The sequence below is a fragment of the Lolium rigidum genome, chromosome 7 (genome assembly GCF_022539505.1).
Source record: "Lolium rigidum isolate FL_2022 chromosome 7, APGP_CSIRO_Lrig_0.1, whole genome shotgun sequence".
NCBI lineage: Eukaryota > Viridiplantae > Streptophyta > Magnoliopsida > Poales > Poaceae > Lolium > Lolium rigidum.
Genome location: NC_061514.1, coordinates 28,522,289 through 28,593,587, shown reverse-complemented (window position 1 = coordinate 28,593,587; position 71,299 = coordinate 28,522,289). Strand labels below are relative to the sequence as shown.

Genomic DNA, 71,299 nt, shown 5'->3' with positions numbered 1-71,299 from the left:
CTGAGTCCCAGCAATGTTTGAAGAACGGGCAGTCCCAGTGCTTATCCATGTCACTCTGCCCCCTTGGCCTCCCTTCGGCGCGACGATCGTACCCGTTGTTGCTTCTACCATGTTGGCGGTACCTTCCGACCTCGGCATCAGACCGGAAATTCCTTTCATCGTCCGCGTCGTAGCGCCGACGTCGGTCGTGGTGCTGCTCGTATTTGTTGAGAGGGTGCTTGGAGTGTGGGCGTTGATACCGCATGCTTCTTATTCCCTCTCTTGCCAGGTACCGCCTGTCCTCACCTCGGGGTTGGTCGCGCGGATCGGCTCCCTCTTCATCCTTGCCACGGGAGTGGCTGCTTTCTGTTTCCTCTTCGTCATGGCGGCTTGCAGATCCTGCCATATTGACACCAAAGGAAAGCTTTGGCTGATCTATGGGGTGGCTGAGATCCACCGTGTCGACACCGGGACCCGGACGTGGGTTTCTACCGAGCCTGATATCGTGCGGCCGGGTCTTCTCAGCGGAGCCGATGAGTTCGGTTCCAAGGGTTGCCTTGATCCCGTCATGTTTCCTTCTGAGCTCCTTGGGCAGATCCCCATGCTTCAGAGACCTGGTGCGCTCCTCCGATGGGGTGGAGAGATCTCTCCCATCAAGTGCGCCTTCGGGCGTGGAACCCCTCCCCCTGACGCCATGGGAGTGGGTTTGGTGGGAAGAGCCGAAGAGTGCGGCTTCGAGGATGGCTTTGATCTCGTCGCATGTGACTGGCGTGCCGTCCGCCATCTCAGATGTAGATGGCGATGTGGTTGATGTAGACGATGGTCCCACCGGGCGTGCCAGAATGTGTTGACTGCCAAAACCCACCGGCGGGCAGCGGCCTTGTCAACACCGTAGAGCCGGGAAGAGCCTAGAGCTGCGGCTGGCTGAGACCCCTCCGAGCAACGGCCCGCAATGCTCTTCTGGTCACACGCGGCGTTGCGAAGTGCAAGGGCGTGCCACCTGACCTATACCTGGCCAGGAAGGTGATGGGGATGCCTCGCTTAGTTTCTCGCAGGGCATACATGTAAACATTAAATACGAGCCTCGATCGGCTCTCAGGTTATCCTGTGAATCGGCTCAAAGAGCCGATCCACCCATGATCCGTGCGGGGTGCACGAATACTTGGTGGTCCTGCTTGATCAAGATGAAGCTAATGAGATCTACGACGATTTAGGGTTTTCACCGCATAATCGGATCATCCTACTCCGAGGTTGGGCCTTGCGGCCACGCACGGTGCTCGTAAGCCGATCCTAAACAAGGCCAAAAAACCAACATGAAGTTGATCCTAGGAACATCCCGTTTAGGACTTGCGAACGCCACCCTACGTGCCACTGGATCCTCCCCCTTTGTAAGGCCTAACTATTGCAGATATTAAACTAATCCTTGTAGAACAAGGAGCAATCGTAACGGATCGGATCTACTAAATAATGATCAAGCGGGGTGCCGCCCCCACACTCGAGACAGGCGTGAGGGCGGCTAGATATGCAAGGGTTGCACTACGTAAGCATGCTTAAACGAAGAACAATGCTAACCCTAACACATCTAATGATAACTACGTTGCTCGCCATCAAAAGCGCTTCGGTACGAGCAACGCATGAACAACGTGGGGCTTGTGCTGCCTAGATCGCAAGATGCGATCTAGAGCGACATGTCGCTTACCTGATAGAAACCCTCGAGATGAAGGAGTTGGCGATGCGCCGAGATTGGTTTGTTTTTGGGGTTGAACGTGAGTTGTTGTTTATTCCATAAACCCTAGATACATATTTATAGTCCAGGGGACTTTCTAATGAGGGCGTGCACTAAACCGTGCACGAGATAAACTCTAACTTCTAAACCGATACACAATCTATTATATTAAGATACACGGGCTAACTAGCCCAAATTCTCCGTGCAAGGCCGCTTCATAGTTCTTCCATATGTAATCTTCCAAGCCCATCTTGATCGCGGCCCACCTCCTGATTTAGCCAAAATCTGGTGATAACAGTTATTTAATTGATCGATAGATCAAGTGTTGTAATGAGACTGGATCATGTGATCCTTTTGTTGTAAGACTATTATGATGTTGTAATGAATGATGTGTTGTGATATCAATCTATTATGTCTCGCAAAAATATTATTCCTGGGATTGCGATCAATGGCATAATAGGCATCTGGACTTAAAAATCCGGGTGTTGACAAGTTGGTATCAGAGCCATTGTTGACCTTAGGAGACCCTAGTTAGAATGGACGTCTGAAAAACTTAGTTTCAAAAACCAATGAAGTGAATATTTATAAAAACTTATTCTCACTCTTAACCTTGAGATCTTTTTTTCAAAGTAAGAAAATCCATGCTCTATTTTCCTTGCAATACTACATCAAAGTTTGCACACTTGATCACTTCATTAACTTACTTATCCTAATTGCTCACAGATGGAGTACCAATGTGAGTCCTATCAACTTGGTCACGAAGGAAACCTGATGTTCGAGAAGGATTTGAAGCAACTAGTGGAATATTTAGGACGCCCGTATCCCGAGTTCTTCGGAATACCCCTCAACCATCCGTCGGGAGGACCACCTCGGTGGGAAGTTACTGTAAATCTGAGAGGAAAGCTGGGAGCCCCAATATGGGAAACCATCTGGTTTTCTGTAACGGGAAACACTTGGAAGGATGGAATAGCCAAAGCCATGCAGGAAGCAATTGCCCGTCTGTGCGGACAGAATGTGAACAAGCTCAAGAATACCCGCTTCATTTACTACCCAAGACATGATCCCATGGGAAGACCAATAACCATGCCCCCGCTCCTGGAGATGAACCACTATGTTACCTACCTCGACTTCATGCTGTACAAGACATGCAAGGAGTTGGACAACGCCCTCGCCTTTCGCCAAGCACATTTCCCGTGAAGATGAAGAATCCCCCCTGAAGAGTAGTATCATTAAAGCACTTTCGTAGGTGTGAGTTTGTATCAGGATCCCCTTGTATCGTAGAACGAATGAATGGTTCTTCAAACCAACGGTGTGTTAGCTTTGTAATGTGTGATGCTTGGTATGAATGAAAAAGTGTTGTTGGTTTTTACCCCCGCAACACTACTCAAATTTTCAAGTTATGAACTTTTTAAACTTTAACAAAACAAACCACATAAATTTCCCTCTTATCTTATCATCTACCTCACTGTTCAGATGGCCCCACCAACCCGCGGCACCAACCAAGACGCAATGATGCAGATGATGCAGATAATGATGGAAGACCAAGAAGCCGAGAGAGCTGAACGACGAGCCAATATAGCTGCACTGCAACAGATAGCTCAGAACAATCAAGGCCATGGAAACCACGATCACCCTGGATCGAAGCTGAAGAATTTTCAGAATACCAACCCTCCAATGTTCAACAAGACTGAAGAACCCCTAGATGCTGATGACTGGTTCCAGACAATGGAGAACAACCTGGAAGTTGCGGGAGTTGAAGCCGCAGAGAAAGTACTGTTCGCCACCCACTACCTGTCAGGACCTGCAAGAGCTTGGTGGACAAGTGCCCGCGCAATGAATGCGGGGCAAATGATGACATGGGAAGACTTCAAGCTGAAGTTTAGCAAGTATCACGTGCCCCAAGGACTGATCAAGAAGATGAGAGACGAGTTCCGGGAACTCAAGCAAGGGAGAATGTCTGTGGTGGAATACCGCGACAGGTTTCTTACTCTGTCAAGGTACGCCCCGGATGAGACCGACACCAACGAGAAAAGGAAGGAGAGATTTCTGAACGGACTGCACGACGAGATGCAAACAGTGTTAGTGAACATTCCGTTCGCTGACTTGGAAGCCCTGGTGGACTCAGCCATCCAAATGGAGGGGAAGCTGCATCAAGCCAACGAGAACCGCAAGAGAAGAATGATGAACCAGAATGGACCCCACCATACCCAGAAGTACCGCAACAACTCCTCTGGAGGATTCACCCCAAGACACAACAAGCCAACTACTCAGACTTATCGCCCCAACTACACCAACAACAACGGAGGACCCCCGAAGCCCGGAGGCCACAACAACCACCCCAACAACAATAACAGCAACAACAACCAGAATGGTAACAATAACAACCCCAATACTGCCCCGAGGACTGGAAGCAACGCTGTTCCCGTCACTCCCAAAGACAAATCAACTGTAAACTGCTATGAATGTGGAGTTGTGGGTCACTACTCCAACGAGTGCCCCAAGAAGCTTGCCAAGATTGCCGCCAATACCGCAGCACCTGCTCAGCAACAGCACCGCTTTGCAGGAAGAAGGAACCAGAACAACAACAACGGTCGTCTCTACCACATGAATGCCACTGAAGCCCAGGAAGCACCTCAGGCCATGCCAAGTATGTTTTCCTGTTAATCCAATTGCTCAATCTTTCTTAGGAACCTAACTTTTCTTAGTTGGAGGGGACAAGGGACAAGGTAGAAACAAGTGGTGTTGAAAATTTGGCCACACACTATTTCAAATAGTGATATTTGATTTGGTTTGATTCTGCCTACAAGGTGTTTGACATAATGGCCGCATGAAAAATATTTTCAAAATTTTGAAAGAAATTTGGTGGAGTTGCCTCATGTGATCAAAGACACACAATGGTGGTGGTGGTGAGCAAAGGGGAGTTGATTTGCAAAAATCCAAATTGGGCATGATCTTGAATCTGCTTCAAAGTCCCAACTTTGCTTGAGCATAACTTTGAATCTAGCAAGAATTTGCAGGGGTGTGCTTTACCAAAGTTGTTCACCTTGATGTGGTCTTGGATGAGGTGCAAAGAGTTGGAAATGTTTGGTTTGAAAATCTCTAAACACAGAGGCTCAAATAGGCATCAGGCTAAAAATGGAAGTTTTGACCATTAGTGCATGTGAGCACAATTTGATTTCAAATTTGATTTGATTTGAGTTTATTTGATTCCAAAAGTGTTAATAAGTGTTTAGTAACATTCTCCAACCAATGGTGCAAGCCAAAATGGTCTAGGTTGAAGATTTGTAAAAATGGCATAAACCATATGTGAGGGTTTTGTGATTTTTCTATTTTATTTCTTTTCTTCCTCTTTGCTTTTCTTTGTGAACTTCGAAGGATCAAGGTTAGGGTTTTAGGTTATAGTACATGGTACAAGGTTGCAAACACTCATCATGGCAATCACACAAAGAATTGAGTATGAGCACTATGCATGGCACATGTATTAATAAAAGATTTTTGTTGATTCTAAAATTTGAGTATTGGAAATTCTTCTTCTTCATTGATTTGAAATTTGGGATGCTACACTGAGCAATCAACTCGGTGGAATAGCGTTTAAACCGCCAAACGAGACAAAGAACATTGTGCTGGACCCGGCATACCCGGAGCGCACCATTCGTATCGGTGCTCGATTAAGTGAAGCATAGGAAAGCACGCTCGTCAACTTCCTCCGTGAGAATCGGGACATCTTCGCCTGGTCTACTGATGACTTGGTGGATGTACCGAGGGAGTTGGCTGAACACTCTTTGAATATCCGGAAGGATGCTAAGCCGGTAAAGCAACCTTTGCGCCGGTTTGCTGAAGATCGAAGGAAGATTATCGGAGAGGAAGTTACCAAGCTACTGGTATCCGGTTTCATCGTGGAAGTGCTACATACTTAGTGGCTAGCCAATCCGGTGCTGGTCGAGAAGAAGAAGGAAGAAGACCCGAAGGCTCCTAAGGCATGGCGGATGTGTATTGACTACACCCACCCGAACAAGGTGTGCCCCAAATATCCATTCCCCTTACCTCGAATTGATTAGGTGATCGATTCTACTGTTGGATATGAACTGTTGTCTTTTCTGGATGCTTATTTGTCTTCCACCGGATTCCCCTTGAAAAAAAAAGATCAAATAAATACTGCTTTCATTACCCCGCACGAGACTTATTGCTACGTCACTATACCTTTTGGTTTGAGAAATGCCGGCGCAACATACCAACGCTGCATGCAAAAATGCTTGCATAACCAAATCGGTAAAAATGTGCAAGTATACGTCGACGATGTCGTGATAAAAACCAAAGTAAAAGATACGCCGATCGACGATCTGTGAGAAACATTCGACAACTTGCGAAGATTCCGGATGAAACTTAACCCGGCAAAATGTACCTTTGGTGTACTGGCTGGGAAGTTGCTCGGTTTCCTGGTGTCAAGTCGCCATAGAGGTCAATCCGGTGAAAATCCGGGCGATCAAAAAACTGCAATTACCGCAATGCCTAATCAGATACTTTCGTCTGAACCTCACAGGCAGACGCGGCATTCAAGGAGCTAAAAAAAATGTTAGCCACAGCTCCGGTGTTGACATCACCCTTGCCGAAAGAACCAATGTTGCTTTATGGAGAAGCCGTCCAGGCCCGGGGCTTTATCTGTTGGCATATCCTCGATCGCCTCTTTGATCTCGAGCTCAGAAAACGGTAGACCGAGATCCTCCAAAGAGTGCACAGTAGGGTTTAAAGCGACCGAGTTGAAGTCCAGCTGATGGGGAGGAGGACGTACCAGCGCATGAGAGAAATGGTCGAAAATTACTTTTTCTTTATCCTCATGAGTCGTTGCCCAACCTTCATTTTGCTTGACCCTCGTAATGAATAAATAAATAAAATTAACCCATACTAAGAAGAAGCAGAGGTACATACCTGACGTCTTGTTTCTTCTCCATCAGATTAGGGCCAGCGCCCTCTTTTAATCAGCGGATTTAGCGACACGCGGTCGGAAAGCGAAACAGCTATACTGTTTTTATTCCGGCTGCCGATATATTGATACTTGGTGAGCTTCGATCGGTTGTACGAGTCCAATCAGAACTCGTACAGGAGGAGGAGTCCGTGTATGTCTAGTATACGAGTCTCCCCCAGCACGGCTTGAAGAATACTGAACTATATATGTATATACAGCTTCCCTCAACAACCAATAGACATATTACCGACACATCGATCGATCTGTATAATTAGATCAAGGGGTGAAGATGGACGTCCTCGCCGTGGCATCACCAAGTATTTACTTGCAGGACCTGGTGAGTTTTGGGCGCGGGTTCCTCCGCCAAGGGACAGTTATCAAGGACGCTACCGTGGAGAACAGCTCTCTCCCCGTCGACACGTTCCGGATCCTTCTCATCGACAACTCTGTCGTGTATAAGAACGCCGGGGACATCAGGGTGCTCGACAGGAACCACCTACACCCCGGCCAGGTTGTTGGGTCGGCGTCCGACATTGCCGGCCAGATCGGCGTCGTCACCGGCGTCACCACCCTTCTGGTCCTGGCCGAGCATGACAACCGGGGCATGGCGACCGGGGTCATCAAGGGCGTGTGTCCGTCAAGCCTGCGCCGAATCAGCAGCCTCAGTCTTGGCGACTTTGTTGTGTCTGGGCCGTGGCTCGGCCGTGTTGTCGAGGTATCTGTCGATGTCGACGTCCTTTTCGATGATGGCGCTGTCTGCAGGGTTACCAACGCAGATTCAAAGATTCTACAGGAAGTGGATGCCACCGGCAGCCTCAGGCATCAGCAACAAATAAACTGCGATTTCTACCCAGGGCAGAGGGTGAAAAAGGAGAACTCGTGTTCCATCTTTAAAGCGGCACGATGGCTTAACGGCTACTGGAATCCTGATCGCGACAGAGGCACCATCATTAAGGTGGAGATGTCCGGCGTTCTCGTCTACTGGATTGCATCGATGCATTGTGGCACGGACAGGGAGCTCGTTGAGGCATCCGCTCCACCAGCGTACCAGCACCCTGATGAACTGACATTCTTCTGCGCCGCGTCTAGTTGCAGCTGGTGGGTAGCTGACCAATGCTTCTTTCGAGAACCTAGGTCGGCCAAAACTGATGATGATAATGGAAATGTGGCTATAGCTCACGATCAAGAGGAGGAGGAAGAGGAAGAGGAGGAGGAGGAGGAGGAGGAGGAGGAGGAGGAGGAGGAGGAGGAAAACGACGACCCATGCTCTGAAAACAATGAGGATGTGATTGATTTTGACCAAGATGCACCAAGTGCTCATGACGTACCACCCACACCAACAAAGCAGAACGGTGTGATCTTTTACGGGAAGCAGCTGAGGAAGGTATTCTTTGAGGGACACAGGCGGGAGCGACGCCCACAAGTCAGGAAGCATTTGGAGGTGGAGTTTCCCATGACCGTCGTCAGCACCAACACCTCTGTCGACGTGCTATGGCAGGATGGCACCCTGCAACATGGCGTACCTTCAGCGAGCCTCGTCCCTTTTGATGTAATGAATGAGCAAGAGTTCTTCCCTGGAGAACACGTCGTTGAGAATGATACAGCCATTGGTACTAATGGTGACAAGGATGGCACGACAAAACGTGTGGGCATCGTCAGGAGCCTGGACTGCAAGGACCAGACGGTTTGTGTGTCATGGTTGAAGGCGGGGATATGCCCTGGCGAGGCTAGAGAGGTTGAGTGCATTGAGACCATAAGCGCATATGATCTCAAATTGAACTACTCACCCTACTACGGAGATATAGTTGTCCGCCTTGTTCGTTCAGAATCAACGAACAACGGTGGTGCTAGTGTGGCCTTAGATGGCAAGAAGAAGAAGAAGAAGATTGCCGCCGATGTTGACCTTTCATGGGTGGGGCATGTTGTTAACCTTCCTGATGGACATGTCCAAGTCAAGTGGGGTGATGGTAGTATGTCAACGGTACGTACATGTATATTTTTTCTCTACCTTTTCAAGGACCTGCAACTTAGTATGTATACACACTCTACCCAACGAGTTGTTACATGAGATAGTAACAATCCAATTACTTTTTCAAGGACCTACAACTTAGTACTTATACACTCTCTACTCAACGAGTTATTGATTTGATCGAGTGTGCTGCAGGTGTCGCCACATGAGATCGTTGTCGTCAACGAGGGGCACTACATGGAGTTGACGAATGAAATGGGCGACTGGGTAGAGGCTGACGGCCTAGATGAAGAGGCTACTAGCACGGTATGTATATCCTTCTAAGTTCTAGCACCTTCCTCTTCAGAAAATCATTGGTGCGGCCTTTATTGTGCTAACATATGTGTATCTTACATCTGATTTTAGGACAATAATGATCCGCATAACCCAGCCAACTATAGCGATGTCGAAAACGAAGACCCAGCAGCGACGACGACAAGCATTTTGGGTTTTGTAGTCCGGTCATTGTTCCAATTGACCGGTGACATGGTGGCTCGAGGTAAGAGATACCTGACTAATCGCCAGCCGCCGCCCTCATCGTTGCTACCAAGCTCAGAGGTACCTGCGCCCACGAATGATGATAACAATTGTGGTGCCCCGTTTCAAAAAAATGATATCATTGGTGGTGAGGCAACGGAGAACGTCGCTGCTGCATGTGACAAATCGTTCAGCTTCCCACGTTTCGATGTATTACAGATCACCCCTGAGGATCACCATTACCTTGACGACGCAGACCAGGTAATATTTTACTTTTAGAAAATAAACAATTGTGGGCATTCTAGATTAGAGTGAAATACATGCGCAGTATAGATATGGTTTTGTCTGTCCCTAGAACCCATCATCTTCTTAACTATATATGACGAGTTTTTTCTACCATTTACTAGCACCGATTTATATACATAGAACCTTAACAAACTTTCTTTCTAAGGAATGCAGGGCGGTAGTCATGGGAAGAATTGGGCCAAGGCAGTGCAAAAGGAATGGAAAATTCTAGAGAACGACTTACCAGGTATGAGAGTACATCACAAATTAAATTCATAGTCCATGATTCTAAATAAGTACATATAACAATTTTTTGTGCAGAAACCATCTATACACGAGTGTTCGAGGACCGCATGGACCTGCTCCGGGTGGTGATGGTGGGCGCGAGCGGGACGCCATACCATCACGGACTCTTCTTCTTCGACTTGCAGCTGCCATCGTCCTACCCGGCTGAGCCACCCCAAGTGTATTACCACTCCTACGGCCTACGCCTCAATCCAAACCTCTACGAGTCTGGTACCGTGTGCCTCAGTTTGCTAAACACGTTCAATGGCGAGGGCACCGAGCTTTGGTCGTCAGTGACATCAAGCCTCCTCCAAGTTGTTGTCTCCATCCAAGGCCTTGTCCTCAACGACCAACCATACTACAACGAGGCCGGATACGAGACCCTAGTTGGCAAACCAGAGGGTCGTCGCAATGCGCTGCCCTACAATGAGAATGCTTACATTCTCAGCCTCCGGACCATACTCCATGTGTTGCACCGGCCGCCTCAAGGATTTGAGGAATTCGTCAAGGACCACTTCCGCCGACAGGGAAGGTTTGTGCTCATGACATGTAATGCGTGCCTGCGGGGATGCGTTGTCGGTGATGCCCATGCCACCGAAGCGATTAGGGAACAACAATGCTCAGCCGGGTTAAAGCTTGCGCTCGCCAACATGTTGCCCAGCCTCCTGGCAGCCTTCACAGAGATCGGCGCCGAGGGATGCGAAGAGTTTCAGAAGTCATATGCTCTCAGTACCGCTCACTAGACGTATGCCACGGCTCTGGCCAAGTCGCTTGATCTTGTAATTACTCGCATTTTTTTAGTTCTATGTCAGTTAGCATTATTTTTTCTGTTTTTTCCGATTAAAATTAAACGAGTTCATCGGGCATAAAACGAGTGTGACCAAAGCATGTTGATCAGACCAAGCAGTGCACGGTCATCTACATTTGTCGGTCACAAAAATTGTGAGATCAAACATACACGATCTATCTGCCAAAGTGACAAGCCACGCATTCATATCGGTTTATTGGTCTTACAACGTGTAGCTCTAAATTATTAATTTACCGATATGGGCTAGCTAATTTACGTGTCTGCGGAGTCCGCGTAAACAAGTTGACATGTCCGCCGGAGACGTCCACCGGTCCAATATGGAAATCGCACTAGTTTGTTGTATACACACTGTTATGTTGTCCTGTCCTAAGTGGTTTACGAACATGCCCAGACATCACCATTCGGAGCCAATTTGCATATAGTTTATATTCCATGTCCATGCAATCAAATATATATTTCCTATTACAAGGAATTTAATATACTCTCCAGTCCCAAAAAACGTATGTCACAAATTTATCTAAATTCAGATGCATCTAGACAATATTTAGTATACAAATATATCTGAATTTAGACAAATCGGAGACACCATTTGCCGAACAGATGGAGTACTTCGTCTTCAAAGGAATCCTATTCCCCAGGGGGAAGCGCGCGTCGGAACCTCCTGGTGGAGAGTCGTCCGATTGGTTTCCATCGTCGGCTGGTATTGCGCCACGTCACCCACCTTGCGGACAACGCATTACTCTAATCCCGGATTTGCTGCATCCAACCGACCACCTGGTCGAGACGTTTGGATCGTGTATGGGGGCTCGTGGGCTGTTCCTAGTGGAGAGGTTGGCGACGGCGGAGTGAATCCGCGCGCCTCCGACGGTTGCTGCCGCCGGACAGGACGACGTGCACCTCCGCTCCTCCGGTGAGTTTTCCCTACCTCTTCCTCGTCTACGATTTCCTCTTCTGCTGCTTTCCCCCTCAACCCTAGGTTTTTCCTGCCGCTCTGAATGTATTAAATCTCCGCGGTGGCCTTGCAAATCTGGGGCACCGCCGATGATTTGCGTTGGTGTGCCCCTCCGTCGTTGCTTTTCGCATGATTAAAACTCGTTTCGTCCAACTAATTTTGGTTGCTTCCCGTTGAATCCTTACTTTCCCCCTTCATTTCCTAGGACTGGTTACCTTCGATTCTTCGGAGGTTACTCGGTTACCTGCTATATAGGTCATTGTGTTTAGGTTTGCTATCATCTATGTACATTTTTGCTACGTTATAATTTAAATGTTTCTTAATTTGTGTTTTGTGTTCTTCATGTTTAACAGGAAGACGAGATTGGTCATTGTTTTTCGAGGGTCGTTTTGCTGCCAAGCGTCTGCACGCCCTTGCTGCAGATCTCGATGGTCCCAAGAGACGTATTATTGCAGAGCATAGTGCATTTAGAGCATTTTTGGATGTATCTCCATTCAACATTTCTAATGCTCTAATTGACTCTGTTGCCTCTCATACTAGCCCTGGTTTGCGGGAGTTCAAGTTCCATAAGAAGAGGATGGTTTTCACAAAAGAGATGGTGATCAAAGTTTTTGGAATTCGATGTGGCGAGAGACTTGTTGTGCAGAAGAAGGGTGAGCATCCTGAGCTGCGCCAAATGTACATAGAAGAAGGACAATCTAGGCCTTTCATCCAGCATTCTGTTAAATTGCTCAAGGCCTGTGATGTTATGGATGATCTCACCATTATCAGAACATGGGATCTTATATGTTTGGCTACAGTTATTGACCCTGGTAGCGCACGTTTGCTTAGCCTTGACTATTTGGATTGCATGTTGGACCCTCGGAGGAGTTTGCATGGGATGAACACTTCCTGGAGTTAGCAATGCAGGAGGTTACAAAAATCAATAGCAAGACAGCAGAGGCAGTGGTACCATGAAATGCTAGGAAATATGAGTTTTGGATCACTGGACGGTTCACCATTCTAGTTGTATGTTATTGAACTTACCCCATGCTCTGTTTTTATTGTGTAATTTCTGTTTTTTTTTTTTTGTATTTTCATGTTTAAATCTTCGCTGCTGTAACTGTTTTGTTTATGCTTCCTTCCTTTTTTGACAGATTTTCTACATGGATCACCTGGATTTTCCACCAAACCAGCATACTATAAACTACTCAATTTCTAGGGTATGTTTTGTGACCAGTAATGATTTCAAGTTCATTGTATTAATGATGCTGATAGGAAGATCTTGAACAATAAGACTGTTTTTGGAAGGCGTCCGGTGAGTTACTCATACCCATATACGTGAGGTTGATGCACCGCTTGGTTTTTTGTATAATTTTTCGATAAGATCCTAATTTCTTATCTTTTGTTGTGTAGTTTCTTGACATGTCGAACACTTCTTATGGAGTTGCTTCCTTTGTCAACCATCATCATGTTGAGGAGCCTGTTGAGCAACCTAATGAAGAACCTGAAGTGAACCCGTCTGCATCCCTCAATGAATGGCTTGTGTTTCCTAGTAGTCAGGATCTCGAGGTATAATACATGATTTTATCCCTTTTCCTCTATTATTTTTCATGTAATTGTTGCATTGATTATATAGTTTTGCTACTTTACATTTAACAATGTTGCTACTATAGTTAATGGTATGTGCTACCATGTATCATCTGAAAACCCCCAGCTTCATTAGTATTATAATCAATGCAACAATTGCTCTATTTCTTCTGCTTCATTAGTATTATTAGCTGCAGCACCTCCATATTTTCTTGATGTATGTATTATGTCTCTGTTATCAGGTTCCAGCTGCGTAAGCATCTGTATGAGAAACACCGGACTATTTATGGTTGTGATGTTGACACCACTCTCAAGAAATTTGGCGTTGGTTTGAAACAAATGCAGTCGCAGCGCATGGCAACTTTGCTTATTGATATAGATGCAGCAATGAAAGAAGGAGATGGTCCAAGTGTCCATTTCCCAACCGGAGGTGGAGTTGAAGACGAATCTATGTATGCTGTAGACGGAAATGAGGATGAAGGTACTGCCAATCATGCCGATGAACAAACCCCAGAGGCTGATTCTGAAGAAACAGAGAACGACGAATTTGTTGTCGAAGCAAATGCTGCTGATATGGACACACACACCCTCGTCGTGGATATGCCCCAATCAGCTATTATGTTGGATGCTTCTACCGGTGGAGCTGATGTAGGTGAATAGGTTACTGTTAACAGCCATGTGAGGTCACCCATGCACTCACCATATTCTCGTATACCGAAGGGTATACCTGTAGAAGCTTGGAATAGAGCCCCTGGCCCTCCATCAATGAATTTATTCGCACATGATCCGGATGAAGTTGTTGTGTCTGAATCCTTATAGCACATCACTATTCCTGCAGAAGAAATTACTCCGCCTAATGATGTTGCTTCTGTAGTGAAGCTAGACGACACATGTCTGTTCTTCTTTGTCTCTTTTCCTTTTGTTTTGTAATTTTATTCTTTTAGTTTCGGCTAACTATCTATTCTTTAATTTATTTTACTAGCTTTTGAGCAGCCTAAAGCTATGGAGGCTGCAACACCACCCATACCATGGGATGCTGAAGCAGATCATTTGGGCGAGAATGTTTCACCGCAGCATCCGACAAACACAGGTCATTTTTGCCTGAGCAAGTTTTTTTCTTCATATTTTACCTTTTATTTCTGCAATTTCATTTATTGTTTGCTACATTATTTCTACTGGTTGGCTACATTACATAATAATTTTTGCTACATTCCTTCGTATATGTTATTGCTGTTTTTCTTAGCTATTTTTCCTACTACTATGTTAGCTATTTGGGCGAATAGTTAGCTATTTGGGCGAGAAATCTAAATGGTAAGTAAATCCATGCTGCTCTTGGGAACGTTTGTCACATATAAGGTCACACACACTCTCATGGACAGCATTTACTTATTGCTATTTAATTTTTGCACTTTATTTTATTGCAAACTACACACCTAAAACACCAAACCACGAAACGCTGGAGTCAAAACGGGGGTGAAATGGACTTCAGAAGAGAGAAAGTGCCCTGGTGGCGCGCCCAACAGAGGGGCGGACACCACCTGGTCTCTTTTGACTTTCGGGACTCCGTTCGGCCAAATCTTTCGCCCCACGCTTTTATTTTCCAAAAATAATAACTTTCCTAAAAGATAAAGATATTTCAAGATCGTTACGTACCTGAAAGTTGACTTTTATTGATTTCTGGTATTTGGCAAGGGATATTTCTTTCCAATTATGGCATCGGGGCTCTGTTTAACTCCTCAACCTTTCCAACAAACTTTTAACATGCAATATAATGTTTAAAACATTGTGCATTAACCACATGGGGCCTACATTTGTAGTCTCCACGAAGACGGATGGCTCCGGAGCGATACACCTCCTGCACAACCAATGGACCCTGCCATTTTGATGCTAATTTTTCTGCAGAATCACCACTCTTCCTTGGTGTAGGGGGGAGGCCTCTCCATCAACATCTCCATCAGCACCATCATCACCATCTCCGTCTCCAAGACTCATTTCATTCCCCTTATAGTTTGTGATTCATTGAACCCCAAATATTATTTTAAGTGTTATTTGCATGATTGTGATTGACAACTTGTCTTTATTTGGTGGAGAGATTATATTTTCATATTGTGTTGTAATACATATGCCTCTAATCCATATCATGTTTGTCACTTGTGAGTAGATTCAACGATGAAATTCACCATTTAAAAGACTGGTCCATCGCCATTAGTCAGCTCGCGAGTCTGCTGGCTGTCGCGGTTCTATTCTTCAACAGTTTCAACCTGTGGAAACGAGAAAACGAAACCTCCAAACTAGATAATCAAGATCTAGGATGGTTTCACACCAAAAACTGGCTAAAACCGTGCATGCACATGCTTTGCCGAAACATTTATAATAATAGTAGATATTTCCTCATTTTCAAAATAGGATGCACATATATTTTTTATCAAAATCAAATTATTTAAACTTTAACTAACTGTATAGAAAAGAAGTAAAAACATCTATGATATCAAATATACATAATATGAAAGAATATTTCATGACCAATCTAACAAAGATTTGTTTGAAATTATAGGTGTTGACATTTTATTTTCCTCCCTAGCTGCTCAACTTGGGACAGAGGAAGTATATAATTTGTTAAACTTGAAGAACTTCGAATTTGACCGAAAATTATACGCATCTTAGTTTAGGAAGGAGAGAGTACTACAGTAAGTTAGAGTTAGTCTAGTTGTGTCATTCAGTCTTCCTGTTGTCACGTTCAGTTTCAGTTTTTTGAGTCGTAGGCAATAAGGAATTGTATGGTCTGAGAGGTGCAGCGTTCACGTCGAGACTAAGTCGTAGGTTATTGTTGTGAGCGTTGAGCTAGTCCGCCACGATCCTAGTTTGTGGGATGGCACGAACGAGCTGGATCGTGGAGGTATAGTCGGCCAGTTCGTTGAGCTGAAATATGTCTGTGAATAAAAGCAATGAAGAGAGAAAAGACGCAGACGTTACAGCACGGGTCACCAAAAAACCAGTGTGTTTTTCAGTTCGTTTTCTGCACCTGCGTTGCCATACTTGTGTGGCCAGCTGAATCGTGTGTGCGTAGATTAGGCCTGAAGCTGACATTTGTATCAGATCCGTAGGGTTCGTGATCTCGGCGGTGTAGCGGCGGCGGTGATCGAGTGCGACAAAACCCCGTCGAAGGGTAGCGGCAGCGGCGGCGGAAAATACACGTCGCCTGGCCAGAGGCCGGGCGCCGGCGCAAACGAGGGAGCCGTCGCAGTCCACCTGCCGTCAAGGACGATGAATGTTCCCGTCCAGTACCCGATGCTGACGGAGACAAATTAGAGTCTCTAGGCTGTGAAGATGAAGCTAATCATGCGGCTGCTTGGGGTGTGGTCGGCCGTCGAGGGCGACGGTGACTACGATGAGGTCAAGGATAAGGGGGCGTTCGCGGCTCTCTCACAGTCGATGCCGGGCTCAGTGATGATGGCGATCGCTTAGCACGAGACTGGCCGGGACGCCTGGGAGGCGATCCGACGCATGCACGTTGGAGAGGACCGCGTCAAGAAGGCGCGTGTGAAGCAGCTCAAGCGGCAACTCGATTAGATGGAGATGAAAGACTGCGAGACCGTCGCGGTGTTCGCGCAAAGGCTCACCACGCTGGTCGCTCGACGAGACCGTCTCTGATGAATCCGTGATCGAGCACCTCTTCGGCGCCGTCCCAGATCGGTTCGCTGAGATCGTCAACACGATAGAACAGTGGGCCGACCTGACGACCATGTCTGTCTCCGAGGCTGTCGGCCGGCTGGCTTTGTTTGAGGAGAGCTAACGAGGGAGACGCCGCAGCGGCGGCGACAAAGACGAGCAACTGATGCTCGTCACCCATGCGTTGGAGTCGGTGATGAAGGGCAAGAAAGTCGGTGATGGGTCAGGTGGATCCACCTCCGGCAGCAAGAAAAAGGCGAGCAGCAACCGTGGTGACCGCGGCCAGACCGGCGGCGGCGGCAAGAAGAACGAACGCGGCAAACAAAAGAAGCACCGTAAGTTCGATATTGTAAAAGTTAGATGTTATAACTGTAATGTGTTTGGACACTTTCAGTCCGATTGCCCGGAGCCAAAGAGAAAAGAGGCAAATCTGGTTCAGAAACAGACTGATGATGAGCCAGCATTGCTCATGGCTGAGATATGTGAGAGGATTCAGAACACTGAAGAAACTGGTGAGCTGGTCATGCTAAACGAAGAGAAGGTGCGGTCCAAGCTGGCAGGTGACAGGGAGATGTCATGGTACCTCTGGAAAGAATTATTTTCGACTTGTTGTAGACTATCACACAAGGTACATGTGGTGTGTGTTCATCAAAAGCAAAGATGAAGCACTTGATGCACTAAATAAAATAAGGGCCTCGATGGAAATAGAGCTGAACCTGCAAGTCAGAGCTCCTCTTAGAACTGACAGAGGCGGTGAGTTCACCTCAAAGAAATTTGTTGAGTTCTGTGACAGTCTGGGCATCAAACATTATGTCACAGCACCTTATTCTCCTCAACAAAACGGAGTAGTTGAGCGGAGAAATCAGACTGTAAGTGGCATGCCTAGAAGCCTGCTGAAAAGTAAAGAATTTGGATAAAATGGGCCTATAAGCTTAAGAAGGATCCATCCGGCAATGAAGTACAAAGCGAGGTTGGTTGCTAACCAATGTTTTAAATAGCCGGTTACAGGCTATAGCCGCGGCCTTCCAAAACAGATATAGCCCGGCTATAGCCTAGCTATAGCCAGCTATTTAAGGATTTTGGCACCTTTTAGCGGGCTAATGCACTTAGCAGCATCATGCGCGAAAGGCTATAGCGGGACTATATCCAGCTATTTTAAACTATGTTGCTAAAGGCTATGTTCAGAGGCAAAGCATAGATTTTGATGAAGTATTTGCGCCAGTGGCTCGATTGGAGACTGTCGAATTGTTGATTGCAATTGCAGCGCAAGAACGATGGGAAGTACACCATATGGACGTCAAGTCAGCATTCTTAAATGGAGATTTAAGTAAGGAAGTTTATGTCTCACAATCACCAGCGTTTGCGGTTGAAGGGCAAGAAAAAAAAGTTCTGAAACTGCACAAGGCGTTGTTCTGCGACAGGCCCCCGTGCTTGGAATGCTAAGTTGGATAGCACACTGGTCTTAATAGGATTTGATAGATGCCCCTTGAGCATGCTGTGTACCGGAGATCAAAGCTGATCGTAGGGGTTTATGTTGATGATTTGGTCATCACATGAAACTGAAGAATTCAAAGCCCAAATGAAAAGCATGTTCCGTATGAGTGACCTGGGACTGTTAAGCTACTATTTAGGTATTCAGGTGAAGCAAACCAAAGAAGGCATCACCCTCAATGAGTCATCATACGCAGCCAGAATTCTTCAGAAGAGTGGCATGCAAGATTGCAATCCCACTCAGACTCCAATGGAAGAAAGACTGCACTTCAGTAAACAGAGCAGCAGCCCGACCGTTCAGGCTACCATGTACAGAAGCTTGGTCAAAAGGAGAAAATTACAAAAACCCACCACAATTGCGGTTAGGGTTTCAAAAAACCACCACCTTTCATATTTTTGACAGAAAACCACCGGTTTGGTGTAACAGCGTGACAGATACCCAACACTTCATGAAATGACGATGGATCAGCGCGTTAAGCACCAAATTGACAGGTGGGGCCCATTGTCAGGCTGACGTGGCTAGTGTCCCATCCACCGGCCTTAACGGTAGGTCAGTTGCCCTAACTGAGCCTAGTTGGACCAGTCAACCCGTGACTATCTCCCCTGCTCCTCCCTCTATCGCGAATGGAGGCGGCGCCCCCTCCCGGAGACGGCGCTCGCGGAGGTGCATCTGACGGGGCTTCTGGTTCGGGCTCGGTCGGCGACAACTGCAGCGGGAGTTCGAACCCACCTGCCACCACCATTCCCCCCAAATCCATCGCCGTCGTGTGGAAGGACAATAGCATTCAGAATTTATAAGTTAACGGATGGTTGGCGATGTTCACTAACTCATTTGTATTTGTTTCGGGTTTGGATGGTTGTTTTATTAAACTGACCACTGGCCAACAGACTTTAGCAGCCACCGGAAGGGATGGAAACAATAATATATTTCCATTAGCTTTCGGTATCATCGACAGAGAGGAAACTTCAAGTTGGAGTTGGTTTCTAACTCAATTGAAGTATGCTATTGGAGGAGAGTCTGCAAATTTTGGTTATTATACCATCATATCGGATCGACAGAAGGTAAATTCTATTGGCCATGTGTCTCTCAATATGTCACTCTATTCTATTTTGTGGCTATTTATTTGCTATAACCATGTCCATAAGCAATAGTCTCTCAATATGTCACTCTATTCTATTTTGTGGTTATTAATTTGCTAAAACCATGTCCATTAACATGTGTCTCTCAATATGTCACTCTATTCTATTGGACGTATGTCACTCAATATGTAACTCAATTCTGTTTTCCATAAGCAGGGTTTGCTCAATCCTATCAACTCAGTCTTTCCAAATTGTCTGCAAAGGTATTGCCTTAGGCATATATATGCCAATTTTCAGTCTGCTGGTTTCAGAGGGGAAGAGTTGAAGAAATTAATGGACTCTACTAGTTATTCATACACTAAGCATGGGTTTGAGGTTGCAATGGAAAACATGAAGGCAGAGTGTTATGAAGCTTGGGAGTGGTCGATGAATATTCCAGTGGCTTGTTGGGCTAGACATGCATTCGATAGCAACCGTAAAACTGATCTTGTTTTCAATAATCTGAGTGAGGTCTTCAATAGGATGATTCTGGATGTCAGGTCCAAGCCAATCAAAACCATGTTGGAAGGCATCAGGACCAAGATCATGGTAAGGAATGAATGGAAAAGGACTGGTGCAGCAAATGCTAGGTGGATAATCACACCCACCTACACTGAAAAATTAGAAGAGAACAAAAAATATTCAAGGATGTACATAGCTAGGAAGGCAAAAGGTGGTCTATGGCAAGTGAGCATGGGAGTGGACAAGAGCTATGCTGTCAACTTGGAAGAGAGGACATGTGGCTGCAGGAAGTGGGATCTCACTGGAATTCCATGCAATCATGCAATATGTGCCATCTACAAGTCAAGGCAGCACCCTGAAGATTTTGTCCATGAATTCTTCAAGAAGCCTATGTACCTAGAAGCCTACAATCCAGTTGTGTATCATGTCCCTGGTGTTGACTGTTGGACTAGGACATATACTCCAGATATTGATCCACCTGTCTTCAAGCTCTCCAAAGGAAGAAACCAGACTAAGAGAAGAAAAGGGCAGTTTGAACCGCCAGCACCAAGAACAACTTCAAGAATGGGAACAATAATATGTGGTAACTGCAACAGACAAGGTCATAGGTACACCAGCTGTGACCAGCCACTGAAACCTGCCTTGCAGATGAGGAAAAAACAACACAAAGTGAGTATTTACTAACTTCAATATCATCTTATCATTTGCAATGTCATTTAGTTCCTACAATTAGCAGTACTGTCTCTTTTATGTGGCAGGAAAATAGAGCTGAAGGAGTTGCACAGCCTTCTTCTTCCTCGACTACACCAACGTTTGCACAGCCTCCTCCGGCTGCTGCTCCTACAGATCCACCTTGGCCTCCTCCGGCTGCTGCTCCTATAGCTCCACCTCGGTCTCCTCCGGCTGCTGCTACTCCAGCTGCACCTCGGCCTCCTCCGGTTGCTGCTGCAGCATGGCCTCTTACTGCTGCAGCACGGCCTTGTCCAGCTTCTATAGGTCCAGGTCTTTCGGCTGCTACAACAGGGGCAAGACGCACATTCAGTGCACCAAGGAGCGCCACAGCCGATTCCGAAGGGAGGCCATCAAGGATGAGAAAGTAAAACATCGGCTATTTTACCGCTTCTGGGATCGACAAGATGACGTTGGCTGACATAAAGAAAAACATGGAGTGACATGTGTATCGTCGAGTTAAACCTAAATCTATGTAATGAACTATTTGTGTGAACTGTGTGGTTGCTTTTGTAATATGTCAGTGCCGTGTGTCAGTTGAACCTAAATATATGCACTGAACTACTATGTGTGAACTATTATTGTCACTTGAAACTATTGTTGTTATGGTCAGGCAAGTTTCTGTTGAAATTGATCTCAGAATTGGTGGTTTGCTATCATCTTTGATTAGTAAAGAGGAGGTTTGCTATCAAAAATTTCATGCAAAGTGGTGGTTTTCTGTCATCTCTATACTGCAAAGTGGTCGGCATTTGACAAAAACCTGGCAGATAGATTTTGCTAACTGGTACAAATTCTAAGTGCTGATACATCTTTGAAATATTTTGTCTATATAATCTAGATATTGTAATGTACATCTGCTACATATTCAATCCTTGAAAACACATGGGCAAACAATGTAGCTACTAAACCATGCATTCCGTAAGGAGTAACCAACACAACAATTATTTCATAAAACAACAACACTTAGTACTTGGTCCATAAGGAGTAACTCCTTCAGATACACAGTGATATAACATACTTAGTACTTGGTTCACTTACATAGTGATACGACATCTACTACATTTATTACATCAGTATAGTGGCATGCTTCACTCCCAACTTGCACAAATCTCAAAGATGGCCTTCATCTTCTTCTAGTTTCTATCTCTAATTTTGAAGAGATCTGCAAGGTAATACTCGAGCTTCTTCTTCTCCTCCTTTAGAGTGGCAATCTGCAGCTCTGCCTTCTCCCTCATAACCTTCTCAAGTTCAGCAGCAGATTTTGCAACCATTCCTTCTTGCTCAATACTAAGGCTACCACGCTGTTTATGCAGTTCCAGGTTTTTCTTTTCCATCTCCCTCTTCTCAAGCACTAGCTGGTAATTGGCAGTAGCATACTCTACATTACCATAGATTCTGGTTTTCTTCTCCTCCTCATATGAATGCCACAACTGGAGCAATGCAAGTTTCAGAGATTGTGGCCACTCCTGATCCACCCAGAATATTGTCTCACAAATCTCTTTATCCTGAAAATTATATTTATTCCAAAATTTTGTACAAGTGTTGATGAAACAATGTGGCTCAAAACTATGGTCCTAAATCTGATACAAGGTTTGCTATTGCTACATCCATCCACAGCACAAGGTTTGCTATTGCTACATCCATCCACAGCTCAAAACTATGGTCCTAAATGCACAAGAAATTGGGGAGATGTTCCTACCTTGCATCCACAGCCCAAGAACCTCCGGCCCGTGTTCATCCCGTTGAATGCCACATACTTGTGACACGGCAAGTGGTGGTTGTAGCGCTCCGGCCTAGCATGAACACCGGCGTAATCCGGGTCATAGATGGTCTCTGGGACCTAATTCAGAAGATAAATGCAACAAATTCGAATTAAATGGACTAAATCAAGCAAATTCCCAAATTTTACCAAACCCTAACCCTAGCTCCACTCGTACCCATGACATTGGGCTTAGATCGGCCCCATTGGCGAACTTAGAGAGCAGACTGTCTTGGATGCTGCTCTCTCCGTCGTTCCACGACGGCATGGCGGCGACGGCGTTGGCGTGAGGGCAGACGGGCGACGGCGGTGACTGCGGCAGCTTTGGACAAGGGGAGAGAAATAACATACCGACCCAACGCACGGGCCGGCCGGGTTCGTTTTTAGCTCTCGCCATTAACGGCCGTTATCTCCGACACTTGCCACGCCAGCCTGAAAATGGGCCCTACCTGCCAATTTGGTGCTTAACCCGCTAAACTATCCTCATTTCACAAAGTGGTGGGTATTTGTCACGCTGTTACACTAAACCGGTGGTTTTCTATCAAAAATATGAAAGGTGGTGGTTTTTTGAAACCCTAGCCGCAATTGTGGTGGGTTTTTGTAATTATATCGGTACTTGGTACACGCTCGTCCTGATATCACTTATTCGGTTGGCATTGTTAGTAGGTTTATGGAGAAACCTACTACTGAACATTAGGCAGCAGTAAAGCACATTCTGAGTACATTAGTGGGACAAGTTTAGTTGTTTTTATTCAAAGCAAGATGGTGTTCCTCGTCGCATGTGTGGGTACAACGAATGTGATATGGATGGAGACATCGATGGTCGGAAGATCACAAGTGGAGCTTTGTTCTACCTCGGCGCAAGTCCGGTCAGCTGGTTTTCCACTACAGGAATGGCGCGCTGCACCGACAGTCTTCTCATACACCGATAGCCAAAAGTCGGGGCCATTGGCGTATGGACCTCCAGGCCAGCCCGCCAAAAGGGCCGTCGGCGTAGCGATGCCCTCGGCGTAGGAAACGCTACACCGACGGCTGCCCTCGGCATATCGCGGGCTGTCAGCGTAGGCCTGTGCATGCGACCCACCAAACTAGGGTCGTGACGGTGTTGTCACTGCGTCAAGGCTACGCCGACGGCCACCCTCAGCGTAGCCTTCTCTTTTTTTACTATGCAAACGGCCACCCTCCACACACCACCCACCCTCCGCGTGGATCGACTTTTTAACTTTCAATTGAATGGCAGAAAATGATAAAAATTTCAAAAAAAATAGAATCCTTCGAGATGACCATGTGTTATGTCACCGTGTTGCAAGAGAATTTAACAAAAATGAATTTTGATAAGTTTTGCAAAATTGCATCATGTATTGGTAAAACGGCTTTTCTAGTTGCATACCAAGTCGGAAAAATGTATAATATATCAAAATGATCATGGAAAAAGTTACATCCGAATTCACCGGGGCTTACCCGTTTAGACAATATTAAGATTCTCAAAATTCGAAATGAATATATGAAAGCAGGAAGATTTTAGTTTTTACCAGAAATTCAGGATTTTGTATTTTTATATTTTTATTTAAAAATAAGTTAATAATTTCATCCTTGTTAGAGATTATTATTACTTAACCATTGATGTTTGTTTAAATAATTGATTAAAATTAAAAATAATAAAGAGTTGTGATATCACGATCTAAGGATTAATATGATTGATATGGTAGTATTATCAGCAATGTTTCGTGAAGAAGATGGAAGCTCAACCGGAAGGAACGAAGATGTTAAGCGTGCTAGGGGTGGAGGATGGTGACCCGGGTGGGAAGTTTGACTATGAGGGGTAATTTGACTTAAGATTAAGTGTATTGTTAGAATTAAAATGATTCATGTGATTAAAAAAATTACAAAAAAAATCGTTGACAGATGACCAAGATCTTCCAAGCGACATCAATGGCCGTGGCGCTGCTCGGCGGAGAAGCAGAGAAGCAGAGAAGAGGACAAGGCGTACCGTAGTGCGGAGGTTCCTCGCGCCAATGTCCCCGGCGAAGATCATCGGCCATCAATTTGATCTCCACCGCCGCCTACAAAATCGCCTCCGTCCTCGCCAACATCGAAGCACGAGGAGAAAGGAAACCACCTACGTCCTGCGTGATTTGTGCCCAGAGAGAGAGAGAGAGAGAGCAAGGACCGTTTTGCAAGGGGAAGGACGTGTTCGCTATTATCCATTTTCTTCAATGCTGCAGCGAAAACCAGCATCTCCCGCCTCGAAACTGCCACGTGTCGCCTCTACATTGAATTGTATTAATGGTGCACCTGCCACACAACGTTTTGTACCACTACACCAAACTTTCAGAGATGTTGTATGAAGATGCACATCAAAGACAACTTATTGTATGAATGGTGCAATCGCCTCTTTTTTTTAGCCGGCAAAGAAACTGAGCCCTTTCAAAAAAAGTAGGTGCAATTAATGCACAAGTTGGAGCTTATTGTTCGCAAAGTGGAAACTAAAGCGGGGATGTGTTGGAATTAACAACTTTATATTTTTGAATATAAATTAAATCATATAATTTTTATGGCAAGCATGTCAGATTTTTTAAAATCAAATTATTGCTTTTTTTCTTGAAACACGTAATGAACTTATAAACCTATCTGGAGAGAGTAATTAGTAGTCGCTTGGATTGTACGACTGGTGAGCTTTCCATTAGTATAGATACAAAGAACATATTTATTATTTTGGTTTACTATATTCAAATTACTCCCTCCAATCCATAATAAGGATCGTTGTTTTATTTCAAATTTATACGGAAACCACTAGACTGATTATGAATCGGAGGAAGTACCTTTTTTTTTTTTTTGCAAGCAAGCAACTTTACCAACAAGGTCTAGCGATTATCTGGACAGTTGTATGGAGGAAAGCTGCGCAGAACAAGTCGTCAATCTAACAATGACCGAGTCACGGGTCACCAATCCAGTCTGGCGCAGAAAATCTGAACATTTGCCTGAACGTTCTCGACGGGTCGTCAAAAAGAACCACGCGCTACTGGTCACGTAGCTTTCCATTCTCATGCATATCTCACGATCGACGTGAGAAGATTTTGGTCTTTGAAAACAGTATACATTGTGGACCATACAGTGCTTGGTTGTGCTTTTCGACTGATATATTCACCATGTAGTGAACTCACTTGACAGCATAATTAGACATTTTCTTCCTCGAGCAGATTTCGCCCCTAGCTCTCATCATGGCAGATGCTGTTGGCTCCGCGGTTATCAGTGAAGCGGTGAACAGAACCGTGACCGGCCTCCTTGGGAAGATGGAGCGAGTGGAGCAGAGGGACTGCATGGAGAGGCTGGAGATGGCGCACATCAAGATGGAGGCCGCGGTGGAGGCATCACACCGGTGGCTGATCACTGACGCGCCCTTGCTCCGGTGGAGGAAGAAGCTCAAGCGTGCCGCCCATGAGTGCGACGACACGCTGCGCAGATGCAAGCAGCGGGCTGCGGAGGATGAAGCCAGGACAGACCAGCTCAGACGGGCTTACCTCCCCACAAGAATCGCCCACGCGACCAAGTCGTTTATCTCTGCTCTTGCCGGCGACGACGGCCAGCAGCAGCAGCCGAGCAGCACCACCGTAAGGAGGTTTGAGCGGCAGGCGGACGACGCCGAGGAGTTCCTGAGGTTCGTGCGTCTCGGCGGGACACCTCTGCGGCCGTACGCCTTCTCCAACCCTCTTGTCGGCCAGCTCATGGCCGGCGAGCTCCTGCACTACGAGATGCTGCGCGGAGGTCAGTACCGCCATTTCCACGCGAGGACGGCCTACTCCCCAGACCGAGGCATAGAAGCCACGGTGAGCCTTGTTTACGCGGACACCATGGCGCCCATGGAGAGCTTCTACATGTTCATGGTCTTGCGTCTCTCCGAGAGCGTCGACATCATCGGGACCGCGGTCAAGACCTTGCGGTCCACCTTGTGCCGCTACAGGCCTACCACCATCAACGCCGTCATGGCAGAGCTCACCCAGCTGCCTACACATGATTTCCACTGGTCTCCACCACCAGCCACCATGGCTGGCCAGGAGGAGAGCGACGGTCTGCACAGGGCCTTCGTTCAGAGGTTCCGCCCCGATCCCTTGTGTTGCACCGACGACCACGGAAGAAGCAGATGTATGGTTCCGGAGCACGTCATCAAGTTCTCCCTGCAGCGGCTCGTCGCGATGCCAGCCCCTGGTCATCCCCCTCTCAAACTGCACACCTACATCATGCCACACGACGACTCCCCCATGGACCTGCAGGCGCCGGCGCACGAGCACGAGTGCTTCGCCGCCGGGGTGATCGGCGCGGAAGAGAAGCTCCACGTCGTGCACGCAAACATCGGCCTCGATGAGCTGGACCAGGTGCTGCTACCACAAGCTGTAGAATTCCTTTACCGCAGCACTGAGGCAACCGCGTATCAGCTAGTGTGGAAGTCCAAGCATGGCACCGCACACGTCTATATGGAGAAGACCATCGTCCCACCAGTTATTTCTCGTACCAGTATAACCGCATTTCAGCCACAAGAGTACCTAATGGAGACGCTCAAGCAGGCGTGCAAAGACAACCTCAAGCCGTGGGCCGTGCGTTCCTCGGTTAAGTTGCGTGATGCAATGCTCGCATTTATTCAGAAATTCAGTCCATCGTCTTAGACTACGGACCAAACCCTTACGCATTGTACTCCGTTCCAAATAAGTATTGCAGATTCATCTATATACATATGTATTTAGACGTATTTTAGTCTATTCCAAAATTCAGTCAATCTTCTTGACTACAAATAACCCATACACATTGTGCTATCTTAACCATGGAAAAAATAGCAGATTTATCTACATGTATTTCTCTGTTCAAAATAAGTATTGCAAACACTTGAAGTCGATACTCTTTTGTGACAATTATTTCAAAGCCCTTTTTACATATAGTGGGCGAGTTATCTTAATGTGTCCGCACCACCAGAGAAAGGATGAGCAAATTAATATAGAGAGATGCAATGCATAGGTGGTTGGACAGGACAGTTCTTGGAGCATATTCACTTCGACAATAATATGGGGTATCAAAATATTTGAATATGATGACCGTTTGGAGTTTGCTCAACATAGTCTTTGTCTCATGCTCGCTGTTTTCAGCAAAACTCAATTGGATGGACTATTTCGCACATGATCGTGCTGAGCTCGAGCCAAATAAAATTTATGTGTCTCTCCTAGATGCAAGCTCAAATTTTCATCCGATTATGGCTATTTCTAATAAATGAAACATACACTTTTTTTTGTTTCATCGAGCATTTTGGAGATGATCGTGAACCAAAGCTTGCAACTCGAGCTTGGGAGCCGAGCCTACTCAACATAAAGTTCCACTCGTTGGCATCCTTATCCAATGTTGTGGTTGTTAACGCAATATGCTTGTTGTATTACCAGGGGCCAAAGGCCACAATATATAGTACATGTATATGCAGGAAGCTATATTCTGTGTTGACATCTGGTGACTTTTTGGTCCATGGTGAAGTCAGAAGAAGGAATATCATGAAGGCCGGATTGGTTGACTGACTAAAGGAGGTTCGAGTCAACGTGATACTGAGGGATCTGCTTGGCGTTCCGGGCTTACAGCAGTGGTATGCATGTGGGGGCGGCAGCACGTACAGGGGAAGTCCGGAGTCTTACCTCTCAGGGTGAAACCCAAGGTCTGGCCTTAACTGGTTGTGCTGGCAATGTTCTTGTTGGAGGCATTGTTTTGAGAGTGGAGACTATCTTCAGGGAGAAATCCTAAGACCTTTGGTCGGGCGATGACGGCGCTGGTGCACTGTTTCCTTCTTGGAGGCGACGCTTTTGGAGAGTCTGTACTTCAGGTGTTGTCACGGTGGTGGTTGTATTGTTGTTGCTAGGTCTAGAAGGCTGTAGCGGGACTTTTATTTCTTAGTTTTCTTTTCTCTTTTTTTGGCTGTGTGCATCCGGACTGCCATTAGGGTGGGGCGTTGTTGCAGAGGCCGGGTGTAATTGGTATCTTTTGATATTAATATATTCCCTTTATCGAAAAAAATATGCAGGAAGCCCCCTAACATATGGGAAACTACAATATACAGATATATACATCTAACACCCCCCCTCCCCGCAAACTCATGGTGGATCCACAACACTGAGTTTGGAGAGTAAGAAATCATGCTGCGCTCGAGTCTGTGCCTTCGTAAAGCAAAATCCGCCAACTGCAAATCTGAAGACACATAATGAACCGCAACAATCTCATCCTGCACCTGAGCACGTGTATAAAAAGCATCAACACCAATATGATTGGTCAGCTCATGCTTGACCGGATCACGTGCAATACTGATAGCACATGTACTGTCAGACAAAAGTGGAATGGGTGTCGTAACAGAGACCCCAAAATCTGTAAGCAACCACCGTAACTAGGTCACCTCAGCAATCAACAAAGCCATAGCCTGCAACTCAGCCTCAACACTCGAACGGGAAACCGCGACCTGTTTCTTCGTCTTCCAAGCAACAAGCGAACCACCAAGAAACACACAGTAAGCAGAAAGTGAACGACGATCTGTAGGATCACTCGCCCACGTAGCATCCGAGTAGCACTGGAGCTGGAGCGAGCAGGAACGAGGAAACAAAAGGCGACGAGTGATCGTGCCACGAAGGTAACGAAGAACACGGAGGAGATGACTGTAGTGAACAGTGGTAGGAGCTGAGACAAACTGACTCAGAATATGAATAGGATAAGAAATATCAGGACGAGTGACAGCAAGATAAACAAGACTCCCAACAAGATGGCGATAACGAGTGGGATCAGAAAGAGGATCACCATCAGTAGGACGAAGCTTAACATTAAGCTCCATAGGAGTATCAACCGTGCGCTCATCCCCAAGAGCAGCACGGGCAAGAAGATCCTGAATATACTTTCCCTGAGAGATAGAAAAGCCATCAGAAGTGGAAGAAACTTCAATGCCAAGAAAATAGCGAAGAGGACCAAAATCAGTCATAAGAAACTGATCTTGAAGACGGGCCTTAACAAAGGAAATATACTCAGGATCATCACCAGTAATGATCATATCATCAACATAGAGAAGAAGAAGAAGAGTGCGTCCACGAGAAGAAGTGTGAACGAAAAGTGCTGGATCATGAAAACTAGGAGAGAAACCAGCAACGGTCACCACAGAGGCGAAATGCTCAAACCAGGCACGAGGGGCCTATTTCAGACCATAGAGAGAACGTCGAAGACGACAAACCATCCCATCGGGAACAAAATACCCAGGAGGAGGCTGCATATAAACCTCCTCACTCAACTCGCCATTAAGAAAAGCGTTCTAAACATCAAGGTGGGACACAGACCAACGTCGAACAGAAGCAACAACAAGAAGAGTACGCATAGTGGTCATATGAGCCACAGGGGCAAAAGTCTCATCATAGTCACGGCCGTGCTCCTGCTGAAAGCCACGGGCCATAAGACACGCTTTATAGCGCTCAAGAGATCCATCAGAGCGGGTCTTAATTTTATAGACCCACTTACACGTGATAGGACGAACACCAGAAGGAGGAGAAACAAGATCCCAGGTGCCAGTGCGCTCAAGCGCAGCGATCTCCTCAGCCATGGCAAGCTGCCATTCAGGATGACACTCGGCATCCCGATAAGAAGTCGGCTCAGAAAGGACAAAGAGACCATACTGACTAGGAGAGTAACGGGCTGGAGCACGACGCTGACGAACAGGCCGTGAAGGAGGGATCTCATCGGCAGAAGACAACTCATTCGAAGAAGAGGAAGAAGGGACAGCATCGGAAGGATCCGAAGCCGGAGAACGGGGAGTACTAGGGAAACTAGACGGAGGAGAGGATGGCGCCGAAGCCGAAGGAGGCGCATCAGAACTAGGAGGAGGAGGAGAAGGGACATCAGGGGGTGCATCCGGAAAAAGAAGAAAAGAGACATCATCCACCGGATAAGTACCCGAGGTGGGGCGAGGATAGAAGGGACGCGTCTCATCAAACGTGACGTCACGAGAGATGTGCATCCGACGACCAACAAAGTCCCAACAGCGATAGCCCTTATGCTCATCACTGTATCCGAGAAAAACACACTCAACAGACTGAGCGGTCAGCTTGGTGCATTCGCGAGGAGGGAGAAGGACATAGCAAACGCAACCAAATAAACGAGGAGTCGAGTAATTGGGAGAACGACCAGAAAGACGCTCGAGAGGAATGCCACCTTGAAGGGTAGCAGAAGGCTAAATGTTAATGAGGTAAGTCGCCGTAGCGACAGCCTCAGCCCAGAAATGCGGCGGAAGAGAGGAAGCAATCATCATAGCACGGGTAGTCTCAAGAGTATGAAGATGCTTACGCTCGGCGACACCATTTTGAGCATGGGCGCCGGGACACGAGAACTGAGCAAGGGTGCCCTGCTCAGCAAGAACACCACGCAGGTGCTGGGAGATATACTCTCCTGCAGAATCAGCACGAAACACACGAATAGGCGTGGAATACTGAGTACGAACCATGGCTGCAAAACGCTGATAAATAGAGAGCACCTCACTGCGACAGTGCATAAGAAACAACCAGGTGTACCGCGAAAAATCATCAATAAACAAAATATAGTATCGATGACCCCCTTTCGAAGGAAAGGGAGCCGGACCCCAAACCTCAATGAAATAAATCAAAAGGTCACTGAGATACAGACGCACTAGTAGGATAGGGAAGCTGAATCTATTTGTCTAACCTACAACCCTGACACGAATGCAAAGACACGTCTCCTGAGACAGACCCCAGAAGACCACTACGAACTAATGACGATAAACGGGAGCCACGGAGGTGACCCAGCCGATGATGCCACTGCTGAAAAGATCCAGTGACAGAAGCAGCAACCACAGGAGAACTGGCAGATGAAATGTCAGCAGGAGGAACACGAAGCCAGTCTAACTCCCAGAGCCCCGAGGACTCAAGGCTGCGAGGGCCAACTCCAACCAGGGCCCGTGTACGGCGGTCCTGAACAGCACAAGAATCGGCGTCAAGGATGACACGACAACCAGAATCAGTAAGCTGACTAGCAGAAAACAAGTTCATCTTAAGACTAGGAACATGAGAAACATCAGGAACAGAGAAAGAAGAAGTAGAAAGGGTGCCTCGACTGGAAACATGAAGAGAGGTACCATCAATCGTGATAACACGGACATGAGAAACAAGAGAACGAAGAGCGAAGAGAATAGAAGACGCAGAAGTCATATGAAAAGAAGCTCCAGAATCCAGATACCACGGGATGACGTACCTGACTGTGTAGAAGGTGGTGGTCGCGCGGTGCTAGAAGAGCCAGGCACAGAACCAGCAGTACCCATCGAGGAAGAGCCTGTAGCAGCGAGTAGACCGCGAAGACCACGGATAATATCCTGATCAGATAGCGCAACAGCAGACGATCTTGAAGAACCACCCTGCCGACGAGTATAGTGCCGCTGAGGAGAGCTGGGATCCCTCTGCCAGCAGCTAGAGGTAGTGTGGCCAGACCTGCCACAGTAGGTGCAGGGAGGTGATGTTGTACCACGAGGCTACTGAGGCTGACTCTGGCCCTGGACTGGAGGAGTAGAGAGTATCAGCGGTGCTGGAGACCGCAACGAAGCCGGCGGCGTAGGAGGTCCACGAGCAGACAACACAGGAGGGCCACGAGCAGAAAGTACAGAGGGAACCTCAAGAAGACCAGCACCACGAAGACGAGTCTCCTCCGCACGAAGCTCAGCCAGTACCTCAGAGAGCGGAACACGACCACGGGCAAGCAGCTGTCCACGGCGCGGCTCAAACTCCTTACGGAGCCGCGACAAGAACTCAAAAACGCGCTGAAAGTCCAGATCCGCGCGCACAGTCAGACAGCAGGAACAAGTGACACACACAGCTGTATGAAGAGAATCAAGCTGACGTCAAATAGCAGCACTCTGAGTGTAGAACTCATCAATAGTAGAATCACCCTGCTGAAGGGCATGCTCCTGGCGGACCACAGACAGGTAAAGAGCATCCCCAGGCGGCTGATAGCGCTGACGAAGAAAAACCCACTGAGCAGCAGCAGTGGGAAGACCCTTGAACTCAGCAGCATACTGAGGCAGAACACTGGAGGTGAGAACAGCAGCAGCACGAGCATCCTCATCAATCCACTGAGTGTAGTCAGTAAGATCTAGCCGGTAAGTCGCAATGACAGTAGAGTGGGCTTGGACCTTCCGGTCATAATCAGCCAGAGCAGTATCATCAGCACTCTTGGCTGCATCCTTATCCGCCTGAGTAGCATCAGGGGCAAGGGCAACGGCCGGCGGTGCAACGGGCACCGTAGGAGCAACGGGCGCGGCGGACGGGAGACCTCGCTAGAAAGCACACCCCAAAGACGAAGACCGCGCATGTGGATGCGCATGAATGCAGCGAAATCAGGATAATTCACGCATCAAAGATCATCGGGCAGCGAGGAATCGCAACATAGCCCGAAGAGGAATACATAGCTCAGAGATTTTTTTCAGATCAGATCGAAGCAACCCGAGACTCGGCGCGACGAAAAACAAGGGCAACAGCCGGCGGCGGGGGACGACCGGCCGGGAGAGAAGTGGGCAGGTGGCGGTGGGGGATCGGCTGCGGAGCAGGTGGCCAGCGGCGAGCTACGGGCGGGCGGCAGGGAGACGGCCGGGCGGCGCACGGGGGCATGCGGCCGGCGACGGAGGCGGCCGGCGACGGGGGCGGCGGCCAGCGACGGGGAAGGTGGGGGACGGCGGTCGGGAAGGAGAGGCGGACGGGAAGGAGGAGGAGCCGGCCGGGGGCGGGGGAGGAGGGCCAGCGGCGGCCGGGAAGGAGCCAGCGGCGGCGGACGGCGGCCGGGAACAAGTTTCAAGAAAAACGTCCGTACGGACTAGAAGAGGAGGAGGACCAACTTTGGCTCTGATACCATGTTAGGGCAATATGCTTGTTGTATTACCAGGGGGCCAAAGACCACAATATATAGTACATGTACAGGTGCAAATATGCAGGAAGCCTCCTAACATATAGGGAAACTACAATATACAGATATATACATCTAACAGTGGTCATACGAACACAAGCTAGTGAGGCTATCTCAGTCCCATAATATCACTTTAGTTTGTTAGGGAAGTTTACACAATCGACCGCCCGAGCGCGGGTATGAAATGAGGCGAATCCGAGCATTTACAGCCGTTTGATCCAGTGGGTTTTTTTTCCTGATAAACGGCAGATAACAGCTTCAAGCTGCAAATAAACGGCCCGGATTACACCAAAGGTCGGAAGGCTATAGAACTGGGTGGTAAATCCAAATTCAAAAACTCGTGTACTATATAGTGGTATAGATGTTCTGAGATTAAGAAAACTCGATGGGGTGGCAATGAAAACAAGATAAAACTGGAGAGAAGGGTGATTATAGTCGGTTCTTAGTGTTTGAGGGTGAAAAGTGAACCAAAATAGAGATGATTAGAATCCATACAGAACTTTGAGACAAATTTTGTAATGTGGACTTCTCTCATAACACGCCGTCGATTAGAGTCCAGCCAGAACTCGTCGAAGCTTTGATGGAATTTTTTTGCCTCATCTTAATTTGTTCAGTTGTGCTGGTCAGGGTCGCGCCTACAAATTAACATCATCGTATAGCCAAACAGGGTCTATATACGCCGTAGACTTGGGCCGCGCGCGCGTGCCGGCGTTTGGCGAGTGATCGATCGATCCATCTTGTTCAGCAACAACGAATCTATAATTCCGTAGTCAACGAAGATCATCGATCGATCTCAGAAGAGAAGCTGAAGATGGACATCCACCAGCACGACCTCGTGAGATTCGGGCCTGGACTCCACGACTGCGGCGCAGTTGAGGGCCTTGAGGCCGAGGCCACCGCGGAGGACGACGTCCGAACGTTCCAGATTATCTGCTTCGACAACTCCCTCGTCACCAAGAAGGCCAGCGACCTCACAGTCATCGACAGGAGCTACCTCAACATCGCCGACGTGGTCGCGTCGGCGTCCGACCCCGGCGGCCAGATCGGCGTCGTCACCGGCGCCACCACCCTGCTCGACCTGGTCAGGCTCGACGAGCGCGGTGAGGTGGCGGAGGCCGTCTGCGGCGTGCCGGCCTCGCGCCTGCGGCGTGCCAGGGCGCTCGGCCTCGGCGACCTAGTCGTGTCCGGCCCGTGGCTCGGCCAGGTCTCCGAGGTGCGCGTCGACGCCGACATGTCGTTCGAGGACGGCGCCCTCTGCACGGTCGCCGACGCGGAGTCCAAGTCCAGGATGCTAGAACTACTGACCGCCCACGGCGTTTTTCTTCTTCAGAAGAACAGCTTTTTCTGCCCGGGGCAGCGCGTCCGCAGCTGTTGTAGTAGCGTTTTCAAGGACGCCACCTGGCTTCGTGGACAGTGGAACACCGATCGTGATGTAGCCGTAGCCACCGTCGTCAAGGTGGAGATGTCGGGCGTCCTTGTCCACTGGATCGCGTCCAGGCACTGCGGCACTGACCCGCTGCTCCTCGAGGCATTAGCTCCTCCGGCTTACCAAAACCCTCACGACTTGACCTTCTTCTGGGTGGCTTACAACAATATGGGATGGGGGCCAGCTGACCACTGTTTCTTTACCGACCCCAGTTTGAAGCATGGTGGTTCAGATTCCGCGCATGATCGTCAACTGACGGAGAAGGCATGCTCGGGCGACGAGGACATGACCGATGATCATCATGAAGCACACAATACAGATGAAGAAGTACCTGAGCTTCCTTCTGGAAAATGCCATCTTCAAGGGGGGCACATGGAGTTGCACATGGCCGTCGCCAAGACCCAAACTTATGTCGACGTGTTGTGGCAGGACGGCACACGGCAAAGCGGCATACCATCTGAGTCCATAGCCCCTTTCAACATCACGAACGACCACGAATTCCTCCCCGGTGATCATGTGCTTGACAATGCTGCATCTCTTGACGGCGCAACCGCTAGTACCATCAACGATGATGACATTGCTTCAGATGTTACCAAACCGGCAAGGCGCGCCGGCATCGTCAGAACTGTCTGCTGCAAGGACCAAACAGTGAATGTGTCATGGTTCAAGGTGGCGGCATGCCCTAACGAGGCTAGGGAGGTCGAGTGCAATGATACCGTGAGCACGTACAGTTTGGAACGGGAATCTGGTGACAGTCCTAACCTGGGATGTATTGTTGTTCGCCTCCTTCCATCATCATGGAGCGAGATGAAGAAGAATGTTTCCCCCGCCGACCTTTCTTGGGTGGGGCATGTTATTGACCATCCTGATGGCCACGTTCAAGTCAAGTGGGGTGATGGTAGCATCTCAACGGTACGTCTATTATACGCTTATATAGTCTTGGATATCATAAAATTATCCTGGGTTCCTTGGAGCTTACAGATTTTTCGAAAACACATGGTGAGTGTGAAAATATCCTTGAATTCTCTGCACAGCTACATATAAATGACAAATGACATGTAATAATACATGAAGAGATATGATAATATTTTTGCTACAGAAAATACACTAATTATGTGTATCTACAATGGATGCACCCCACATATCCGTCCATGCATATGTGTTCAATTTGTTACTATTTTGCGGATATATATAGATCACATGTTCACATATATATAGGCCTCATGCATCAATCGATGCAGATGCATGGGCTATTTCTCCATTTCGGAAAAAACATATATATGTCGTCTTTTCAAACTATAACGAAACTCTACATATAATCTCTTATATCCTGGATATATCGGGCTCCAGTAGTAGGTCTGGGACGCTCTGATTGTATCTTCTGTTATGGGTTTCTTTTACAAGACCAACAACTCATTAAGTACACTCTGTCCTCAGCTCACTAGCTGTTGGTGACTTGATTGGGTGTGCTGCAGGTGCTTCCCCATGAGATCGCCGTCCCCCACCAGGAGGACTACATGGCAAGATTTAACGAAACAGATGAGGATAGCAGCACCGATGACGATGAAACAGATGAGGATAGCAGCACCGATGACGATGAAGAACCAGCTGTCGCCAACACGGTATCTATTCATCCAGTATTGTACTACCTCTACGCACTTCTACCAAGCACACACGCTTGGCACCAAAAAGTTTTGTTAGTATCTATCAGCATAATATATGTACCCTCAGTACGAATTAATTAGTGGGGTCATTTGATTCTAGGACAATGATTCAGTGAACCCAGAGGATGGCCATGCTGGAAGTGACAGTGCAGCAACAAGTACATACCGTTTGACTTCTTTCATCAGGTATTTCCTCCGATTGGCCGGCGAACTCTTTGCCCCGGGTAAGCGCTTCCTGAAGATCTGGCTTCCGTTATGGTTTCCAAGCTCAGAGTCACCCACAGCCGCCGAGGACAATGTCGGAGAGTCTACAAAATCATCGGAAGAGGAAAACAATGCTGCGGATGCTACCGGTGATGGTCAATATTTCTGTTTCTCACGTTTCGATGTATTGCAGAGCCCTCTGGATCACCATTACCTTGAAACCGCTGATGAGGTATTAATTTTCCGTCTAGAAAACTAACGTTACAATACAAGGATAATATGGCCAGCTAAATATTTAGAAAAGAATATCATTATCCACATCATCTCAGAACGCAAACATTCGATCACTGCACAGAGTCCAATATGCTTTAATTATGATATATTTTTCACTTGAGTTGATCTATGAGCTCAATAGGCTGCCAAAAATATTCTTTCGGAACCAACATTATGTTTATTTAACACCATACAGGGCGGTAGTCGTGGAAAAAGTTGGGTCAAGGTAGTACAAAAGGAATGGAAAATTCTAAAGAATCATTTACCAGGTACCTCTCGGAAATATTTTTCATGGTTATTGTGCATGTCCCAGTGAAATTACGAGTTCTTCATGTGCAGACACCATCTATGTGCGAGCGTTTGAGGACCGCATGGACCTGCTCCGGGCGGTGATGGTCGGGGCGAGCGGAACACCCTATGAGGACGGTCTTTTCTTTTTCGACCTCCACCTGCCGCCATCCTACCCGGCGGTGCCACCGCAGGTGTACTACCACTCCTTCGGTCTTCGCCTGAATCCCAACCTCTACGAGTCTGGCACGGTGTGCCTCAGCCTGCTTGACACGTTCGATGGCGAGGGCACGGAGGTGTGGTCCCCGGAGACATCAAGTCTCCTCCAAGTCCTCGTCTCAATCCAGGGTCTCATCCTAAACGACGAACCATACTACAATGAAGCCGGCTATGAGAGTCAAGTAGGTACACCAGCAGGCCGCCGCAACGCACTTCCCTACCGTGAGAACGCATATCTTCTCACCCTCCGGACCATGTTATACCTGTTGCGCCGGCCGCCTCAAGGATTTGAGGGATTTGTCAAGGATCACTTTGTCCGTCGGGGGAGGTTTGTGCTCGGGACATGTGAGGCGTACCTACAAGGATGTCTTAAGCACATGGAAGACGACAATGCCGCCGAAGCTGGTAAGGAGCGGCCGTGCTCGGCTGGATTAAAGCTTGCGCTAGCGAACATGGTACCGAGCCTCCTGACGGCCTTCAAGGAGCTAGGTGCCAGTGGGTGCGAAGTGTTTCAGAAGCTGCTGAGTCCCATTGCCACGTTCTCTTAGCACCACTCATTAGCCAAAAGGAGGATGTAACATTTTGTTTAAACGGCAAGGAGTAACGTGGGAAGTATTGACTTATATATGCTTTGTTCCGAGAAGAAGGAAAACTACTAACTAGCTTTTCATGGTTGATGTGTAAAAACATTCATTTTTTTCAAAAATATGTACTTTATTACTTTAAGCAATAGATCCGACCTCTGCATAGATAGGATGCACACAGCCGTACAAATATCTATTACAAAAACACCAATGATTCCCAACAACAAATATCCGAAGTTCAAAGTTCTCGAGAAATAAAACAACTAGCTAGGTGGATCCAGTCGAAGATCACGCTGCCACCCATGTTGGAAAAAATATCCCTCACTGTATCCTCCAACTATGAAGACACCTCCGTAAAGAGGTCTCGATGCTCCACCCACTGAAGAGATACCCATGAGCGAAGCGTAGATGTGTATGACCTGCAAAAGAGAGGAAGAAATATTATTGAAAATCTTGTCATTTCTACATAGTCACGACGACCAAATAACGGCAAACGCTCCCATCCTAATAAGACGCTGAAACCTAACAGCCACACCATTGAGCCAATTACCAAATGTATTGGCAACACTACGTGATGGGTATAAGATAGACCCTGTTTGGACGGCTGATCATATAGACCTAGCAAACTTACACTAAAAGAGTAAGTGTTTAATAGTCTTGTCATTTATGCAACAACATTCATGTGCTTGTAAATTAATCAATCATATAAAGTTTGAGCGCGAAAGTGTTATCTTTTCTACTGAATAAAAAAATAGCGTGAGATTTGTGAGTTTATTCGTATGCTCGTCAATGACACATTATCCTCCCTTTGTGGCAGTTGCCTCCTTTGGCAAGTCTTTTTTTTCCTTTCCTAATCAGCTTTCTGATTTTTATTAGTCTTCTGGTGATTATTAGTAGCTTAGTCAAAATAATTAGTCAAAACTATGCACGTTGCGAATAAAAGTGCGACAAAATACATCTGTTTTAGAGCTCGGGCTATATGTGCCTAGTTTTTCTGGAAATTTCTAAATTGGTATTGCAATGTTTCACAAAAATCTTGGATTCATTAAATGATGTGCACTACAATCATACAAAATAACGTGAATTATATTCTGGTCAACACAAAAATAGCAAATGTAAGGCTGTGAGGACTATTCACTATACTCATGTCCACATGTTTGTCACGTTGTGTAGCCTTCAATCAGGGTCAGCTCTGTATTTTTCGGGGCACTTGCGCGAAGTCGACAAAAAGATCCCTTAATGCTAATATATATGTATGCATAATTAAATATGTAAATATATACGTGTCTACTTTAACTTGAAAAGAATATATAGCCCTTAAGCAATATCATATTGCCGTAGAAAGAATAAAAAAGGTAGCAAAATATAGAAGTATTTTGTATTAGGTTGATTACCTCAAATATAAAACCAAATTACATTGACTTCATTGACAATGATTTTTCAGTGCTTGACGAATATCTTATTCGTGCATTCCTATATGCAAAATCACTAAGGAAAGTATCAAGATCAACATTATTTAAAGCACCTCTTTGCGATTTAATAAACTGATTCTCTCGCTTTCTTTTTCTTCTTCTCCGTACCATCGAACAATTGTTTTGGCATTGTAACTCCTATAATGGTTAGGAAATTTACATGAAATTATAACCTTACAAATTTGAATCCTAAGTTAGATATTAAATCATGGATGAGATTACAGATTGAGTTATGAGGGAAGATTCGATTCGAACGGGGGGGGGGGTTGGGTCGATGGAGCACGTCATACCTACGAGCAATGCCGATCGATGGAGGCGACCGAGTCGACAAACAGTCCAACAAAATAAGATGAACGGACAAGGCTAGGCCTGGACGAGGCGTGTGCGCGTGGTCGAAGTGGATTGACTGCTGAAGTTGCCAGGTTCTTGTTTGTCTGATGTTGCCATTTTCGTCGGGAGTGTGATCTGCGCTGCAGATTAGAGTAGCCCCCGAGACTATGTTCGGTTTCTTGCAACCGATCATAGGCTCGAAGTTATCAAACTTTTGTTCCATCGGGGCGCACCCCGTGGGAGTGGCCCCGGGTATATGTTCAGGTTCTTGCAACTGATCATAGGCTCAAAATTCTTCTTTTACCCGAGGATTTACTCGCGCCTTCTCTTCTTAAAAATGTTGATGTCTATCTTGGTTAACCCGAAGTTTTTTCCTTTCCGCTGATGAAATCCTTGATGAAAATGATGGCGTGCTCGGCTCCTTCTAAAAAAATTCAATGAATATCACGTAATAACTATATAAATCTCGCATCGTACATCTAAAAACAGATGATCAAAAGATTATTTAGGTCAAACCGTGAATACTTGACTAGTTAATATATCTCCTCTAAAAGCGCTTGCCACATTAAATATTAACTTTTAACGAAATTTTAGCATCATACATTTAAGAAGAGATGATCAATAGATTATTTGGATCAGACAATGAATACTTGACTAGTTAATATACTCCTCTAAAAGCTTGCTGCCCCAACTAGTTAATATAGCTTTTATGAAGATACTGAACTTAATGATTTCATTGCTAATAAAATACATAGATCTGGCAGCAAGTAAATATACAGAAAAAGTTCACAATCACTTACATATATATATCCTCCTCCTTACATATTATTAGTGATAGTATTCAAAAATATTTAGCAAACAATTTATCCTATATTTCTCAATATTATCAGTTGCAGGAAACTTTTGCAAAGGAAAAAACATACCATAATTAAATATAGCAATATCCAGTTTCTCGTAATAAAAATAATTCAACACATTACAATCAAATCATGTCATTAAAATATTGTCACTGGTCGGACCTTAGATAATGAACCCAACCACAAAATTTATAACTTAACAAAAAGACCGCAATTTTAAATTAAAACTCATATAAAAATTCAAAGTTATACAACACATAGTGAAACACTTATGAAGAACTAGTAAAATTATCATAAGTACAAAATCTTGTGAAATATGATAGGTGGGAGTTTTTCTTTTGTAAAGCGAGCTCAAGGAAATAGGTGCACTACGGATCCCCTTCAAAGTAGATTGTCAGCTGGACCATGTAGATTTGTTTGCGAATTCAAAGAAAAATTCAACCATCATCCTCAATGTAGCACACTATGGGTGACAGCTTATTCATCGGCAACCTAGGAATGATCGTCTCTAGTTGAACAATATTCACACACACACACACACACACACCCATTCGGTAACAGCAAAAGGGTGGTCGTCCATCTACTCCCATGTTTGCAAGAGGAGGGGCTCTTGGTCGCGCAGACTGCAATACAAAGTAGCCAAGGCAACACCGCCAGAGTCCAAATGGATGTGATGAACACTAAGAACACCAGCAGACCTCTCATTCTCAACGACAACTAGGCTTTGAGTAACCAGATCAAACTGAATTTTATTCTGTCCCCACCAAAGCAACCAATGAATGGCGCTACCAACAAGTACACTCGCCTCATCTAGAACTTCAGCAATAGATGATGGTCCAACTGTTGTTGGGACATCATGGCATCCATTGTCTGAGAAGATACTTGCAATTACGAAAACCTGACTGTCTTCTTTATAGGTGCCCACCAAGAAAACTTTAATAGGGCTCCAGAGCTAGTGGTCGTGCACATGGTCTGCAGCGTCGTCACCACAGAGCACCACCCAGTAGTGGTGCACAATCTTCGCATCGAAGAACTGTTGTGGCACCCTGTTTTTGCAGAAGTCCTGAGTGATGGGGTAACAAAAACGGTGCACTTTCGAAGGCGGGGGGGGGGGCATGCCTGCAGCCGAAGACAAGGCAGAGGATGGGAGGATTGGTGGTTGATGCGGTAACGCTGACGGAACTTGTTGTTAGTCTTGATGCTTCGCCAGCTCTTGCATATGACACTACTAGGAAAATGCATATCATCGGCGCACCAAAAAAAGGCTACCGCCGGTGCACTAGTGTGCGCTGGGAACAGGCTAGTGGTAACACGTTATCACCAACGCACCTCCTTGTGTGCCGACAGTAACTCGATTTATGGTCGGCGCACCAACCTAGTTCACCGGCGGTTTATTTTCCAAAATTCAAAAAAACACAAATCTAGATCTAGATCAAGATCTCGATCTCATCGTGATTTGTTCTTCATGTTCTTCAATGTAGCTAGAGAGTGTTGAGGAGGTGGGTCACCGGACGGGAGGTCTCCGGCAAGCTTGGGGAGGTGGCTGCCGTTGAGGTTGAGGAGGTTGTCGCCGGAGGGTCGCCAGAGGAAGGTCCTGGCAAGGTTGAGGAGGTGTTCACCAGAGGGAGGTCACCGGCTTGGGGAGGTACTTGCTGGAGGGAGGTCACTGGGTTGAGGAGGTTCTTGTTGGAGTGTCGCCGGAGATAGGGAAAGAGGAGGAGGAGGAGGTGGAGGAGGAAAAGGGAAATAGGAGGAGGAAGAAGAAGGCGGGAGGACGAGGAGAGAAAGTGAGCAAGGAGAAGAGGTCGTCGGGCTGTTTTCTTTATATACGCCAGGTTACCGCCCGCGCACCACTATGCATGTGCGTCGGTGGTAATTTTCCTTTCGAAAGCTGGAAAAAATCTGTTTTCCATTTCGATTTTGGGGGAAGTAAAAATTGTCTATTGAATTCGGATGTAATATTTTCCATATAAACAATTTGATATAAAAAACTTTTTCATCTAAGGTCGTATGCAACCAGAAAAGCGATTTTAACAAAAGACGGCGCCATTTTGCAAAAAAAGCCAAAATTCACATTTGTTAACTTTGCTTAAAACTAGATCATTTTCTATCAATTTTTTAAACTGAAAAGGCTTTCCGAGGGATGTGGAGGAAAAGTGGCAGCTCCTCTTACCGCTGGCGCACCACCATACTGGTTGTTGGTGGTAATCAAATTACCCCCAGCACACCAATATGGTGGAGCGCCGGCGATAAGGGGAGCTGCCATATTTTCCTAGCCCGAACATGGTTGACCATTACCCTCAGCACACCAAATTTGTGGTACGCCGATGGTATTTCGGCCTCATCGGTGCCCCTATATAGTGGTGCGCCGACGTGCACTTTTTTTTGGCGCGCCGGTGGTAACCCTTGCGGCTATAGGCCTTTCCCTAGTAGTGTGTTGGCCGCGTGCTCGAGGCAGGGCAGCTGCGGGGGCACATGGAGAAGGATCTCGGCGAGTACGTCCTCGCCTTCGATCAGATTCGCCTGCGACAAGGACAACGAGGAGGGTTGGTGGTGGTATCTGCTATGGCTGCTATTGTCGTCCTCTTCTAGCGGGGTCTCCCGCGAGAAGGGTTGGCGGTGACGGCTATAGCTGCTAGTACCCTCGTCTTCGTGCAGAGTCACGTGCGACAATGACGGTGAAAAGGGTAGCCAGCAGCGGCTACTGCAGCTAGTCATGCCGCCCCAATTGTGGAGCGGAACTGTCAGAGTGTGGAACGACAAGCATCTCCATCATAGATTCTTAATGAGCCTAAAGGGATGTGACAAAAATCCTAAGTTAGAGATTAAATCATGGACGAGATAAAGGATTATATTAAAGATTAAGTTATGGGCTCCACCCTGGGAGACCAAGGATAGTTGGAAATTAATCCGAATGTGAGATCAGAAATATGAAACATATAAAATTATCGACGTAAGAAATTGCAATGCAATTTTAAATAAGATAAACTTTAAGTACCATTGTTTGGCCTCTTTGATTACGATTTTATCTCACATAGTCTATCTATAAATAATAATTACTCTACCTCATCAATATAACTCACTTAGCCGTTTGTAAAATCAAGATGTGCTCTTTTCAGGTAAAAAATAGTTTGACTTTTTTTATGTACATAAAGAACATATGCCTAAATTTTATTTCTTAAACTAGATTTTATATATCATAGTATCATTTGTTTTCCTAAAAACAAGCATAATTTACTGATTAGATACTTAAGGAAATATCTTGGTCTTAAACTGAAAAGTATTTATGAACATAAGCGATATCCAGAGTACAAAGCATGGAACAGAGATAGAAAAAATATGGTGCAACCAGGTATCCAATATAATATTAACTACAAAATAATTGGACGCATGTACATTAGTACTCTTATTACGTAAAGGGAGTAACATACATATTGAATCAAAAAAAGAACAAAAGTTAATAAAACAAAAAAGGGTGTATAATCTGGGCATAGGGAGTAGAGCATGATTAGATATTAATCCAAAGATAAGTTCAAGTATATGAAATATATTAATTTAAAAATCATTAGATAACTTAAAAGTAGACAAACCTTAAGTATGTTCTTTGTTTATTTTTGTTGCTATTGTACCTATAATAATCACCCGACATAAAAGCAAACACACGAGAAATCAAGTATATACATGTTTTTAATACTATTTAATTTGAGATATTTATGTGATGTACATACGAGTGAGCGGTGCTGAGAGCATATGACTTCTGAAACTCTTCGCACCGCTGGGCGCCGATCTTTGTGAAAGCTGCCAGGAGGATAGGCAACATGTTGGCGACCGCAAGCTTTAACCCGGCTGAGCATGGTTGTTCCTTCATCGCTTCGGTGGCATGGGCATCACCGACGATGCATCCCCGCAGGCACGCATCACATGTCCTGAGCACAAACCTTCCCTGTTGGCGGAAGTGGTCCTTGACGAATTCCTCAAATCCCTGAGGTGGCCGGCGCAACACATGGAGTATGGTCCGAAGGCTGAGAAGGTAAGCATTCTCACTGTAGGGCAGCGCATTGCGATGACCCTCTGGTTTGCCTACTAGGGTCTCGTATCCGGCCTCGTTGTAGTATGGTTGGTCGTTGAGGACAAGGCCTTGGATGGAGACAACAACTTGGAGCACGCTTGATGTCATCGATGACCAGAGCTCGGTACCCTCGCCATCGAACGTGTTCAGCAGACTGAGGCACACGGTACCAGACTCGTAGAGGTTTGGATTGAGGCGTAGGCCGTAGGAGTGGTAATACACTTGGGGTGGCTCAGCTGGGTAGGACGATGGTAGCTGCAAGTCGAAGAAAAAAAGTCCATGATGGTATGGTGTCCCGCTAGCGCCCACCATGACTACCCGGAGAAGGTCCATGCGGTCCTCGAATGCTTGTACGTATATGGTTTCTGCACATAAAATTGTTACATAACCTTATTTTAGAATCATGGAATATGGATTTAGTGGTTTACTCTCACACCTGGTAAGTCGTTCTCTAGAATTTTCCATTCCTTTTGCACTGCCTTGGCCCAATTCTTCACACGACTACCGCCCTGCATTTTCTTAGAAAAAAGGTTTTTAAGGTAATATATAGATCGGTGTAGTGAATTGTAGAAACAAATCGCGCGCCATAGTTAAGCAGATCACAGATGGCTTCTAACCTTTTTCTTTGACATGACTCTAATTAACCCTGAATACCGACAATTGTTCATTTTGTAGAAATAAAACTTTACCTGGTCTGAGTGGTCAAGATAATGGTGATCCTCAGGGGTGATTTGCAATACATCGAAACGTGGGAAGCTGAACGATTCGTCGGAGGAGCTGGTGGCATCAGTAGCCTTCAACCGATCCTTGGCAATATCGTGGCACTTCAGATCCACAGCCTTACTTGTCACAGCAGCAGCGATGTTCTCCGTTGCCGCAGGTAACAAGGATGACGGCGGCGGCTGGAGATTTTTCAGGTATCCCTTACCTCGAGCCACCATGTCGTCGGTCAAACGAAACAAAGAAAGGACGGCAGAACCCAAAAGGCTTGTCGTCATCGCTGTTGGGTCGTCGTTTTCAACATCGCTACATTTGGCTGGGTTCTGCAGATTATTGTCCTAAAATCAAATGTAAGTTCACACTTAATACATCATCCATTGTTGACGAGAGAAACTTTTATAAGCAGGTGCAGAGCACACCCCCAATCTTGTATGTTCATAGGTGCATCATGAGATCCATGCTAGCCATTTTTTCTCCCAAACAACTTCTCTTTTCTTTGTATCTCGCATACCATTCAACATTTAAACTTGAAACTTTTCAGTTCATTGAAACATTTGATATAGAATGTAGGAAAAATAGTTCAGGGTTTTCATGACATTAAAAATTATATTTAATGGAATATTTTTTATTTGAATGTTTTAAATTTCTCAAAAAAGTCGGAACTGTTTCTTATACATTCTAGTTGTAATATTTTAGTGATCAAACTTTTTTGAATCCATACATTATAAAGTTTGTGAGATAAAGAAAAGATAAATTCAAAAAAAATCTGGGTGCCTAGTGACCACGTACCCGCAGGCCTGCTCAACCACAGTACTCATTGTTTACCGAAGTGGGCAGTGCCGCAGTGCTACAACTTTGAAGGATATACATACCGTGTTGGCAGCAGGCGGCTGTTGAGCTGCATCATCCATGCCATCCTCCTCCACCCAATCACCCATTTCAGTCCATAGATCCATGTAGTGGTCCTCGTTGACGACAACGATCTCATGCGGAGACACCTGCAGCATGCTCAGTAAAATCAATAACAACTAGATGAGTAGAGAATGTATACTATACTAATCTGTATGTCCATAAAAAAGTAAATATCCACATATGTACCATTGACATACTACCATCACCCCACTTGACTTGGACGTGTCCATCAGGAAGGTCAACAACATGCCCCACCCACGAAAGATCATCAGTGGCATTCTTCTTCTTTTTGATATTTAACGCCGTACTACCACCATCGTTTGTTGATTCTGACTGTACAAGGCGGACAACTATATCTCCGTAGTAGGGTGAGTAGCTCGATTTGAGATCATATGCACTCATGGTATCAATGCACTCGACATCCTTAGCCTTGCCAGGGCGCATCCCCTTCTTGAACCATGACACACAAACCGTCTGGTCCTTGCAGTCCAGGCTCCTGACGACGCCCACACGTATTGTTGCACCATCGTGATAGCCATTAGTATCAACGGAGGTATCGTTCTCGACGACGTGTTGTCCCGGGAAGAACTCTTGCTCATTCATCATAGAAAAGGGAACAAGGGTCGCTGAAGGTATGCCATGCTGCAGGGTGCCGTCCTGCCATAGCACGTCAACAGAGGTCCTGGTGCTGGCGACGGTCATGGGAAATTCGACTTCCACATGCCTCCTAACTTGTGGGCGTCGCCCCCGTCTGTGCCCCTCGAAAAAGACCTTCCTCAGCTGATTCGAATAAAGAATGCCATTATTCTGCTTCATGTGCGGTACCACATGAGCAATTAGTCCTTCATGCTCATCGTCAATCACGTCCTCATTGTTTTCAAAGCATGGGTGGTTGTTTTCCTCCTCCTCATCCTCTTCTTCTTCCTCCTGATCGTGAGCTGTAGACACATCTCCATTATCATCGTCAGTTTTGGTGGAACTAGGTGCTCGAAAGAAGCAATGGTCAGCTACCCCCCAGCTGCAAATGCGCGCGGCGCAGAAGAAGGTCAGGTCATGAGGGTGCTGGTACGCTGGCGGAGCGGATGCCTCGACAAGCTCCTTGTCCGTGCCACAATGCATCGACGCAATCCAGTAGACGAGAACGCCAGATGTCTCCACCTTGATGACAGTGCCTACTTTACGACCAGGATTCCAGTAGCCGTTAAGCCAACGTGCTGCCTTAAAGAGGGAACAAGGGTTTCTCCCGGTGACACTCAGCCCCGGGTACAAGTCACAGTTCATTTGAATGCGGTAATCTTTATGCTCGGCATCCAGTCTCGGTAGCATCTTGGACTTTGCGTCGGTAACTCTACATACAGCACCATCGTCGAACAAGACATCAACATCAATAGACAACTCCACAACCCTACCGAGCCACGGCCCGGACACGACGAAGTCCCCAAGATTGAGGCTTCTGACTCGCCGCAGGATAGACGGGGACACACCCCTGATGACCCCGGTCGCTATGCCCCGGTTGTCACGCTCCGCCAGGTCCAGCAGGGTGGTCACGCCGGTGACGATGCCGATCTGGCCGGCAATGTCGGACGCCGACCCAACCACCTGGCCGGGGTGCAGGTGGCTCCTGTCGAGCACTCTGATATCCCCGGCGTTCTTATAGACGACAGAGTTGTCGATGAGGAGGATCGCGTACGCGTCCACGGGGAGAGAGCTGTTTTTCACCGTGCTGTCCTGGACAACTAGCCCTTGACGGAGGAGACCGCGCCCAAAACTCACCAGATCTTGCAAGTAAATATTTGGCGATGACGCGGCGTCAACGTCCATCTTCTAGCTAGGTCGATCGATGTGTCGATAATCTGTCTATCGGTGAGGGAAGTTGTAGACATGTATAGTACACCTCAAGCCATGCCGGGGAAGACTCGTATACTAGGCAGACACGGACTCCTCCTGTAAAACTACCTATACATCTTTAGCCGGAATAAAATACGGAGTAGCTGTTTCACCTTCCGAGCGTGCGTGGCTGAGAAGTTCACTAAATCCAAGACTCTTTTTTTATGCATTCGTCCAACACAAAAATCCTTCTTCTCCAGTTGACTGTTCACTCGATGAGATAAGGTTGTCAAGGTCGTCTGCTACTGGAATCTCTGGTTTCTGTGTAGCAATGGAGGTCAGATCGATCGTTCATCCAAACAACAAAAAGAACTCCTTGGACAAAATGGCCTCAAATGGTACGGGTTTTCAACCATGCAATTCAGCCATCAGGCATTTAGATAACCTCAACTTTTGACAACAGTTGGTACAATCAAGGAACAAAGACAATGCATGCCTGGCCTGGCTAGCTAGACTTACAAACCACATAAAATTCTATCCCGGTGTGTAACTCAGGGGCAAAAACTCCGCAGGCATCTTTTGGCCCGTCGCGAAAAGTTACCTGGCCCCTCTGCATACTACAGCTATTGCCAAAAGCAAGCCTCTACAACAGTAATGCAGGCTGTATATAGAATCAGTCTGTCGGCACATTCTCTTTGATCACTGCTGACAAGTTTGTAGCTGCCTCTTCGTTCTTCAGCCGGAACAAGTATGGCCGAGCTACAACCTTCCCACCGTCTGGTTCACTTGACTGAGCATCCTGTGGAAAAAATATAGCATGGATCAGAGTTGTATTGGGTGAGATATGCACTGGACATATCTGACAGGGGCTGAATGTGGTACTTACTGAGGTATGAAATATCGAGGCCACTGTGTTCTTCTGAACAGTTGTTTTTATCCCCTTGTAGATCAGAGCATTCAGAAGAATTTTGCCAACCTGATACCAGAAATCAGGCATTAATATATTGTTTGTGGCCAGAAATAATCTTACAGCAGCATAACAGATATATGAAAGGGGCGTTGATCTCACACAACCTGCTAGCCAAAACGATAAAAATATTCAAGAAATTCTTCTATGGTACACTATGTTTCCATCTAATGTAGAGTACTTCATAAAAAGGAGAAGTTCAGCAAACACAACATTTGCAGAAACAATTACATAGGTGAAATATTTTGCAGAACTATATGAGATATAGGCATCTCACATCTGACATACAAAAGAATACCACCACTGAGCTGAGGATAAATGAAGTTGGATGACTATATATCAGCAGAAAAGGGAGAGAGCATACTTCATTTCTAATAACAACTGTTGGGGTGGACTCTTTCGTAGCTTTCTCTGCACCTTCTTTACATCTGATAGAGAGCTGACCAAGACCAATGTCTTTCCAACCCTTGGTAGCATCTTCGTGCTACATGAATGAAAATAAGAATGCTAAGCATATTTTGCAGAACACTTGGATAGTATCACCAGGGAAAACAAGTTGTAGATCTAAGAACAAAAATTATGCTAAACAGAGATGAATGGAAAAATACCTTCACATACACCTTGCATTTGGCTTCATGAACAACAACTATTCCTTTCTCTTCTGCCTTTTTTACAGAAGGGCTGCTGGGTTGCTCAGCTTCAGCATCTGATCATTCAAACAGGAGAAAATTTAAGTATTGAAGCAGACAATTTACTGGCAGTGAGTGAGTACAGTGATGGGGACTGGTAATGAAAGAACATACTTCAATTAAAACAACAACAAACATTCCAGATATGGAAGAGACAAGAGATGCCCACATAACCACCTCCTGCCCCTGCGTGCGCTCAAGTCAACTACTATAAAAGTTTAATTTACACCATGATCTATTAAAAACCTGTATAGCTAACCCCTCATTGTAAACCACACTGATATTTTGCTGATGTGGCATTCTACCAGGGAATACAGGTCGACGTGGCATCTAAAAGCTGTCAAAGGTTAAGTTAACATCTTGAGTGGCTCGAACTCACTGGTTTGACAACTTCAGCTGCTGCCCACAGGCAACAGCACTCCTGCCTCCAGCCTGTGTCATGCCAAAGCACTGCTTTACATGTCATGACACACTGCCTCATTCGCTGCTCATATCCCACCCTGACAGAATAACAGAAGAGCAGCTGCAGCAGTCGAGCATGTCGGCCTCAATACCTCACAGTCTTGCAAGAGGAGTTTTAGACATATGAACTAGACTATAATTTTAATATTGGGAAGGACTCAATCACTGCTATATTAGCCATGATCTCGTTGAATGTGAGACTGGGACAAGATTCCTAGCTGTTAGATCAATCAAGACAAAAAAAAATCTTGCCGTCTTGCATGATGAACTACATCTTGAACTGCATTATTTGGAGCATTCCATGAGTCAGGGGGTGTGGGAGATAGGGGGATGATCCAGATGTGGTACAGTTAGTTGATGCGGGACCGTGACAATGTTCGATGATGCCTGCTGCCAGCAGGCCAAAACCAACAATAAAACGCCATTGAGGGTTGACTTGCACTAATTTTAAGAGATGAGAGTGTTCGTTGGACAATTTTATAGCTGAGGGTGTAAACTTAATTGTCATGGTGGGGGTGGGGTGCTAAACTGGACTTTCCCTATAACTTAACAAATCAATAGATACTCACCATCATCTGCATCACCCGAAGCTTCAGCAGCATTTTTGCTTCCTGAAAGAGCAACAATAAGAAAAACTCATTACTGTACTGACAAAGAGGGCTCATAATACAGCATTTATTTATTTCGCCGTCAATAGAATGATCAAATTGTCTTCATCATCAGAGTTTCACATTTAAGTTTATAGGATGGGGAGGAGTGTGTGTTAGGCAAAACCCAGGAATGCCTAAAGCCAATACATGCTTTCTTTTCTGAATTGCATAGAAAATGGTAATTCAATACTTCGTCAAATGTGAACACAAACATGATTATGTTATGCAGTCCTTTGGCAGAATATAAATATTTGGCAAGAGTATGATTGGTCCACAAATAAATAAAATACTCCCTTCGATTCATATTACTTGCCACTTGTATGGATGTACCTAGAACTAAAATATGTCCACATACATCTATATTAGTGGCAACTAATATGGATCGGAGGAAGTAGTGAAGGTGTGAAACACAAACAACCATGCCCCAGTAAATTTGGCTGAGTTGACGATATATCAGTCATACAACCTTGGCGCCAAAATTACAATGACACCAGTTCTGGCTTTATCATTCCATTCAAATATTCGAAATAAACGCCGTAGATACAGATATCTGAAATGTCGTGTGTTGGCCCCTCATACGCGTGAAACAAAAAATAATAAGAAACCACTAATGCCATACAAAAGGAAAGTAAAATACCAGTGAGAATTGGTTGCGTGTTCACTGAAAATAGTGTTGGGGTTGGCATGCTAAAACTCTGAGAGCCTGGAGAAGAAAAAATGGACGTAGTTGGTGACGAAAAGCCGTTATTTCCGCCAAACTGGAATGTTGATTTGCTGCTGTCGCGAGAGTTGTCCTTGTTATCAAATATGCCTGCACATCATTATGAGAGAACTAACATAAATATCTAATTAATAAGTCTGGAAAAAATTACAACAAGCGTAAATGCAATATGACATATAAAGGTATAAACTGGTAAAAAGTGATACCACCAACAGCTGATGGTTTCTGAGAAGAGAATGAGAACATATTTGGTGAGCTTGAGTTCTGAAAAGCCAGGGAGGTGGCTCCTGTAGTTGGACTCTTCTGTCCATTGTCTGATCCTGGCTGCACCATGAACTTGCTATTGACAGTCGCTGGCGAAGTAGTCTTCTCAACATTGGCTGGACTTGGGGATGAAACAGCTCTCGCACCTGCTTTATTTTGCCTAAGCCAACTGACAACATCCTTGAACTTTTCCTAAGGAGATAGAATGTTATGAGATCAAGACATTATGACTTCAAGAGAAATCTGACTGACACTGTTAGCATGACATTTAAAGTGCCAAAAGTCCAACTAAGCAGCAGCCACTACCCAATAGGTGATGTGTTCAAAAATAGTATGTGCCGCACGAAAAAGTGACGTTTTGCACATTGACACATTCTTCACAATCTAACATTGACAATTGTTTTCTATTGAAATAGATGTATAACGACCTAAAATATTATAAAATTCTGACAAACTTCTCAAGGCAAATCTATGTATATGATTTTCATGTTCTCAATCTAAATATTTATAACAATTGAAGCGTTCAAAGTTTAACTCAAGACATGTCCAAAACATTACTTCTTCTGAACTAGAGGGCGGTAAAATACAAATAGTTTTAGTACATACTTGAGGACATGACAAGTGATTAATAGGTTAGACTTGAGGAGCTGTAACCTGGCTCAGAGGGCATAGCCGTGCCCAGCAGGAGTTTGAGGGACAGCGAGCACTCGACTGGTAGGTGCTTAACATGCAACAGGTAGCAGGGAAGGAGAAGATAGAGTTCAGGGATGAAAATAACTTGATAATCACATACAGCCTATAGCTCAAAATATTTGGAGACTGCAACACAACGTAGCAATGGAAATGAAACCTACAGAATTATAATCCTAATCTGATATGAGCATATCAATCTGGTACAATCCAGACTTGATACACCTCAGGATCCAAGAGGGCCTCTATTATTCCGATTCGAACTGCTGCTAAGCTGCAGGCTGTCCAGATGCTGGCTTGGGCTTGTGCCTGCTAAAGTGTATTCCCCACGTGACATGATTTCAGATTAGTATAGTTTCATAGTCAACCTACAAACTTTGGAGATCCAACAAATCAAATGAAAACAAGAGCCTATGGAAGTTTGATTAAGTGATGTCTAACAAGGTTCATCTCCACATTGGGACTCACCGGTGATATCTATTTGTTCGAAAATCCTTAATATTATTTAAGTAATCCTAACAAGTAAGGGAGTAAATTATATTTTGCCTACTGGGATCCTGACATCCACAAATCCACTAAACATGCACGCCATGGACAAAACAAAACCTTTGATCAGTGGAGACAGGAAGATATAAGATCTCTAGTTAAGCACCATACCTTACAAGACTGTGAAGCTTACCATGATTTCGGAAGCATGTGATAAGTAATCTTTGATGCCATCCTCCCAAAGTTCAGCTGGATGATTTTGCAACTGCAGTTGTACCCAGCTGCTCAAAGTAAACACGTATATGAGTGTTTCTCACGTCTCAGCAGGGAATATGCGGCATGAATGCTGATTATGTTAAAATTGTAATCACATAAAGAACTTTAAACAATATGGCAGTAACTAAATATGTAAAACCTTTATGGAATGATTAAGGACTAGATGTGCAGCAACCAGAGAGGAAACAATGAACATGGCAGCACACTGTTTATGCAGCAACACCACATTTCAGACGATGTGTTCGATATGACACGCACGAGACAAGCTATAGCAGACGGAGAAGCGTCCAACCTTGCGAACTGGGTATTGAGCGCCCTCACGTGTTTGCTGGCGGCCTCGGCCCGCCGAGGGTCCAGAGCAGCAGGCCCTGCCATCAGATGCTGGTGAGGAGACTCTGCCCTGCGAACGTCCATTACTCGCTCCCTCGCTTGATAGCTGCAGCGTTACAATAGCAAAATGAATAGGGGGAGCAAGGCGAACCAAGAGAAATATCTACCCTGCAATCATATTAGAGGCTGCTCACACGGAAGCCACAATCGTAAAAGAAGAGCTGTATAAATGCATAGGCGCTTTTACCACGACCCAGAGATGATATACTGTTCATCTACCAGCAGTCGGAGCTCAACCTGGGACTGGTCTTGTTTTAGGCGCGGATCTAGAATTTGTGAAGGTCCCCTTAAGTGGGATTTAACTAGGAGAGAACAAGCTCTTACCTCGACACCAGTGGCGAAAAACTGTGGGCGGAGCGGGGCCGAGAGAGCAGGAAGGGGATGTCCCGACGAGGAAGAACGGGGAGCGGTGATGGCGGCGGAGGGGGTGGCGGCGACGCGTGAGAGGCCCGGGGGGAAGGGGAAACAGCGGGGACGAGGTGGGACGGGGGGAACCGGCGGCGATGGCGGCGGCGCGCGAGAGGCGGCGGGTGTCGGGAGCCGGCGTCGGCGGTGAGGCTGAAATGTAGGGCACGGCGATGGAGTTATGTTGGGCCGCCGCCTTGCTGGATTGGATCAGCCCCAAGTGTCTCAAGTTTTTCCTATAAAATTGTAGGGTTGAAAACACGGAACGGAGACGGACGGAAATATGTCTTCTCGTTTTTGTTTTCGTCTATCTTAACGGAATCGAAAACGAAATCGAAAACTCCGGAAACGAATATGGAAACGAAAATCACCGGAGATGAATATGGAGCGGATACGGGACGGATACGTTACGAAAATGAATATTTGTCACAATAAAATTGGAGACATATTACCTTGGTTTTTATACCAAAAAGGCACGTAAAATGAAGTAGATAATCTTTACTATTATATTCCAGTTGGTCGTACGTCATACAACGTGTTTGATGAGGAGATTGGGAGCATCTTGTCCATCCAATTACTCTCAACGTCTCCGCCTCAATGTTCACCGTCAGATTAAAATAAATCACTGCCTTCCTTTCTTCAGTATCCATGCTCGCTAATTGGCAGATCAAAATAAATCATTCCTTTCCTATCCCGCTACTGCCTTCCTTCTTTTCCTCAACAAACTAGGAAAGTAAGCCAATTACGGTTAATCTCACAACACCCCGACGTCTCGTCGACGTCTCCGACGAAGATACTTTCTCCTCGACCTAGCCTTTCCTCGCTATCACAACACCGCGATTCACAGCCCCGCCGCTCCAGGTGAATGCATTGGGACTGCGCACATCTCCCGTGTTATGAAGATATTTTTGAGATCCGACGGAGCATGCTGCGATTTCATTAATTAATCAGTGGTGGGCACGATTTGAGCACCCTGATAGCGGTTCTCCGGCGGGGCTGCGCGCCAGGTTCTGGACGTGAGGGATGCTCATGTTCCAGCGTCACCACCGCAAACTGTCTCGGCGTCAGGGTCCTCCAGACGCAGAAGTGAGCGGGAGTTGACCCACCTCCAAGCATTCTTCTCCTCCTCCGACCAGTGACACCTCTATGAGGTGAGTCTATGATGATACTAGGATACTACGCAACACTTCTTACTGTGTTTGATTAGACTGAGTTAACGTGACATCGGTTGCACACTTGTGGAATTGCTCCTCTTGGGGATGACAGCCTACCTTTTGTGTGAAATCACCAGGAACTTCAGTAATCATGGTTGTTGTCCTTAGACAAAGATATATACAACTATGAAACTACTGTTTTTCTCACTTTGTTCTTAAGCTGGTTGAGAGCTAACTCATGTTGAAACTACTATCATTACAGGAGCTTTGGAGATTCAGTAGACTACAAAAGATGCCCCCTGCGCATGGAATCCAAGCCCATGAACTCCACTCATGTTGAGCTAGAGCCCCACAACGACCGCTGTCGGGAATCCACCGAGCTCGACCGGATAAGTTTACCATGTTCCTGCTACGGACCCGAACCTGCCCGAGCACGCGCCCATCCCATGCATCATCGTGCTGGTCCGGGGGGCGCTCCGCCTCTCTGGGTTTAGGATCCACTACGAAGATGGCAGCAGCACCACCACGACCATCTGCTCATCCTGGGGATCAAAAGTCAATGCGCCGCCTCCTGGGGAAACCGCTGGCCCCGACGGCGGAGTGCCGGTGTCAACCCACTCCTCTACCTCCGTCACTTTCTCGACGCCGTCCACTCCCTCGGCCTCATGGGATATATTGTGAGTAGATTCTGGTATCAGCTCAGGTCATCAAATTGGTAGCTAGATGATTGCTTTGTGCATTTCCATATAATTTATGGTTGGAAATTATGCCTTTTGGTAGAAATGCATTAACTCGGTAGTGCATGCGTGTCCAGTCTAGAATTTATTATTTTATCTTAAGCAAGTTTGAGTACGTGATGGTAAGACATGCCCAACAGTCAGTTTAGGATCAATACAATTCTTTAACTGCATATTTGTTTTTGCTGGTGCTTTTAGACTCTGAAACTTTCTTCAGTAGATGTTTACGCTCTTGCCTACTCATGCTCTTGAGTCTTGCCTACTCATGCGTGCTTGTGTACTGCTCTATTCTAATTATCCTATTTATTTATGTGTTTTCTACTGCAGGTTATAAGAAGACAAGGTGGTAAAATCTGCATGGTATAAAAATTGATATGTTTGGTTCCCAAAATAAATAAAAAATCGGATGATATAGCTTATACTCATGTATATTCTTTTTTCTGTGCTCATGTTACTTTATATAATGTGCATTGTTTTTTCTGGCACATATGTTCTTCTCAGTAATGATGTGTTTCATGTTTCCCTGCTCCATGGAGATGCAGCATTCAGAGACGTTGGTTCAAATGACAAAGATGGTAATATCAAGAGGCGGCGGTCTTGACATGTTACTATGGAACCAGTCGGCGATATCTCTGCTGAGTATACGAGTGCTTGCACGCCCATGAGTACAATGTGGTATTGGTGGTGGAACTTCCGATGTAAAGTAAGTCCTTGACGTTACATGTAAAATTCTTTTGTCTCTTGCAGTATTTTAGGGTTTTGATTATCTGTGGGAAGTATCAACAAAGAATCTTCTTCCGCTCTATTCATATGTTTATCTTGTGAATCACAATTGCTACAACAATACTAGAAGATTGAAAAGTCCCAAGTGTTGTATACAATATTTTTTGATTTTACAGTTTATATATGTACACAAATATAAGTAATCATACAAAGTTGTACTATTTTAGATATTCTGAGTGATTGATCTAGGTTAGTGTATAGAGATCATTACATTAATTCCACATACTCGATACTTTCACGGTGACTTCCTATAAACATGTTTTATGGTGAAAGAGGAAGCAAATTTGTATATGCATATTATTTAGTATGGTTCCTTATTAAAAAGATTAATCTGTATACAACAATTGATCAAAGTTGGATACCTTAAATTATAGAGTTGTTGCATTCGGTTTAATGTGGTTACAAGAAGGCGGTCTTCCAAAGATATGTATATTTAAGTTGCACATACTGTAAATTTAAGTACAAAATTTGTACGCTATGTGTCTAGGGCCACCTGCATTTGTGACCAATATCAATGATGATTGGATTTACAAGGGGGTTTTCGATGTGTTTTGTATACTTTTGTAGATGCTTGATGTAGAAAGAATTCATTGCATCATGTGAATTTTTGTGTACTCTGAAAGATGATATATGTTGAATGGTTAATTATCCGTATACGTTTATTTTGACGTTCTATCTTGTGGGGGACATGCCAGGGTGGAGAGGGATAATAATACAAAGACTACATATTCTCTTCTTCGAAGGTCAGGGGATAAGCAAGGTGAGGGTAAAAATGCCGTGAGGTGAAAGCTGAATATATTTGTCAAATAAGACGACAATCAATATCGTCTGTAGCAACGCACGGGCATTCAACTAGTAAGACAAGAAATATCACTCAACTTCAACAAGCGGCAATTCAACATAAAGTACTACCTCCTTTAGTGATGGAGGGAGTACCAGACATAGTTTAACACTTAGATAAGCGCAAGTTCACATAAATATTTTTGCGTCGATACTAAGACTGTTCGTGGGCAGTCGCTTGGCCGCCTGATCGCTCGTCTTGTAGGAAGAAGCCGTGATCGCTGCGATCGTTTGGAAGTTGGGACTAGGTCTTGTGGAATCGTCCCAAACAGAGATGAGTCGTCGGGACTGTAGGCGGCTATCTATAATTAGTAGGTGGCCTGCAGGCCTAGTTTTATGTGTAAATGTAGGCCTACCAAGAATATGGACCTCTCTAGGTTACATTTGCGGAAACTTTTCATATTTGTTTATCCGGAATTTCCTTTGCCGATTTTGTTTCCGTCGGAAACAGCTCCCTCGTTTTCTGATTCTTCCGTTTCCTTTCGATGATATTTCCTTTTCCCTTTTTTGATCTTCATTTCCTTTTTCTTCGAAAACGGATGTAAAATTTCCCTTCCCTTTTCAACCCTAGACAGAAGTAAAAGAGTACCCTTTCCTAAAATAGGATGCGTATAATTTTTTTATCCAAGTGGAACTTATTTAAGTTTAACAAATTATATAGTACAAAAAGAATTGTTAGCACTTATAATTTCAAAACCAATATATCTACCACACCTGGCGATCTGAAGCAACATAGACCAACAGAGATGGGGACGTGACCTCGGTAATCCTACACACATGTCCATATATGCAAGACTCACAAGTGTTCGATCGAGAGAAGAAATTTCTCTACATCTTGAGCTTGAAGCTGCATTTGTTGGAGCGGATGCGGAGCTGCGCGCCGACCTAGATGCTATCGACGACGAGGCTGCAGTGCGCCTTTCCGGTCATCTTCCACAGCTTGAGCAGACCAAACTTGATCCTGATGGGGACGCGGGCATTCACCGTGAGCAGGATGAAACCAGCATGATGTTGTTGCGCCAACTGCACGGCCATGGCGCTATCGAGCCTCATATTCCCCGGCAGCGTGATCAGCGACCACACGGTGGTGCGGTGGCCCTAGTAGAGCGCCGGGAAGGCGTCGTTGCAGAGCTCGGTGCCGTTGAAGAAAGGCCATCACTGCCTAACACACCTGACATATGTTCACTATCTCGTTGTTTCTAGCAAGACGCATGATAGAGGAGGTCACAATATATCTATCAACAGGGTTTGTTTAGCGTTAGACGAGTAGTAGAATGATTGCTCCCCATATATTTATTATAAACTTCTTTACCTCTTCGCTCACATATGATGCAACTAAACGTATATGCTTATAGTATCTGAAGGTATGTTCACATATATTTTCTACAAGGTCTAGGAGAAGCCTAGACAATATTAATAGAAACATACATTTGAATTCATGATGATTTCAATATGAGTGGTGGCAGTGTACATTTACTCTATGGAATAGTAGTATATGTCATATTTATGTATACTTTGCAACAAAGTTAACTAGTACATTTACAAATTTTCTGGTCACCAATGAGCTAAAAGTAGTTCAAATATGTTGGATTGTTTTTTAAAACTTAGCTGGACATTCAAATATATTTTCCATCCTAATTTATTTCTAAATTGTAGAAAAAATAGAGAATAACTAGACCATACGCTATCTTTTTATAGTTTTTTTGTCGGTATTTTGTCCATTTTAGTGTCTTTAGCTACCGTACTCGCGAGTTCTAGAGCATACAAGTGTAATAAATATCCCATTAGAAATTTGTACAATGTTATTGTTTAAGTTATGTACAAATAAATATATAATTTACAGGTTTGGAAATGCCAAAAGTGGTTTTCTTGAGTAATAAATATCTCATTAGATGTTTGTACACGAGTACATATATAACCTGCAGCGGAGATGGATTTTTTGGCCAAACAGAACTTTATTTCCGCAAAGACACAATGTCGAGGGTACTCCTCAGCAATGCCCTCCATTTGGGGCTTAGGGTGGATGGAATCCTGTAGGCTGACACGAGACATCGGTTATCAAACAAGCGGGGAACGATTTACCCAGGTTCGGGGCCCTCGATGAGGTAAAACCCTTACGTTCTACCTGTCTGATCTTGATTATGAAAATATCGAGTTACAATGGGGTGCCGAAGGTTTTGGCTGTGATCTCGTCGAGAGGCTAAGTGCTACGAGTACCTAGCTCTGGACTTATGGTGGCTAAAATTGCTAAGATTGTGTGTGTCGGCAGCCCCTCTCCTGGCCCTTATATAGGGGGCAGGTCTCGAGAGATTTGTCCGGGTACGACTAGGTTACAAAGGACCCTAGTTCTAGACTTTCCTTGTATTCTTCTTTTCTTCGTCTTGTTCTTCAAGGAACCTTCTTCGGCACCGACATAGTGGCCCACCTTGCCATCGGGTGTCTTCATGGGCCTCTAGTTGGGCCGTACAGGATAGGACAATAACAGTTACCCGAAGGGTAATGCCCACGTTAGTAGCCCCCGAGTGTCTAGCCGAAGATATTTTGGGTAGAGACTAAAGCATGCCTCCACCGAATGTTCTTCTCCTTTGATAATTCTTGTCCTCCTTCTAATAGCATCATCTCCTTCTATCGGGTGCGCGTCCAGCGCTCCCGATGGGAGTAACCTCCGAGTCTAGATATGGATGCTTGCAATCCGTGCGTAGACTCAAGTTGCGCTACTCGAATGTCTTCTTCTACCGAAGTTTTCTGCAGGTCTTCATAGGTCATCCGATACATTTGCATCGGGGCTTCAAATTTTTAAGTAAGGTTTAATGCGTAAAGGATATTGAGTAGCGTGCCCAGCTTTGCTGGTTAACTGTCGAAGGCAAAACAACGCTACTCTACACAGAATCAAGTCCCCGGGCATGATCCTAGAGTGCAAAAAAGTTCATCGGGTGCGCAATCGGCGCTCCCGATGGGAGTAGCCCCGAGTCAAGGTACGGATGCTTGCAATCCGTGCGTAGACTCGAGTCGAACATTCTAACCTTTTCCTTAGATACTCTTTTCACGTGCTTCTTGGCAAGAAAGTCTTCGAATCCAAATTTATCGGGTGCGCGTCCAGCGCTCCCGATGGGAGTAGCCCTGATAACCCACAAGTATAGGGGATCGCAACAGTTTTCGAGGAAAGTAAAACCCAAATTTATTGATTCGACACAAGGGGAGGTAAAGAATACTTATAAGCCTTAACAACTGAGTTGTCAATTCAGCTGCACCTAGAAAAGCACTAGTAACATGGGTGATGTGAAAGCAGTAGTAATATGAGAGCAATACTAACAGTAACACAGCTGTCGTTGCCTATTCGACGACACCTCGGAGGAGGGATCCTCACGAGGGGAAGAAGAAGTAGAGGCCATAGGGCGGAGTGCACACGGGACGGTGGTACGCGATTTACCCAGCTTCGGAACACCTGCACGATGGCAAGGCCTACTGCTGCTTGTCTGGAATTATCTGGGCGTTTTCGCGTTGCTACAATGAGTTGTCGTTGTCCCTCTAGGGCTCCCAGGATCCGGCTTATAAAGGCGCACGGATCTAGGGTTTACATGGAGAGTCCTAGCCGGAATACAAGTTGCCTAACTACGGTACAATGTCTTGCCGTGTACGTCAAGGATCCGCCTTCCTCTAAGAACGTGCTGGATCCGGATACTATATGGGCCGTCACGGATCCGGCCTCCTTCGTAGGTCGGTTGAGGATCCGGCTTCCTGCTCCTGGGCTGGACTTCATCATTCAGGATCTACAGCAACTGGGCCGCCCGATGGGCCACATGCCTCATCACCAACTATGGGCCACCCGGGCTTGCCGGATCTAGGCCATACCGTTGATATACCCATAAAGTATACCCACAACAGTAGCCCCCAAAGTTCTCCGAGATTCATCATTCCTCCGACTTCATCAGCTCGGACCCGAAGAGAATCTTGAAGAGCTTCAAAACTTTTACTTGTTTCCGGGTTCGTCTGCTCGGAAATCCTCTTGTCTTCGGAATCGGTAACGCAACGGAGATCCCACTTTTCCCGCGCACAACTTCCTCATTTCCCGCGCTAAATTTTCGAAGATGCGAATCTTTTAGCCGGAAGTTTCGGGAGCGCACAGTTAAGTTACCTCCACGTCGTTTTACCGCATTTGACCTAAGACACGTGTCAACCATCTAACGGCGTGACCGTTCCGTTTCCACCGCTGGATCCGAATCACGAATCTCCGCGCGAGGTCTATAAATACCCCTCAGCTCGGTAACTTTTCATTCTTTCACCGCATCCTCACCGCATCATCTTCCTCCTCGCGCCGCGCCACCAAACGGATCTCAACTCCGGCGAGCTTCTTCACGGGAAGCTTCTCGCGCCGCCGTTCTGAGCCTCTTTCTGCGCCAAGATCACCACGGTTGATCGGGATTTTCTTTCCGCCGCCGATTCGTGGTCAAGACGCAAGATTCACTCCAAGTTCAGCGACCTTCTCTTCACCGGAGGTTCGCCAGACCGGCACGCCATTAACGGTACGTGCACCGGCCTCGTAGAAAAAAGAAGTAGTCTTAGTGTAGATTTCCGGTTACTCAACTTAGTTCGCATGGGTGCAGCCGGAAGCATGCCGCATGGTTTACCACATTGCACTGGTAGTTCTCCGAGTAGCCCGGATCCCAGTGTCGTGGAACCAATCTGCCCGGATCCGATTGCTTTTCTTCCACCATATATTTCCGACATTAGGCTCGCTCAACCATTCTCCGCCTCTTCCAGTACCGCATTAGGCCGGGTCCCAACCGCTCAAGAGTTCCAGGAAGAACTCCAAGGCCAAGCTAGAATGGCAGCCAAGGTCCAGGAGACGGAAAACAAGAAAGCTTCCAAGGTCCGGATCCGCGAAGGCGTGAGGGGTCAGTGGTGGCCTCACATGTTAGCTGGATATTTATTGGATATCCATGGGGCAAATCTCTAACCATGCCCATCCCATGAGTTCTCGGATATTCACCCCATGAAATTCATGGACATAATTAACCTTCCATATCCGTGGATACCCAGATTCGTGCATAAAATTGACATCCTTAAATGATACAATTAATGTAGCACTCACTTGTGGAAACTTCACCAGTAAAAAAATGAAAATATAGGTAACGTTCCGAAATTTCCGTAATTTGGTCGTCAGATAATCTATACTATTATATTCAAATTTGCATATGTAGTTTAATACCGGAGTAAGTTCAATCGGGATAAGGAGTACCCATGTCTAGAAAATTCGCTTTGTTATTTAGATACAATGTAAGATCTGCATTTGTTTCTGGGAAAAGTAAGACCTTTGCTATCACGGCACAAACTAAATCTATACTTTACAAGAGCAAAGGATTTAATCTAGTTTGTTCACTGTAACAAATACATCTATCGCCGTCCTGAGACCGTTCTTAACACGGAAGAATTACTACATGAACGAGAAGAGAAACACGCGTTCGTGGCCATTATGGAATGTGAATCGGGGGAAAGATCGTCGGCAGCCGTCAATCGCGTCACGCATGAAGCTTCCCTTTTCCAAGACACACCGTCCGTGTCTTAGCGTTCAACACATAACCACCGGTCAACGTAATCACACGCTTAGCCTGCATCTTCCGGGCAATTATTCAACTAGTAGTATTCTATGCTGAAAACTCACCTGATCCACAACAGGAGCTTCTAAGCTGAGCTGAGCAGTGACATGATCAAGAATTCCAGATCGCAGTAAGCCTTCTTACACGATCTCTTCAGTAATTCCGTATACTTGGTTGCCACAACATATTGTATACTATCGGACCATCGCTGGTTGTATGGTGTGGTTGCTGTACTTAAATTTACAGGACGAAAACCTGTTTTGAGGAAAATACGATGGCACACGGAGCTAGAGTACATGACATTAATACTTTTAGACTAAATGTCTTCCAACCCTGCAGTAACAAACGACTGAATAACCAGCTCGATCAGTCAGGAAAACATAACGCGTATGGCTAGCATCACATCTGCACATGGATTGAAAACTTAACCCAAAATTTCTGGAAAGGGACATGAGTTCTCATGAGAAGAGAGACACATGTGTGTGGCTTCTGCTCCCAGCTTAGAAAAAAGCAAAAGAAGGAAGGCACAAGTCAATGACGCACGCAGCCATGGCATAGCAGCCAAGTCAAGATTCGAGACCGGAAGAAACCTCCTACCATCTAGAAAGCCAACAACAACCATCACATACGTATAAATGAACTTGGTCCTCGACTCCCACTGCAACCCGTAGCATTTCGTTTCTTTCACAAGACCGATTCGTTCCGCCGCCGTGTTTTACTTCTACGAGGTGGTGTTAGCAACAAAGCAAGCAAGCAAGCAACTCGATCGCGCTAGCAAGGCAGGTGAAGAAGACATGGCAGACTACCACCGGGTCCATCCGGTGATCGCCGGCTCGCCGCCGGAGCAAACCAAGGACAAGATACCACCCAGCGCTACCCATGGCGAGCAAGTGCTTCCAATCACGGCCCCGCCTCCCTACGCGCCGGCGCCCATGCGCGCGCCGCGGCGGAAGAGGCACAGCCGGTGCTGCCGGTGCGTGTGTTGGACCCTGGTGGTGGCCATCGTCCTCGTCGTCGCGCTCGGCGCCACCGCGGGGATCCTCTACGCCGTGTTCAGGCCCAAGATCCCCACCTTCAACGTGGACCGCCTGACCGTGACCCGGTTCGACGTGAACACCACCACCGCGGTCGTCACCGACGCCTTCGAGGTGCAGGTCACGGCCAACAACCCCAACCGCCGCATTGGGGTGTACTACGACGGCGGCGAGGTCACGGCCTCCTTCAACGGCACCGAGCTCTGCAGCGGCGCCTTCCCCGCGCTGTACCAGGGCCACCGCACCACCGTGCGCCCCCTCATCACGCTGCAGGGGCAGACGAGGCTCGACAGCGCCGTGGCCGCGCAGCTCGCGCAGCAGCAACAGGCTGGCTTCATCCCGCTCACCGTGAACGCTCGCGTGCCCATCAGGATCAAGTTTGGTGTGATCAAGCTGTGGAAGATGACGGGGAAGGCGCGTTGCAACCTCGTTGTGGATAGACTCCAGTCGGAGACGCGGCTCCGCATCCGCTCCAACAACTGCAGCTTCAAGCTCAAGATCTAGACAATTTTTGAGTCGTTCGTATATGGATATCTGTCTAGGATTACCGAGGTCACGTCCCCATCTTTGTCGATCTATATTCCTTGAGATCGATCGCCAGGTGTGGTATAGATGTGTAGAGCTGTGCATTTATTATTTGTTTTGCCCGTACATTCGTTATTTTTGTATTGCAATAAGATCCGATATTCCGATATGCATGTATTATTTTACCATGAGTTCCTTTGGAGAATAATGGAATAAAGGATATATATGTTGGTTGACACACACATAATAAGAGGGACAAGTGGGATAATCAAATCAAGATATATTAAGAAGGAAAAAATAGTAAAAAGTATTCAAATAAAATCAATTGTACCTATCCAACTTCTCCCATTTGTCTCACTTCTACATTCTTGCTCATATAGAATGTCCACTCTTATGCACCATCTCCGCTTCCCAGGTTTAAAATACCGACATTTCAAAAGCCCACAACAGTTACAATAAATTCTTACAATTTAAAATTGTTAAAAACCCATTTTCCAATTCACAACCTCAGATGCATCTATGGTGTTGGCATGACATGGAGGGTTCCCTGGTTTGCATGGACAGTTAAAGACTTAATTCACTTGATCGTTTTTTTCGGAGGTGGCGTTTTGGCTCATAGGAGCAAATGCTCCCATTATACAAAATAATTAAAAATTAATTTTAAAAATGTTAAAAAAAATTGATTAAAATTTTTGGTGTACATCATGTCATTCTATGTTCGTACACAAGTTTTCATGGAAAAACAACATTTTATGTGGTGTGTATAAAAAAGAGAAAAAAATATGTTGTACGTAGTCGTGTTACAACATCAAAATTTGTCTTTTTTACAGGAGCCACGTAAAAAAGTTTATTTTTTAAAAAATTTGTGTACCAACATAAAATGTCTAGATGTACATGTAAAAATTTAGTTTAGAATTTTTTGACACTTCGAAATGTGGATTCACACAATGGGAGCAAATGCTCCTATGAGCCAAAGTGCATTTCCCGTTTTTTTCAGTTTACCAACATCAACTTCTCCTAGAGGATGGGGAATCTGGTGTAATAGTTGTCGATAGTTTGAGGACGGCGGCGCCTAGCTTGAGAAGGTGCAGGGTGGCTTGCCATTGGCACAACAAGACGGGTTGACAAGTTCAGAAGGTTACTGCAAAGGAAACATGCTCGGCAATGGGAGACAGCTGCACCGATAGAAAGGGTAGAGTGTGTATCGAGGAGAAAACGATGTGCGGAATCGATTGGAAGAAGAGTGGGGGATCTGCACTATTGGATCTTTGTTTAGTGATGTACAAGTTAGAATAATGCTAAATTATGTCCCTCTTAAAATGCACCCTCCAAAGTTTAAGGGAGCTTTGAAATCTAAGCAAGCAATAGCATAGTTATATCATTACTTACCTAGGGTAGACTCTTCTTTTTTGGAATCCTTCTGCTCATCTTTTTGTGGCTCAGCTACAAATAGGTACACGACACAGACCATCACCCGCGTCTCTGCCAGAGAAGCTCGATGTTTTGCTCAGGTCCAATAAGGCCAGATTCGTACAAGGTGTACTGAAAAAATATTGGACTGTAATGAGCTTAGGTTTTCTTGGCAAAACATAAATAAAGAGATACTTCCTCTGTTCTGGATTGTAAAGCCCAAGAGCTTTTTAAAAATTATTAGGAATTATAAGGCTTGACTCATTTATTGTACTATGTCTTCAAATGCATGTCTTGTTTTCTCTCTCATTTTTCATGCATGTGAAACTATTGATGCATGCAGTAATTCATGAGGTAAGTTATGGACTTTATTGATCTTATCAAATTGCCCCTTAGACTTTTTATTCCCTAACAGCAGGAGTACCATCTAGCAAAATTTAGGGTCCAACGCCAACCAAAGGACCAAGGTGGGCCGGGGATCCATATCTGGTTGTTCAATCTTCTTATTGAGGATGTACTCCCTCTAGATCTGATTAAGTAGTCAAGTTTTTTATGGAATAAATATATTGGAACAAATCACTATCCTAGGTGGTTTGGAAACTAGGATATCCACATTTTTGTATGATCTAATTAATGTGAAGCAATTATTTCACGGATGTAGAGTTTTGGGACCTTTACATCCCTCGTAAAATGGACACTCCAAAATCTTGGGAGGGTACGTGGCTAGGGATGTACATTTGAGTTCTCAATACCCAATGCTTTATCATATTGTTAGGAATTTTTTTGGTAAAATTAAGAAGGTGTGGGTCATATTCTCCCAATGTTTCCTCCAGGCATTACTTGCTAGAAAATAGATTAACAACATGGAATGCGCTGGTAGGGCGACTTACTAATTGTGGTCTTACCACGTCCTCATAATTTATTCCATTGGAATCTAAATGTTAATGGAACCTTTTCGGTCAAATCTTTGTATCATGCCCTAGCCCATGTTTATGTGTCTATCATTAATAATAAGGAACCTTTGAAATTGAGACGAGGAGTTACTTTTGCAACAGATAATCTTGGGAACATGAATAGGGCATCGGAAAAACACAATGTTGTTTTTGTCTTCAAGATGGGACAATTTAACTTACACTCTTTGAATGTGATTACAATAGGGCTGCATGGTGGACTATTCATGTTGCATCAAATTTGAATTATCTCAGGAGTGTTTCTAATAAATTTGGCAAATGGGAATTACTTCAAAATTTAAAATTCACATTGTGAAACCGCAGCCCTTGCATTGTGTGACGTGGGCATTACCCTTCGGGTAACTGTTATTGCCTTATCCTGTGCGGCTCAACTGGAGGCCCATGAAGACACCCGATGGCAAGGTGGGCCACTACGTCGGTACCAAGAAGGTTCTTTGAAGAACAAGACGAAGAAAAGAAGAATACAAGGAAAGTCTAGAACTAGGGTCCTTTGTAACCTAGTCGTACCCGGACAAATCTCTCGAGACTTGGCCCCCTATATAAGGGCCAGGAGAGGGGCTTCCGAGGGACACACACAATCTTAGCAATTTTAGCCACCATAAGTCCAGAGCTAGGTACTCGTAGCACTTAGCCTCTCGACGAGATCACAGCCGAAACCTTTGGCACCCCATTGTAACTCGATATTTTCATAATCAAGATCAGACAGGCAGAACGTAAGGGTTTTACCTCATCGAGGGCCCCGAACCTGGGTAATCGCTTTCCCCGCTTGTTTGATAACCGATGTCTCGTGTCAGCCTACATGATTCCATCTACCCTAAGCCCCAAACGGAGGGCATTGCCGAGGAGTACCCTCGACAATTGGCGCCGTCTGTGGGAACCCTGTTGACACAAGATCCGTCATCGGCAGATCCAGCCATGTCGTCGGCAGCTTCGTCGACGCCGTCAGCATCACCAAGCTTGGGGAGCCCGATCCGATTCGGCTCCTATGAGTTCACCCCGCACAGCGACTCTTTTCGCTCAACTTTTTTGGGTCTACAAGGAAACATGGATATGACATTCGGAAGCGTCCACTGCAACGTCAACACGGAGGGAGTCTTCGTCTGCTGGAACCGTTCGTCCCTAGATCGGCAAGAAAATTGCCCCCGCCGGCTGCAGGATCAATCATGTCATCGTCAGTCGATCTTTCGGCTGGCCTGACAGACTCGACAAATTCGTCTCCACCACCGACTCCCCGATCGACGTCTTCGATGTCGGTTGGATCCGATAACCCCGCATCATCAGAGATGACCTCGTACTACTGCCTGAACTGCGACACTAGGAACGGGTTGGGATCGAGTGATACACCATTCATCTGCAATGCCAGGTATTCATCGGAAGAGGACAATGTCGGCAGCGTCTTCAAGGAAGCCAACTGGAAAGCAGCGCGTCATCAAGTCTATGCTGCCAATAACGCAGGAAACGCATGAAACGGAGGAGGAGGAGATCACACCCCTCGCTCCAGCAGACGATACAATGGCGAAAATAGCGTCAGCAACAACAACATCGATTACACCATCGCGGAGGAAGAATGGGCGGCAGTACTTAATAACACACCGCTTCCCACTGGAACTTCGGTTGGAACCCTCAACGCTTATCGCTCTATCTTGGAGAAAAATCGGGAGCGGCTATCGAACGAGCAGGCCACCCTCGAAAGACATCTGTTAGCAGCGGATCAATCCAGTGAACGACGGAGGGGTTCACGAGGAAGCGCATCTCGAAGCAGCCAAGGTGTAGGGAGGCATCGATCAAGGCTATCCCGACTATCGGAGGACGACGCTAGAGAAAAAACGTCAAACCTATCCAAGTCCTTCATGACCACGGACACTGCGGGTATGTTAAGGCCAAAAACCGTTGAAGGGGCAACTGCCAACCTCGCAGCGTACCTCATCAACCAATGACCCGAAGGTTCTATGGCTCAAGCTCATCGGGGTGCCCTGGAAAGCCTCGCAATCTTGGGAGACAATCTGGTTCCACGAAAGGAAAAGCCCACGCTCCAAGCCAGCGGCTCGAAGCACCGTTCAAGGGACGCCCGAGAAGAAATCACCCAGTAGAATCGACAAAGCCAGGCGACGGCGAGCCGCAAGGGAGGAGTACGATAGCGACACCTCAGAAGAAAGCCAGGAGTACGACGGCGAGATGAGGGGAGCTGATTGCTTAAGCTACAAGATCCCTGAGACAATGCCACCCAAAAGGTTCAAACCCACTCCCACTGATGCCGCTAAGTACGATGGACAGCAGGAGCCGAGATCTTGGATAGATGATTACTTACAGACTGTGATCCTACACAAAGGAAATCAGATAGCAGCGATGCAGTGCTTGCAGCTTTACCTGAAAGATTCGGCACGGGCCTGGTTGAGAGGCCCGCGGAAGGGTTTGATACGTCTCAAACGTATCTATAATTTCTTATGTTCCATGCTAGTTTTATGACAATACTCACATGTTTTATATACACTTTACATCATTTTGATGCATTTTCCGGTACTAACCTATTAACAAGATGCCGAAGCGCCAGTTCCTGTTTTCTGCTGTTTTTGGTTTCAGAAATCCTACACAGGAAATATTCTCGGAATTGGACAAAACAAAAGCCCACGGTCTATTTTCCATGGAGCCTTCCAGAAGTCCTAAGAGGAGACGAAGAGGGGCGACGAGGCGGCCACACCATAGGGGGCGCGGCCCCACCCCTGGCCGCGCTGCCTTATGGGGTGGGCCCCTCGAGCGTTGATACGTCTCCGACGTATCGATAATTTCTTATGTTCTATTCCATATTATTGATGATACCTACATGTTTTATGCACACTTTATGTCATATTCGTGCATTTTTCGGAACTAACCTATTAACAAGATGCCGAAGTGCCAGTTCCTGTTTTCTGCTGTTTTTGGTTTCAGAAATCCTAGTAACGAAATATTCTCGGAATTGGACGAAACAAAGACCCGGGGGCCTATTTTTCCACGGAGCTTCCAGAAGACCGAAGAACATACGAAGTGGGGCCACGAGGTGGCGACACCACAAGGCGGCGCGGCCCGGGGGGGGGCCCGCGCCGCCCTATGGTGTGGCCCCCTCGTCTGGCCCCCGACTCTGCCCTTCCGCCTACTTAAAGCCTCCGTCGCGAAACCCCTGAGGCGAAAAACCACGATACGGAAAACCTTACTGAGACGCCGCCGCCGCCGATCCCATCTCGGGGGATTCTAGAGATCTCCTCCGGCACCCTGCCGGAGAGGGGATTCATCTCCCGGAGGACTCTACACCGCCATGGTCGCCTCCGGAGTGATGAGTGAGTAGTTCACCCCTGGACTATGGGTCCATAGCAGTAGCTAGATGGTTGTCTTCTCCTCATTGTGCTTCATTGTTGGATCTTGTGAGCTGCCTAACATGATCAAGATCATCTATCCGTAATTCTATATGTTGTGTTTGTCGGGATCCGATGGATAGAGAATACCATGTCATGTTAATTATCAAGTTATTACATATGTGTTGTTTATGATCTTGCATGCTCTCCGTTATTAGTAGAGGCTCGGCCAAGTTTTTACTCTTAACTCCAAGAGGGAGTACTTATGCTCGATAGTGGGTTCATGCCCGCATTGACACCAGGACGAGTGACGAAAAGTTCTAAGGTTGTGTTGTGCTGTTGCCACTAGGGATAAAACATTGGCGCTATGTCCGAGGATGTAGTTGTTGATTACATTACGCACCATACTTAATGCAATTGTCTCGTTGTTAGCAACTTAATGTCGGAGGGGTTCGGATGATAACCCGAAGGTGGACTTTTAGGCATAGATGCGGTTGGATGGCGGTCTATGTACTTTGTCGTAATGCCCAATTAAATCTCACTATACTTATCATGTTATGTATGTGCATTGTTATGCCCTCTCTATTTGTCAATTGCCCGACTGTAATTTGTTCACCCAACATGCTTTTATCATATGGGAGAGACACCTCTAGTGAACTATGGACCCCGGTCCATTCTTTAATACTGAAATACAAATCTCTTGCAATACTTGTTTTTACTATTTTCTCTGCAAACAATCATCTTCCACACAATACGGTTAATCCTTTGTTACAGCAAGCCGGTGAGATTGACAACCTCACTGTTTCGTTGGGGCAAAGTACTTTGGTTGTGTTGTGCGGG

General features: G+C 45.9%; 5 protein-coding genes across 5 annotated transcripts; 3 read left to right on the top strand and 2 right to left on the bottom strand.

Annotated features, from left to right (window-relative positions):
• The first annotated feature begins 6,957 nt into the window (after window positions 1-6,957).
• LOC124669982 (probable ubiquitin-conjugating enzyme E2 23) lies at window positions 6,958-10,542 on the top strand. The gene is made up of 6 exons (XM_047206505.1): window positions 6,958-7,431; window positions 7,495-8,649; window positions 8,833-8,943; window positions 9,043-9,414; window positions 9,613-9,685; window positions 9,760-10,542. The coding sequence occupies exons 1-6, from the start codon at window positions 6,958-6,960 to the stop codon at window positions 10,464-10,466; spliced, it is 2,892 nt and encodes a 963-aa protein (XP_047062461.1). The 3' UTR covers window positions 10,467-10,542.
• Window positions 10,543-34,048: 23,506 nt separating this feature from the next.
• Window positions 34,049-37,859, top strand: LOC124671080 (probable ubiquitin-conjugating enzyme E2 23). Its single transcript, XM_047207514.1, has 6 exons — window positions 34,049-35,575; window positions 36,139-36,285; window positions 36,428-36,513; window positions 36,595-36,763; window positions 37,001-37,073; window positions 37,144-37,859. Exons 1-6 carry the CDS (start codon window positions 34,049-34,051, stop codon window positions 37,857-37,859), a joined length of 2,718 nt encoding a protein of 905 aa, XP_047063470.1.
• Window positions 37,860-41,506: 3,647 nt separating this feature from the next.
• LOC124671079 (probable ubiquitin-conjugating enzyme E2 23) lies at window positions 41,507-48,076 on the bottom strand. The gene is made up of 6 exons (XM_047207513.1): window positions 46,442-48,076; window positions 46,216-46,341; window positions 45,313-45,681; window positions 45,060-45,132; window positions 44,283-44,988; window positions 41,507-41,600 (listed from the first exon to the last, which is right to left on the bottom strand). Exons 1-6 carry the CDS (start codon window positions 48,074-48,076, stop codon window positions 41,507-41,509), a joined length of 3,003 nt encoding a protein of 1,000 aa, XP_047063469.1.
• Window positions 48,077-48,455: 379 nt separating this feature from the next.
• On the bottom strand, window positions 48,456-54,132 carry LOC124675044. Its single transcript, XM_047211107.1, has 10 exons — window positions 54,002-54,132; window positions 53,580-53,723; window positions 53,205-53,292; window positions 51,778-52,027; window positions 51,488-51,661; window positions 50,770-50,811; window positions 49,658-49,755; window positions 49,414-49,533; window positions 48,969-49,058; window positions 48,456-48,881 (listed from the first exon to the last, which is right to left on the bottom strand). The coding sequence occupies exons 2-10, from the start codon at window positions 53,699-53,701 to the stop codon at window positions 48,756-48,758; spliced, it is 1,110 nt and encodes a 369-aa protein (XP_047067063.1). The 5' UTR covers window positions 53,702-53,723; window positions 54,002-54,132; the 3' UTR covers window positions 48,456-48,755.
• Window positions 54,133-63,817: 9,685 nt separating this feature from the next.
• On the top strand, window positions 63,818-64,921 carry LOC124679479 (NDR1/HIN1-like protein 6). Its single transcript, XM_047215227.1, has one exon. It carries the CDS (start codon window positions 63,988-63,990, stop codon window positions 64,729-64,731), a length of 744 nt encoding a protein of 247 aa, XP_047071183.1. The 5' UTR covers window positions 63,818-63,987; the 3' UTR covers window positions 64,732-64,921.
• The last annotated feature ends 6,378 nt before the right edge of the window (window positions 64,922-71,299 follow it).

Excerpts from the sequence above, each read along its gene's own strand:
- LOC124669982 (XM_047206505.1), top strand. The coding sequence starts at position 6,958 with ATGGACGTCCTCGCCGTGGCATCACCAAGTATTTACTTGCAGGACCTG. Across the intron at positions 8,650-8,832 it reads GTGATGGTAGTATGTCAACG|GTGTCGCCACATGAGATCGT; the intron begins GTACGTACATGT and ends AGTGTGCTGCAG. Across the intron at positions 8,944-9,042 it reads ATGAAGAGGCTACTAGCACG|GACAATAATGATCCGCATAA; the intron begins GTATGTATATCC and ends ATCTGATTTTAG.
- LOC124671080 (XM_047207514.1), top strand. The coding sequence starts at position 34,049 with ATGGACATCCACCAGCACGACCTCGTGAGATTCGGGCCTGGACTCCAC. Across the intron at positions 36,286-36,427 it reads AACCAGCTGTCGCCAACACG|GACAATGATTCAGTGAACCC; the intron begins GTATCTATTCAT and ends ATTTGATTCTAG. Across the intron at positions 36,764-37,000 it reads ACCTTGAAACCGCTGATGAG|GGCGGTAGTCGTGGAAAAAG; the intron begins GTATTAATTTTC and ends AACACCATACAG.
- LOC124671079 (XM_047207513.1), bottom strand. The coding sequence starts at position 48,076 with ATGGACGTTGACGCCGCGTCATCGCCAAATATTTACTTGCAAGATCTG. Across the intron at positions 45,682-46,215 it reads AGCCGCCTGCTGCCAACACG|GACAATAATCTGCAGAACCC; the intron begins GTATGTATATCC and ends ATTTGATTTTAG. Across the intron at positions 44,989-45,059 it reads TCTAGAGAACGACTTACCAG|AAACCATATACGTACAAGCA; the intron begins GTGTGAGAGTAA and ends TTTTATGTGCAG.
- LOC124679479 (XM_047215227.1), top strand. The coding sequence starts at position 63,988 with ATGGCAGACTACCACCGGGTCCATCCGGTGATCGCCGGCTCGCCGCCG.
- LOC124675044 (XM_047211107.1), bottom strand. The coding sequence starts at position 53,701 with ATGGACGTTCGCAGGGCAGAGTCTCCTCACCAGCATCTGATGGCAGGG. Across the intron at positions 50,812-51,487 it reads CACGCAACCAATTCTCACTG|GAAGCAAAAATGCTGCTGAA; the intron begins GTATTTTACTTT and ends TTGCTCTTTCAG. Across the intron at positions 49,756-50,769 it reads TTCGGGTGATGCAGATGATG|ATGCTGAAGCTGAGCAACCC; the intron begins GTGAGTATCTAT and ends TTGAATGATCAG.